Source organism: Schistocerca serialis, chromosome 5 (assembly GCF_023864345.2).
Source record: "Schistocerca serialis cubense isolate TAMUIC-IGC-003099 chromosome 5, iqSchSeri2.2, whole genome shotgun sequence".
In the NCBI taxonomy this organism is placed as follows: domain Eukaryota; kingdom Metazoa; phylum Arthropoda; class Insecta; order Orthoptera; family Acrididae; genus Schistocerca; species Schistocerca serialis.
In genome coordinates this window covers 801110049-801182137 of record NC_064642.1, presented here as the reverse complement: position 1 = coordinate 801182137, position 72089 = coordinate 801110049, and positions in this window count along the sequence as shown.

Genomic DNA, 72089 nt, shown 5'->3' with positions numbered 1-72089 from the left:
AAATCATAGAAAGTTCGAGTGTCAGTCCTCTTGTGCTAAAGTCGGCACTGTGCCTTTTGTATTAAAGTCGGATGCTATCTCTGTGTATCTTCGTCAATAACAAGGTCCAAGGGATACAGTAAACATGAAGTGAAGTATCGGAATCTAAAACTGGACTCACAGGAGAGGTTCATATCATAGAAAGTTAGAGTGTCTGTCCTCTTGTACTTAAGTCTGCATTGTGCCTTTTGAATTTAATTCCGATGCAATTTCTGTGTTTCATCGTCAATAAGAAGGTCCAAGGTATACAGTAAACCTGAAGTGAGGCATTGGAATCTAAAACTGGACTCACAGCGGAGGTTCAAATCATAGAATGTTAGAGTGTCGGTCCTCTTGTACTTCAGTCGACATTGTACCTTTTGAATTTAATTCCGATGCACTTTCTGTGTTTCATCGTCAATAAGAAGGTCCAAGGTATACAGTAAACCTGAATTAAAGCATCGGAATCCAAAACTGGACTCACAGGAGAGTTTTAAATCGTAGAAAGTTGGAGTGTCAGTCATCTTGTACTTAAGTCGGCATTGTGCCTTTTGTATTTAATTCCGACGCAATTTCTGTGCTTCATCGTGAATAAGAAAGTCCAAAGTATACAGTAAACCTGAAGTAAAACATCGGAATCTAAAACTGGGCTCACAGGAGAGGTTCGAATCATAGAAAGTTAGAGTGTCAGTCCTCTTGTACCTAGGTCAACATTGTGCTTTTTGCATTAAATTCGGATGCAATATCTGTGTTTCATCGTCAATAAGAATTCCAAGGTATACAGTAAACCTGAAGTGAAGCATCGGAATCTAAAACTGGACTCGCAAGAGAGGTTCAAATCATATAAAGGTAGAGTGTCAGTACTCTTGTACTTTAGTCGGCATTGTGCCTGTTGTATTTAATTCGAATGCTATTTCTGTGTTTCATCGTCAATAGGAAGGTCCAAGGTATACAGTAAACCTGAAGTGGAGCATCGGAATCTATGACTGGACTCACAGGAGATGTTCAAATCATAGAAAGTTAGAGTGTCAGTCCACTTGTACTTAAGTCGGTTTTGTGGCTTTTGTATTAACTTCGGATGCAATTTCTGTGTTTCATCGTCAATAAGAAGGTCCAAGGTATACAGTAAACCTGAAGTGAAGCATCGGAATCTAAAACTGGACTCACAGAAGAGTTTCAAATCCTTAAAAGTTAGAGTGTCAGTCCTCTTGTACTTAAGTCGGCATTGTGCATTTTGAATTTAATTCCGATGAAATTTCTGTGCTTCATCGTCAATAAGAAGGTCCCAGGGATACAGTAAACCTGAAGTGAAGCATCGGAATCTAAAACAGGACTCTCAGGAGAGGTTCAAATCATAGAAAGTTGGAGTGTCAGTCCCCTTGTACTTAAGTCGGAATTGTGCCTTTTGAATTTCATTCCCATGCAAGTTCAGTGCTTCATCGTCAATAAGAAGTTAAAAGTGATACAGTAAATGTGAAATGAAGCATCGGAATCTAAAACTGGTCTCACATGGGAGGTTCAAATCATAGAAAGTTAGAGTGTCAGTCCTCTTGTACTTAAGTCAGCATTGTGGCTTTTGAATTTAATTCCGATGCAATTTCTGTGTTTCCTCGACAATAAGAAGGTCCAACGGATACACTTAACCTGAAGTGAAGCATTGGAATCTAAAACTGGACTCACAGGAGAAGTTCAAATCATTGAAAGTTAGAATGTCAGTCCTCTTGTACTTAAGTCGTCACTGTGCATTTTGTATTAAATTCGGATGCAATCACTGTGTTTCTTCGTCAATAACAAGGTCCAAGGGATACAGTTAACCTGAAGTGAAGTATCGGAATCTAAAACTGGACTCACAGGAGAGGTTCAAATCATAGAAAGTTAGAGTGTCTGTCCTCTTGTACTTAAGTCGGCATTGTGCCTTTTCAATTTAATTCCGCTGCAATTTCTGTGTTTCATCGTCAATAAGAAGGTCCAAGATATACAGTAAACCTGAAGTGAAGCATCGGAATCTAAAACTGGACTCACAGGAGAGGTTCAAATCATACAATGTTAGAGTGTCGGTCCTCTTGTACTTAAGTCGGCATTGTACCTTTTGAATTTAATTCTGATGCAATTTCTGTGTTTCATCGTCAATTAGAAGGTCCATGGTATACAGTAAACCTGAAGTAAAGCATCGGAATCCAAAACTGGACTCACAGGAGAGTTTCAAATCATAGAAAGTTGGAGTGTCAGTCGTCTTGTACTTAAGTCGGCATTGTGCCTTTTGTATTTAATTCCGACGCAATTTATGTGCTTCATCGTCAATGAGAAGGGCCAAGGTATACAGTAAACCTGAAGTAAGGCATCGGAATCTAAAACAGGACTCACAGGAGAGGTTCAAATCATAGAATGTTAGAGTGTCAGTACTCTTGTACCTAAGACAGCATTGTGCTTTTTGCATTAAAATCGGATGCAATTTCTGTGTTTCATCGTCAATAAGAAATCCAAGGTATACCGTAAACCTGAAGTGAAGCATCGGAATCTAAAACTGTACTCACAAGAGAGGTTCAAATCATAGAAAGTTAGAGTGTCAGTCCTCTTGTACTTAAGTCGGCATTGTGCCTTTTGAATTTAGTTCCGATGCATTTTCTGTGCTTCATCGTTAATAAGAAGGTCCAAGGCATACAGTAAACGTGACGCGAAGCATCGGAATCTAAAACTGGACTCACAGGAGAGGTTCAAATCATAGAAAGTTAGAGTATCCCTCCTCTTGTACTTACGTCGGCATTGTGCCTTTTGAATTTATTTCCGATGCAATTTCTGTGTTTCATCGTCTATAAGAAAGTCCAAGGTATACAGTAAACCTGAAGTGAAGCATCGGAATCTATAACTGGACTCACAGGAGAGGTTCAAATCATAGAAAGTTAGAGTGTCAGTCCACTTGTACTTAAGTCAGCATTGTGCCTTTTGTATTAAATTCGGATGCAATTTCTGTGTTTCATCGTCAATAAGAAGGTCCAAGGTATACAGTAAACCTGAAGTGAAGCATCGGATTCTAAAACATGACTCACAGGAGAGGTTCAAATCATAGAAAGTTAGAGTGTCAGTCGTCTTGTACTTTAGTCGGCATTGTGCCTTTTGTATTAAATTCGAATGCTATTTCGTTGTTTCATCGTTAATAAGAAGGTCCAAGGTATACAGTAAAATTGAAGTGAAGCATCGGAATCTAAAACTGGACTCACAGGAGAAGTTCAAATCATAGAAAGTTAGAGTGTCAGTCCTCTTGTGCTAAAGTCGGCACTGTGCCTTTTGTATTAAATTCGGATGCTATCTCTGTGTATCTTCGTCAATAACAAGGTCCAAGGGATACAGTAAACATGAAGTGAAGTATCGGAATCTAAAACTGGACTCACAGGAGAGGTTCATATCATAGAAAGTTAGAGTGTCTGTCCTCTTGTACTTAAGTCGGCATTGTGCCTTTTGAATTTAAATCCGATGCAATTTCTGTGTTTCATCGTCAATAAGAAGGTCCAAGGTATACAGTAAACCTGAAGTGAAGCATTGGAATCTAAAACTGGACTCACAGCGGAGGTTCAAATCATAGAATGTTAGAGTGTCGGTCCTCTTGTACTTCAGTCGGCATTGTACCTTTTGAATTTAATTCCGATGCACTTTCTGTGTTTCATCGTCAATAAGAAGGTCCAAGGTATACAGTAAACCTGAATTAAAGCATCGGAATCCAAAACTGGACTCACAGGAGAGTTTTAAATCGTAGAAAGTTGGAGTGTCAGTCATCTTGTACTTAAGTCGGCATTGTGCCTTTTGTATTTAATTCCGACGCAATTTCTGTGCTTCATCGTCAATAAGAAAGTCCAAAGTATACAGTAAACCTGAAGTAAAACATCGGAATCTAAAACTGGGCTCACAGGAGAGGTTCGAATCATAGAAAGTTAGAGTGTCAGTCCTCTTGTACCTAGGTCAACATTGTGCTTTTTGCATTAAATTCGGATGCAATATCTGTGTTTCATCGTCAATAAGAATTCCAAGGTATACAGTAAACCTGAAGTGAAGCATCGGAATCTAAAACTGGACTCGCAAGAGAGGTTCAAATCATATAAAGTTAGAGTGTCAGTACTCTTGTACTTTAGTCGGCATTGTGCCTGTTGTATTTAATTCGAATGCTATTTCTGTGTTTCATCGTCAATAGGAAGGTCCAAGGTATACAGTAAACCTGAAGTGGAGCATCGGAATCTATGACTGGACTCACAGGAGATGTTCAAATCATAGAAAGTTAGAGTGTCAGTCCACTTGTACTTAAGTCGGTATTGTGGCTTTTGTATTAACTTCGGATGCAATTTCTGTGTTTCATCGTCAATAAGAAGGTCCAAGGTATACAGTAAACCTAAAGTGAAGCATCGGAATCTAAAACTGGACTCACAGAAGAGTTTCAAATCCTTAAAAGTTAGAGTGTCAGTCCTCTTGTACTTAAGTCGGCATTGTGCATTTTGAATTTAATTCCGATGAAATTTCTGTGCTTCATCGTCAATAAGAAGGTCCCAGGGATACAGTAAACCTGAAGTGAAGCATCGGAATCTAAAACAGGACTCTCAGGAGAGGTTCAAATCATAGAGAGTTGGAGTGTCAGTCCTCTTGTACTTAAGTCGGAATTGTGCCTTTTGAATTTCATTCCCATGCAAGTTCAGTGCTTCATCGTCAATAAGAAGTTAAAAGTGATACAGTAAATGTGAAATGAAGCATCGGAATCTAAAACTGGTCTCACATGGGAGGTTCAAATCATAGAAAGTTAGAGTGTCAGTCCTCTTGTACTTAAGTCAGCATTGTGGCTTTTGAATTTAATTCCGATGCAATTTCTGTGTTTCCTCGACAATAAGAAGGTCCAACGGATACACTTAACCTGAAGTGAAGCATTGGAATCTAAAACTGGACTCACAGGAGAAGTTCAAATCATTGAAAGTTAGAATGTCAGTCCTCTTGTACTTAAGTCGTCACTGTGCATTTTGTATTAAATTCGGATGCAATCACTGTGTTTCTTCGTCAATAACGAGGTCCAAGGGATACAGTTAACCTGAAGTGAAGTATCGGAATCTAAAACTGGACTCACAGGAGAGGTTCAAATCATAGAAAGTTAGAGTGTCTGTCCTCATGTACTTAAGTCGGCATTGTGCCTTTTCAATTTAATTCCGCTGCAATTTCTGTGTTTCATCGTCAATAAGAAGGTCCAAGGTATACAGTAAACCTGAAGTGAAGCATCGGAATCTAAAACTGGACTCACAGGAGAGGTTCAAATCATAGAATGTTAGAGTGTCGGTCCTCTTGTACTTAAGTCGGCATTGTACCTTTTGAATTTAATTCCGATGCAATTTCTGTGTTTCATCGTCAATTAGAAGGTCCATGGTATACAGTAAACCTGAAGTAAAGCATCGGAATCCAAAACTGGACTCACAGGAGAGTTTCAAATCATAGAAAGTTGGAGTGTCAGTCGTCTTGTACTTAAGTCGGCATTGTGCCTTTTGTATTTAATTCCGACGCAATTTATGTGCTACATCGTCAATGAGAAGGGCCAAGGTATACAGTAAACCTGAAGTAAGGCATCGGAATCTAAAACAGGACTCACAGGAGAGGTTCAAATCATAGAAAGTTAGAGTGTCAGTCCTCTTGTACCTAAGACAGCATTGTGCTTTTTGCATTAAAATCGGATGCAATTTCTGTGTTTCATCGTCAATAAGAATTCCAAGGTATACCGTAAACCTGAAGTGAAGCATCGGAATCTAAAACTGTACTCACAAGAGAGGTTCAAATCATAGAAAGTTAGAGTGTCAGTCCTCTTGTACTTAAGTCGGCATTGTGCCTTTTGAATTTAGTTCCGATGCATTTTCTGTGCTTCATCGTTAATAAGAAGGTCCAAGGCATACAGTAAACGTGACGTGAAGCATCGGAATCTAAAACTGGACTCACAGGAGAGGTTCAAATCATAGAAAATTAGAGTATCCCTCCTCTTGTACTTACGTCGGCATTGTGCCTTTTGAATTTATTTCCGATGCAATTTCTGTGTTTCATCGTCTATAAGAAAGTCCAAGGTATACAGTAAACCTGAAGTGAAGCATCGGAATTTATAACTGGACTCACAGGAGAGGTTCAAATCATAGAAAGTTAGAGTGTCAGTCCTCTTGTACTTAAGTCGGCATTGTGCCTCTTGAATTTAATTCCGATACAATTTCTGTGTTTCATTGTCTATAAGAAGGTCCAAGGTATACAGTAAACCTGAAGTGAAATATCGAAATCTAAAACTGGGCTCACAGGAGAGGTTCAAATCATAGAAAGTTAGAGTGTCAGTCCTCTTGTACTTAAGTCGGCATTGTGCCTTTTGAATTTAATTCCGATTCATTTTCTGTGCTTCATCGTCAATAAGAAAGTCCAAGGTATACAGTAATCCTGAAGTGAAGCATAGGAATATAAAACTGGACTCACAGGAGAGGTTCAAATCATAGAAAGTTAGAGTGTCCGTCCTCCTGTACCTAGGCCGGCATTGTGCCTTTTGAATTTAATTCCTATGCAATTTCTGTGTTTATTCGTCAATAAGAAGGTCCAAGGTATACAGTAAACCTGACGTGAAGCATCGGAAACCAAAACTGGACTCACAGGAGAGGTTCAAATCATAGAAAGTTAGAGTGTCAGTCCTCTTGTACCTAAGACAGCATTGTGCTTTTTGCATTAAAATCGGATGCAATTTCTGTGTTTCATCGTCAATAAGAATTCCAAGGTATACCGTAAACCTGAAGTGAAGCATCGGAATCTAAAACTGTACTCACAAGAGAGGTTCAAATCATAGAAAGTTAGAGTGTCAGTCCTCTTGTACTTAAGTCGGCATTGTGCCTTTTGAATTTAGTTCCGATGCATTTTCTGTGCTTCATCGTTAATAAGAAGGTCCAAGGAATACAGTAAACGTGACGTGAAGCATCGGAATCTAAAACTGGACTCACAGGAGAGGTTCAAATCACAGAAAGTTAGAGTATCCCTCCTCTTGTACTTAAGTCGGCATTGTGCCTTTTGAATTTAATTCCGATGCAATTTCTGTAATTCACCGTCAATAAGAATGTCCAAGGGATACAGTAAACCTGATTTGAAGCATCTGAATCTAAAATTGGACTCACAGGAGAGGTTCAAATCATAGAAAGTTAGAGTGTAAGTCCTCTTGTACTTAGGTCGGCATTGTGCCTTTTGTATTAAATTCGGATGCAATTTCTGTGTTTCATCGCCAATAAGAAGGTCCAAGCGATACAGTAAACCTGAAGTGAAGCATCAGAATCTAAAACTGGACTCAGAGGAGAGGTTCAAATTATAGAAAGTTAGAGTGTCAGTCCTGTTGTACTTAATTCGGCATTGTGACTATTGTATTAAATTCGGATGCAATTTCTGTGTTTCATCGTCAATAAGAATGTCCAAGGGATACAGTGAACCTGAAGTGAAGCATCGGAATCTAAAACTGGACTCACAGGAGAGGTTCAAATCATAGAAAGTTAAAGTGTCAGTCCTCTTGTACTTAAGTCGGCATTGTGACTTTTGTATTAAATTCGGATGCAATTTCTGTGTTTCATTGTCAATAAGAACGTCCCAGGGATACAGTAAACCTGAAGTGAAGCATCGGAATCTAAAACTGGACTCACAGGCGAGGTTCAAATCATAGAAAGTTAGAGTGTCAGTCCTCTTGTATACGAAGTCGGCATTGTGGCTTTTGAATTTAATTCCGATGCAATTTCTGTGTTTCCTCGACAATAAGAAGGTCCAAGAGATAAACTAAACCTGAAGTGAGGCATCGGAATCTAAAACTGGACTCACAGGAGAAGTTCAAATCATAGAAAGTAAGAGTGTCTGTCCTCTTGTACTTAAGTCGGCACTGTGCCTTTTGTATTAAATTCGGATGCAATCCCTGTGTTTCTTCGTCAATAACAAGGCCCAAGTTATACAGTAAACCTGAAGTGAAGCATCGGAATCTAAAACAGGACTCACAGGAGAGGTTCACATCATAGAAAGTTAAGTGTCAGTCTTCTAGTACTTAAGTCGGCATTGTGCCTTTTGTATTAAATTCGATTCAATTTCTGTGTTGCATCGTCAATAAGAAGGTCCAAGGGATACAGTAATTCTGAAGTGAAGCATCGGAATCTCAAACTGAACTCACAGGAGAGGTTCAAATCAAAGAAAGTGAGAGTGTCAGTCCCCTTGTACGTAAGTAAGCATTGTGCCTTTTGTGTTAAATTGGGATGCAATTTCTGTGTTTCATCGTCAATAAGAAGGTCCGAGTGATACAGTAATCCTGAAGTGAAGCATCGGAATCTAAAACTGGACTCACAGGAGAGGTTCAAATCATAGAAAGTTGGAGTGTCAGTCCTCTTGTACTTTAGTCGGCATCGTGCCTTTTGTATTAAATTCGAATGCTATCTCTGTGTTTCATCGTCAATAAGAAAGTCCAAGGTAGACAGTAAACCTGAAGTGAAGCATCGGAATCTAAAACTGGACTCACAGAAGAGTTTCAAATCATTAAAAATTACAGTGACAGTCCTCTTGTACTTAAGTCAGCATTGTGCCTTTTGAATTTAATTCCCATGCAAGTTCAGTGCTTCATCGTCAATAAGAAGGTGGAAGGGATACAGTAAATCTGAAATGAAGCATCGGAATCTATAACTGGTCTCACAGGAGAGGTTCAAATCATAGAAAGTTAGAGTGTCAGTCCACTTGTACTTAAGTCGGCATTGTGGCTTTTGAATTTAATTCCGATGCAATTTCTGTGTTTCCTCGACAATAAGAAGGTCCAAGGGATACACTAAACCTGAAGTGAAGCATCGGAATCTAAAACTGGACTCACATGAGAAGTTCAAATCATAGAAAGTTAGAGTGTGGGTCCTCTTGTACTTAAGTCGGCACTGTGCCTTTTGTATTAAATTCGGATGCAATCTCTGTGTTTCTCCGTCAATAACACGGTCCAAGGGATACAGTAAACCTGAAGTGAAGTATCGGAATCTAAAACTGGACTCACAGGACAGGTTCATATCATAGAAAGTTAGAGTGTCCGTCCTCCTGTACTTAGGCCGGCATTGTGCCTTTTGAATTTAATTCCTATGCAATTTCTGTGTTTATTCGTCAATAAGAAGGTCCAAGGTATGCAGTAAACCTGACGTGAGGCATCGGAAACCAAAACTGGGCTCACAGGAGAGGTTCAAATCATAGAAAGTTAGAGTGTCGGTCCTCTTGTACTTAAGTCGGCATCTCGTGTTTTGTATTAAATTCGGATGCAATTTCAGTGTTTCTTCGCCAATAAGAATGTCCAAGCGATACAGTAAACCTGAAGTGAAGCATCAGAATCTAAAACTGGACTCAGAGGAGAGGTTCAAATCATAGAAAGTTAGAGTGTCAGTCCTCTTGTACTTAATTCGGCATTGTGACTATTGTATTAAATTCGGATGCAATTTCTGTGTTTCATCGTCAATAAGAATGTCCAAAGGATACAGTGAACCTGAAGTGAAGCATCGGAAACTAAAACTGGACTCACAGGAGAGGTTCAAATCATAGAAAGTTAAAGTGTCAGTCCTCTTGAACTTAAGTCGGCATTGTGACTTTTGTATTAAATTCGGATGCAATTTCTGTGTTTCATTGTCAATAAGAAGGTCCCAGGGATACAGTAAACCTGAAGTGAAGCATCGGAATCTAAAACTGGACTCACAGCCGAGGTTTAAATCATAGAAAGTTAGAGTGTCAGTCCTCTTGTACTTAAGTCGGCATTGTGGCTTTGAATTTAATTCCAATGCAATTTCTGTGTTTCCTCGACAATAAGAAGGTCCAAGGGATACACTAAACCTGAAGTGAAGCATCGGAATCTAAAACTGGACTCACAGGAGAAGTTCAAATCATAGAAAGTAAGAGTGTCTGTCCTCTTGTACTTAAGTCGGCACTGTGCCTTTTGTATTAAATTCGGATGCAATCTCTGTGTTTCTTCGTCAATAACAAGGCCCAAGTTATACAGTAAACCTGAAGTGAAGCATCGGAATCTAAAACAGGACTCACAGGAGAGGTTCACATCATAGAAAGTTAAGTGTCAGTCTTCAAGTACTTAAGTCGGCATTGTGCCTTTTGTATTGAATTCGATTCAATTTCTGTGTTTCATCGTCAATAAGAAGGTCCAAGGGATACAGTAATTCCGAAGTGATGCATCGGAATCTCAAACTGGACTCACAGGAGAGGTTCGAATCAAAGAAAGTGAGAGTGTCAGTCCCCTTGTACTTAAGTAAGCACTGTGCCTTTTGTGTTTAATTGGGATGCAATTTCTGTGTTTCATCGTAAATAAGGAGGTCCGAAGGATACAGTAATCCTGTAGTGAAGCATCGGAATCTAAAACTGGACTCACAGGTGAGGTTCAAATCATAGAAAGTTAGAGTGTCAGTCCTCTTGTACTTTAGTCGGCATCGTGCCTTTTGTATTAAAGTCGAATGCTAACTCTGTGTTTCATCGTCAATAAGAAGGTCCAAGGTAGACAGTAAACCTGAAGTGAAGCATCGGAATCTGAAACTGGACTCACAGAAGAGTTTCAAATCATTAAAAATTACAGTGACAGTCCTCTTGTACTTAAGTCAGCATTGTGCCTTTTGAATTTAATTCCAATGCAAGTTCAGTGCTTCATCGTCAATAAGAAGGTAGAAGGGATAAAGTAAATCTGAACTCAAGCATCGGAATCTATAACTGGTCTCACAGGAAAGGTTCAAATCATAGAAAGTTAGAGTGTCAGTCCACTTGTACTTAAGTCGGCATTGTGGCTTTTGAATTCAATTCCGATGCAATTTCTGTGTTTCCTCGACAATAAGAAGGTTCAAGGGACACACTAAACATGAAGTGAAGCATCGGAATCTAAAACTGTACTCACAGGAGAAGTTCAAATCATAGAAAGTTAGAATGTCGGTCCTCTTGTACTTAAGTCGGCACTGTGCCTTTTGTATTAAATTCGGATGCAATCTCTGTGTTTCTTCGTCAATAACACGGTCCAAGGGATACAGTAAACCTGAAGTGAAGTATCGGAATCTAAAACTGGACTCACAGGAGAGGTTGAAATCATAGAAAGTTAAAGTGTCTGTCCTCTTGTACTTAAGTCGGCATTGTGCCTTTTGAATTTAATTCCGATGCAATTTCTGTGTTTCATCGTCAATAAGAAGGTCCAAGGTATACTGTAAATCTGAAGTGAAGCATCAGAATCGAAAACTGGATTCACAGGAGAGGTTCAAATCATAGAATGTTAGAGTTTCGGTCCTCTTGTACTTAAGTCGGCATTGTACCTTTTGAATTTAATTCCGATGCATTTTCTGTGTTTCATCGTTAATAAGAAGGATCAAGGAATACAGTAAACGTGACGTGAAGCATCGGAATCTAAAACTGGACTCACCGGAGAGGTTCAAATCATAGAAAGTTAGAGTATCCCTCCTCTTGTAGTTACGTCGGCATTGTGCCTTTTGAATTTATTTCCGATGCAATTTCTGTGTTTCATCGTCTATAAGAAAGTCCAAGGTATACAGTAAACCTGAAGTGAAGCATCGGAATCTATAACTGGACTCACAGGAGAGGTTCAAATCATAGAAAGTTAGAGTGTCAGTCCTCTTGTACTTAAGTCGGCATTGTGCCTTTTGAATTTAATTCCGATGCATTTTCTGTGCTTCATCGTCAATAAGAAAGTCCAAGGTATACAGTAATCCTGAAGTGAAGCATAGGAATATAAAACTGGACTCACAGGAGAGGTTCAAATCATAGAAAGTTAGAGTGTCCGTCCTCCTGTACTTAGGCCGGCATTGTGCCTTTTGAATTTAATTCCTATGCAATTTCTGTGTTTATTCGTCAATAAGAAGGTCCAAGGTATGCAGTAAACCTGACGTGAAGCATCGGAAACCAAAACTGGACTCACAGGAGAGGTTCAAATCATAGAAAGTTAGAGTGTCGGTCCTCTTGTACTTAAGTCGGCATCTCGTGTTTTGTATTAAATTCGGATGCAATTTCAGTGTTTCTTCGCCAATAAGAAGGTCCAAGCGATACAGTAAACCTGAAGTGAAGCATCAGAATCTAAAACTGGACTCAGAGGAGAGGTTCAAATCATAGAAAGTTAGAGTGTCAGTCCTCTTGTACTTATTTCGGCATTGTGACTATTGTATTAAATTCGGATGCAATTTCTGTGTTTCATCGTCAATAAGAATGTCCAAGGGATACAGTGAACCTGAAGTGAAGCATCGGAATCTAAAACTGGACTCACAGGAGAGGTTCAAATCATAGAAAGTTAAAGTGTCAGTCCTCTTGTACTTAAGTCGGCATTGTGACTTTTGTATTAAATTCGGATGCAATTTCTGTGTTTCATTGTCAATAAGAAGGTCCCAGGGATACAGTAAACCTGAAGTGAAGCATCGGAATCTAAAAGTGGACTCACAGCCGAGGTTCAAATCATAGAAAGTTAGAGTGTCAGTCCTCTTGTACTTTAGTCGGCATTGTGGCTTTTGAATTTAATTCCGATGCAATTTCTGTGTTTCCTCGACAATAAGAAGGTCCAAGGGATACACTAAACCTGAAGTGAAGCATCGGAATCTAAAACTGGACTCACAGGAGAGGTTCAAATCATAGAAAGTTAGAGTGTCAGTCCTCTTGTACTTAAGTCGGCATTGTGCCTTTTGAATTTAATTCCGATGCAATTTCTGTGTTTCATCGTCAACAAGATGGTCCAAGGTATACAGTAAACCTGAAGTAAAGCACCGGAATCCAAAACTTGTCTCAGAGGAGAGTTTCAAATCATAGACAGTTAGAGTGTCAGTCCTCTTGTACTTAAGTCTGCACTGTGCATTTTGTATTAAATTCGGATGCAATCTCTGTGTTTCTTCGTCAATAACAAGGTCCAAGGGATACAGTAAACCTGAAGTGAAGTATCGGAATCTAAAACTGGACTCACAGGAGAGGTTCAAATCATAGAATGTTAGAGTGTCTGTCGTCTTGTACTTAAGGCATCATTGTGCCTTTTGTATTTAATTCCGACGCAATTTATGTGCTTCATCGTCAATGAGATGGTCCAAGGTATACAGTAAACCTGAAGTAAATAATCGGAATCTAAAACAGGACTCACAGGAGGGGTTCAAATCATAGAAAGTTAGAGTGTCAGTCCTCTTGTACCTAAGACAGCATTGTGCTTTTTGCATCAAAATCGGATGCAATTTCTGTGTTTTATCGTCAATAAGAATTCCAAGGTATACAGTAAACCTGAAGTGAAGCATCGGAATCTAAAACTGTACTCACAAGAGAGGTTCAAATCATAGAAAGTTGGAGTGTCAGTCCTCTTGTACTTAAGTCGGCATTGTGCCTTTTGAATTTAGTTCCGATGCATTTTCTGTGCTTCATCGTTAATAAGAAGGTCCAAGGAATACAGTAAACCTGACGTGAAGCATCGGAATCTAAAACTGGACACACAGGAGAAGTTCAAATCATAGAAAGCAAGTGTGTCAGTCCTCTTGTACTTAAGTCGGCACTGTGCCTTTTGTATTAAATTCGGATGCAATCTCTGTGTTTCTTCGTCAATAACAAGGTCCAAGTTATACAGTAAACCTGAAGTGAAGCATCGGAATCTAAAACAGGACTCACAGGAGAGGTTTACATCATAGAAAGTTAAGTGTCAGTCTTCTAGTACTTAAGTCGGCATTGTGCCTTTTGTATTAAATTCGATTCAATTTCTGTGTTTCTTCGTCAATAAGAAGGTCCAAGGGATACAGTAATTCTGAAGTGAAGCATCGGAATCTCAAACTGAACTCACAGGAGAAGTTCAAATCAAAGAAAGTGAGAGTGTCAGTCCCCTTGTACTTAAGTCAGCATTGTGCATTTTGTGTTAAATTGGGATGCAATTTCTGTGTTTCATCGTCAATAAGAAGGTCCAAGGGATACAGTAATCCTGAAGTGAAGCATCGGAATCTAAAACTGGACTCACAGGAGATGTTCAAATCATAGAAAGTTAGAGTGTCAGTCCACTTGTACTTAAGTCGGCATTGTGGCTGTTGTATTAAATTCGGATGCAATTTCTGTGTTTCATCGTCAATACGAAGGTCCAAGGTAGACAGTAAACCTGAAGTGAAGCATCGGAATCTAAAACTGGACTCACAGAAGAGTTTCAAATCATTAAAAATGACAGTGACTGTCCTCTTGTACTTATGTCAGCATTGTGCCTTTTGAATTTAATTCCCATGCAAGTTCAGCGCTTCATCGTCAATAAGAAGGTAGAAGGGATATAGTAAATCTGAAATGAAGCATCGGAAACTATAACTGGTCTCACAGGAAAGGTTCAAATCATAGAAACTTAGAGTGTCAGTCCACTTGTACTTAAGTCGGCATTGTGCCTTTTGAATTTAATTCCGATGCAATTTCTGTGTTTCATCGTCAATAAGAAGGTAAAAGGAATACTGTAAACCTGAAGTGAAGCATCAGAATCTAAAACTGGACTCACAGGAGAGATTCAAATCATAGAATGTTAGAGTTTCGGTCCTCTTGTCCTTAAGTCGGTATTGTATATTTTGAATTTAATTCCGATGCAATTTCTGTGTTTCATCGTCAATAAGAAGGTCCAAGGTACACAGTAAACCTGAAGTAAAGCATCGGAATCTAAAACTGGACTCACAGGAGAGTTTCAAATCATAGGACGTTGGAGTGTCAGTCGTCTTGTACTTAAGTCGGCATTGTGCCTTTTGTATTTAATTCCGACGCAATTTCTATGCTTCATCGTCAATTAGAGGGTCCAAGGTATACAGTAAACCTGAAGTAAAGCATCGGAATCTAAAACTGGACTCACAGGAGAGGTTCAAATCATAGAAAGTTAGAGTGTCGGTCCTCTTGTACCTAAGTCAGCATTGTGCCTTTTGCATTAAATTCGGATGCAATTTCTGTGTTTCATCGTCAATAAGAATTCCAAGGTATACCGTAAACCTGAAGTGAAGCATCGGAATCTAAAACTGGAAGAAAAAGAGAGGTTCAAATCATAGAAAGTTAGAGTGTCAGTCCTCTTGTACTTAAGTCGGCATTATGCCTTTAGAATTTAATTCCGATGCATTTACTGAGCTTTATCGTCAATAAGAAGGTTTAAGGTATAGAGTAAACCTGATGTGAACCATCGGAATCTAAAACTGGACTCACAGGAGAGGTTCAAATCATAGAAAGTTAGAGTATAGCTCCTCTTGTACTTAAGTTGGCATTGTGCTTTTTGAATTTATTTCCGATGCAATTTCTGTGTTTCATCGTCTATACGAAGGTCCAAGGGATACAGTAAACCTGAAGTGAAGCATCGGAATCTAAAACTGGACTCACATTAGAGGTTCAAATCATAGAAAGTTAGAGTGTCAGTCCTCATGTACTTAAGTCGGCATTGTGCCTTTTGTATTTAATTCCGATGCATTTTCTGTGCTTCATCGTCAATAAGAAAGTCCAAAGTATACAGGAATCCTGAAGTGAAGCATAGGAATCTGAAACTGGACTCACAGGAGAGGTTCAAATCATAGTAAGTTAGAGTGTCCGTCCTCTTGTACTTAAGTCGGCATTGTGCCTTTTGAATTTATTTCCGATTCAATTTCTGTGTTTCATTGTCAATAAGAAGGTCCAAGGTATACAGTAAACCTGAAGTTAAGCATCGGAATCTAAAACAGGAGTCACAGGAGAGGTTCAAATCATAGTAAGTTAGAGTGTCCGTCCTCTTGTACTTAAGTCGGCATTGTGCCTTTTGAATTTATTTCCGATTCAATTTCTGTGTTTCATTGTCAATAAGAAGGTCCAAGGTATACAGTAAACCTGAAGTGAAGCATCGGAATCTAAAACAGGAGTCACAGGACAGGTTCAAATCATATAAAGTGAGAGTGTCAGTCCTCTTGTACTTAAGTCGGCATTGTGCCTTTTGTATTAAATTAGGATGCAATTTCTGTGTTTCATCGTCAATAAGAAGGTCCAAGTTATACAGTAAACCTGAAGTGAAGCATCGGAATCTAAAACAGGAGTCACAGGAGAGGTTCAAATCATAGAAAGCTAGAGTGTCAGTCCTCTTGTACTTAAGTCGGCATTGTGCCTTTTGTATTAAATTCGAATGCAATTTCTGTGTATCATCGACAAGAACAAGGTCCAAGGGATACAGTAAATCTGAAATGAAACATCGGAATCTAAAACTGGTCTCACAGGAGAGGTTCAAATCATAGAAAGTTAGAGTGTCAGTCGTCTTGTACTTAAGTCGGCATTGTGCCTTTTGTATTTAATTCCGACGCAATTTATGTGCTTCATCGTCAATGAGAAGGTCCAAGGTATACAGTAAACCTGAAGTAAAGCATCGGAATCTAAAACAGGACTCACAGGAGAGGTTCTAATCATAGAAAGTTAGTGTGTCAGTCCTCTTGTACTTAAGTCAGCATTGTGTCTTTTGAATTTAATTCCGATGCAATTTCTGTGTTTCCTCGACAATAAGAAGGTCCAAGGGATACACTAAACCTGAAGTTAAGCATCGGAATCTAAAACTGGACTCACAGGAGAAGTTCAAACCATAGAAAGTTAGAGTGTCAGTCCTCTTGTACTTAAGTCGGCACTGTGCATTTTGTATTAAATTCGGATGCAATCTCTGTGTTTCTTCGTCAATTACAAGGTCCAAGGGATACAGTAAACCTGAGGTGAAGTATCGGAATCTAAAACTGGACTCACAGGAGAGGTTCAAATCATAGAAAGTTAGAGTGTCTGTCGTCTTGTACTTAAGGCATCATTGTGCCTTTTCTATTTAATTCCGACGCAATTTATGTGCTTCATCGTCAATGAGATGGTCCAAGGTATACAGTAAACCTGAAGTAAAGCATCGGAATCTAAAACAGGACTCACAGGAGGGGTTCAAATCATAGAAAGTTAGAGTGTCAGTCCTCTTGTACCTAAGACAGCATTGTGCTTTTTGCATTAAAATCGGATGCAATTTCTGTGTTTTATCGTCAATAAGAATTACAAGGTATACAGTAAACCTGAAGTGAAGCATCGGAATCTAAAACTGTACTCACAAGAGAGGTTCAAATCATAGAAAGTTGGAGTGTCAGTCCTCTTGTACTTAAGTCGGCATTGTGCCTTTTGAATTTAGTTCCGATGCATTTTCTGTGCTTCATCGTTAATAAGAAGGTCCAAGGAATACAGTAAACCTGACGTGAAGCATCGGAATCTAAAACTGTACACACAGGAGAAGTTCAAATCATAGAAAGTAAGTGTGTCAGTCCTCTTGTACTTAAGTCGGCACTGTGCCTTTTGTATTAAATTCGGATGCAATCTCTGTGTTTCTTCGTCAATAACAAGGTCCAAGTTATACAGTAAACCTGAAGTGAAGCATCGGAATCTAAAACAGGACTCACAGGAGATGTTTACATCATAGAAAGTTAAGTGTCAGTCTTCTAGTACTTAAGCCGGCATTGTGCCTTTTGTATTAAATTCGATTCAATTTCTGTGTTTCATCGTCAATAAGAAGGTCCAAGGGATACAGTAATTCTGAAGTGAAGCATCGGAATCTCAAACTGAACTCACAGGAGAAGTTCAAATCAAAGAAAGTGAGAGTGTCAGTCCCCTTGTATTCAAGTCAGCATTGTGCATTTTGTGTTAAATTGGGATGCAATTTCTGTGTTTCATCGGCAATAAGAAGGTCCAAGGGATACAGTAATCCTGAAGTGAAGCATCGGAATCTAAAACTGGACTCACAGGAGATGTTCAAATCATAGAAAGTTTGAGTGTCAGTCCACTTGTACTAAAGTCGGCATTGTGGCTGTTGTATTAAATTCGGATGCAATTTCTGTGTTTCATCGTCAATACGAAGGTCCAAGGTAGACAGTAAACCTGAAGTGAAGCATCGGAATCTAAAACTGGACTCACAGAAGAGTTTCAAATCATTAAAAATGATAGTGACTGTCCTCTTGTACTTAAGTCAGCATTGTGCCTTTTGAATTTAATTCCCATGCAAGTTCAGTGCTTCATCGTCAATAAGAAGGTAGAAGGGATACAGTAAATCTGATATGAAGCATCGGAACCTATAACTGGTCTCACAGGAAAGGTTCACATCATAGAAACTTAGAGTGTCAGTCCACTTGTACTTAAGTCGGCATTGTGGCTTTTGAATTTAATTCCGATGCAATTTCTGTGTTTCTTCGACAATACGAAGGCCCAAGGGATACACTAAACCTGAAGTGAAGCATCGGAATCTAAAACTGGACTCACAGGAGAAGTTCCAATCATAGAAAGTTAGAGTGTCGGTCCTCTTGTACTTAAGTCGGCACTGTGCCTTTTGTATAAAATTCGGATGCAATCTCTGTGTTTCTTCGTCAATAACACGGTCCAAGGGACACAGTAAACCTGAAGTGAAGTATCGGAATCTAAAACTGGACTCACAGGAGAGGTTGAAATCACAGAAAGTTAAAGTGTCTGTCCTCTCGTACTTAAGTCGGCATTGTGCCTTTTGAATTTAATTCCGATGCAATTTCTGTGTTTCATCGTCAATAAGAAGGTAAAAGGTATACTGTAAACCAGAAGTGAAGCATCAGAATCTAAAACTGGACTCACAGGAGAGGTTCAAATCATAGAATGTTAGAGTTTCGGTCCTCTTGTACTTAAGTCGGTATTGTACCTTTTGAATTAAATTCCGATGCAATTTCTGTGTTTCATCGTCAATAAGAAGGTCCAAGGTACACAGTAATCCTGAAGTTAAGCATCGGAATCTAAAACTGGACTCACAGGAGAGTTTCAAATCATAGGACGTTGGAGTGTCAGTCGTCTTGTACTTAAGTCGGCATTGTGCCTTTTGTATTTAATTCCGACGCAATTTCTATGCTTCATCGTCAATAAGAGGGTCCAAGGTATACAGTAAACCTGAAGTAAAGCATCGGAATCTAAAACTGGACTCACAGGAGAGGTTCAAATCATAGAAAGTTAGAGTGTCAGTCCTCTTGTACCTAAGTCAGCATTGTGCCTTTTGCATTAAATTCGGACGCAATTTCTGTGTTTCATCGTCAATAAGAATTCCAAGGTATACCGTAAACCTGAAGTGAAGCATCGGAATCTAAAACTGGACGAAAAAGAGAGGTTCAAATCATAGAAAGTTAGAGTGTCAGTCCTCTTGTACTTAAGTCGGCATTATGCCTTTAGAATTTAATTCCGATGCATTTACTGAGCTTTATCGTCAATAAGAAGGTTTAAGGTATAGAGTAAACCTGATGTGAACCATCGGAATCTAAAACTGGACTCACAGGAGAGGTTCAAATCATAGAAAGTTAGAGTATAGCTCCTCTTGTACTTAAGTCGGCATTGTGCTTTTTGAATTTATTTCCGATGCAATTTCTGTGTTTCATCGTCTATACGAAGGTCGAAGGGATACAGTAAACCTGAAGTGAAGCATCGGAATCTAAAACTGGACTCACAGGAGGGGTTCAAATCATAGAAAGCTAGAGTGTCAGTCCTCATGTACTTAAGTCGGCATTGTGCCTTTTGTATTTAATTCCGATGCATTTTCTGTGCTTCATCGTCAATAAGAAAGTCCAAAGTATACAGGAATCCTGAAGTGAAGTATCGGAATCTAAAACTGGACTCACAGGAGAGGTTCAAATCATAGAAAGTTAGAGTGTCTGTCCTCTTGTACTTAAGTCGACATTGTGCCTTTTGAATTTAATTCCGATGCAATTTCTGTATTTCGTCGTCAATAAGAAGTCCAAGGTATACAGTAAACCTGAAGTGAAGCATCGGAATCTAAAACTGGACTCACAGGAGAGGTTCAAATCATAGAATGTTAGAGTGTCGGTCCTCTAGTACTTAAGTCGGCATTGTACCTTTTGAATTTAATTCCGATGCAATTTCCGTGTTTCATCGTCAATTAGAAGGTCCATGGTATACAGTAAACCTGAAGTAAAGCATCGGAATTAAAAACTGGACTCACAGGGGAGTTTCAAATCATAGTAAGTTGGAGTCTCAGTCGTCTTGTACTTAAGTCGGCATTGTGCCTTTTGTATTTAATTCCGACGCAATTTATGTGCTTCATCGTCAATGAGATGGTCCAAGGTATACAGTAAACCTGAAGTAAAGCATCGGAATCTAAAACAGGACTCACAGGAGGGGTTTACATCATAGAAAATTAAGTGTCAGTCTTCTAGTACTTAAGTCGCCATTGTGCCTTTTGTATTAAATTCGATTCAATTTCTGTGTTTCATCGTCAATAAGAAGGTCCAAGGGATACAGTAATTCTGAAGTGAAGCATCGGAATCTCAAACTGAACTCACAGGAGAAGTTCAAATCAAAGAAAGTGAGAGTGTCAGTCCCCTTGTACTTAAGTCAGCATTGTGCCTTTTGTGTTAAATTGGGATGCAATTTCTGTGTTTCATCGTCAATAGGAAGGTCCAAGGGATACAGAAATCCTGAAGTGAAGCATCGGAATCTAAAACTGGACTCACAGGAGAGGTTCAAATCATAGAAAGTTAGAGTGTCTGTCCTCTTGTACTTAAGTCGGCATTGTGCCTTTTCAATTTATTTCCGATGCAATTTCTGTGTTTCGTCGTCTATACGAAGGTCCAAGGGATACAGTAAACCTGAAGTGAAGCATCGGAATCTAAAACTGGACTCAAGGAGAGGTTCAAATCATAGAAAGTTAGAGTGTCAGTCCTCTTGTACTTAAGTCGGCATTGTGCATTTTGTATTTAATTCCGATGCATTTTCTGTGCTTCATCGTCAATAAGAAAGTCCAAAGTATACAGGAATTCTGAAGTGAAGCATCGGAATCTATAACTGGTCTCACAGGAAAGGTTCAAATCATAGAAAGTTAGAGTGTCAATCCACTTGTACTTAAGTCGGCATTGTGGCTTTTGAATTTAATTCCGATGCAATTTCTGTGTTTCCTCGACAATACGAAGGTCCAAGGGATACATTAAACCTGAAGTGAAGCATCGGAATCTAAAACTGGACTCACAGGAGAAGTTCCAATCATAGAAAGTTAGAGTGTCGGTCCTCTTGTACTTAAGTCGGCAATGTGCCTTTTGTATTAAACTCGGATGCAATCTCTGTGTTTCTTCGTCAATAACACGGTCCAAGGAATACAGTAAACCTGAAGTGAGGAATCGGAATCTAAAACTGGACTCACAGGAGAGGTTGAAATCACAGAAAGTTAAAGTGTCTGTCCTCTTGTACTTAAGTTGGCATTGTGCCTTTTGAGTTTAATTCCGATGCAATTTCTGTGTTTCATCGTCAATAAGAAGGTCCAAGGTATACAGTAAACCTGAAGTGAAGCATCAGAATCTAAAACTGGACTCACTGGAGAGGTTCAAATCATAGAATGTTAGATTTTCGGTCCTCTTGTACTTAAGTCGGCATTGTTCCTTTTGAATTTAATTCCGATGCAATTTCTGTGTTTCATCGTCAATAAGAAGGTCCAAGGTATACAGTAAACCTGAAGTAAAGCATCGGAATCTAAAACTGGACTCACAGGAGAGTTTCAAATCATAGGACGTTGGAGTGTCAGTCGTCTTGTACTTAAGTCATCATTGTGCCTTTTGTATTTAATTCCGACGCAATTTCTATGCTTCATCGTCAATAAGAAGGTCCATGGTATACAGTAAACCTGAAGTAAAGCATCGGAATCTTAAACTGGACTCACAGGAGAGGTTCAAATCATAGAAAGTTAGAGTGTCAGTCCTCTTGTACTTAAGTCGGCATTGTGCCTTTAGAATTTAATTCCGATGCATTTACTGAGCTTTATCGTCAATAAGAAGGTTTAAGGTATAGAGTAATCCTGATGTGCAGCATCGGAATCTAAAACTGGACTCACAGGTTAGGTTCAAATCATAGAAAGTTAGAGTATCCCTCCTCTTGTACTTAAGTCGGCATTGTGCCTTTTGAATTTATTTCCGATGCAATTTCTGTGTTTCGTCGTCTATAAGAAGGTCCCAGGGATACAGTAAACCTGAAGTGAAGCATCGGAATCTAAAACTGGACTCACAGGAGAGGTTCAAATCATAGTAAGTTAGAGTGTCCGTCCTCTTGTACTTAGGTCGGGATTGTGCCTTTTGAATTTATTTCCGATTCAATTTCTGTGTTTCATCGTCAATAAGAAGGTCCAAGGTATACAGTAAACCTGAAGTGAAGCATCGGAATCTAAAGCAGGAGTCACACGAGAGGTTCAAATCATAGAAAGTGAGAGAGTCAGTCCTCTTGTACTTGAGTCGGCATTGTGCCTTTTGTATTAAATTAGGATGCAATTTCTGTGTTTCATCGTCAATAAGAAGGTCCAAGTTATACAGTAAACCTGAAGTGAAGCATCGGAATCTAAAACAGGAGTCACAGGACAGGTTCAAATCATAGAAAGGGAGAGTGTCAGTCCTCTTGTACTTAAGTCGGCATTGTGCCTTTTTTATTAAATTCGAATGCAATTTCTGTGTTTCATCGACAATAACAAGGTCCAAGGGGTACAGTAAATCTGAAATGAAGCATCGGAATCTAAAACTGGTCTCACAGGAGAGGTTCAAATCATAGAAAGTTAGAGTGTCAGTCCTCTTGTACTTAAGTCGTCATTGTGCCTTTTGAATTTAATTCCGATGCAATTTCTGTGTTTCATCGTCAATAAGATGGTCCAAGGTATACAGTAAACCTGAAGTGAAGCATCGGAATCTAAAACTGGACTCACAGAAGAGGTTCAAATCATAGAATGTTAGAGTGTCGGTCCTCTTGTACTTAAGTCGGCATTGTACCTTTTGAATTTAATTCCTATGTTTCATCGTCAATTAGTAGGTCCACGGTATACAGTACACCTGAAGTAAAGAACCGGAATCCAAAACTGGTCTCAGAGGAGAGTTTCAAATCATAGAAAGTTGGAGTGTCAGTCGTCTTGTACTTAAGTCGGCATTGTGCCTTATGTATTTAATTCCGACGCAATTTATGTGCTTCATCGTCAATGAGAAGGTCCAAGGTAGACAGTAAACCTGAAGTAAAGCATCGGAATCTAAAACAGGACTCACAGGAGAGGTTCTAATCATAGAAGGTTAGGGTGTCAGTGCTCTTGTACTTAAGTCAGCATTGTGGCTTTTGAATATAATTCTGATGCATTTTCTGTGTTTCCTCGACAATAAGAAGGTCCAAGGGATACACTAAACCTGAAGTGAAGCATCGGAATCTAAAACTGGACTCACAGGAGAGGTTCAAATCATAGAAAGTTAGAGTGTCTGTCCTCTTGTACTTAAGTCGACATTGTGCCATTTGAATTTAATTCCGATGCAATTTCTGTGTTTCATCGTCAATAAGAAGGACCAAGGTATACAGTAAACCTGAAGTGAAGCATCGGAATCTAAAACTGGACTCACAGGAGAGGTTCAAATCATAGAATGTCAGAGTGTCGGTCCTCTTGTACTTAAGTCGGCATTGTACCTTTTGAATTTAGGTCGGATGAGATTTCTGTGTTTCATCGTCAATTAGAAGGTCCATGGTATACAGTAAACCTGAAGTAAAGCATCGGAAATTAAAAACTGGACTCACAGGAGAGTTTCAAATCATAGTAAGTTGGAGTGTCAGTCGTCTTGTACTTAAGTCGGCATTGTGCCGTTTGTATTTAATTCCGACGTAATTTATGTGCTTCATCATCAATGAGATGGTCCAAGGTATACAGTAAACCTGAAGTAAAGCATCGGAATCAAAAACAGGACTCACAGGAGGGGTTCAAATCATAGAAAGTTAGAGTGTCAGTCCTCTTGTACCTAAGACAGCATTGTGCTTTTTGCATTAAAATCGGATGCAATTTCTGTGTTTTATCGTCAATAAGAATTCCAAGGTATACAGTAAACCTGAAGTGAAGCATCGGAATCTAAAACTGTATTCACAAGAGAGGTTCAAATCATAGAAAGTTGGAGTGTCAGTCCTCTTGTACTTAAGTCGGCATTGTGCCTTTTGAATTTAGTTCCGATGCATTTTCTGTGCTTCATCGTTAATAAGGAGGTCCAAGGAATACAGTAAACCTGACGTGAAGCATCGGAATCTAAAACTGGACACACAGGAGAGGTTCAAATCATAGAAAGTTAGAGTATCCCTCCTCTTGTACTTACGTCGGCATTGTGCCTTTTGAATTTATTTCCGATGCAATTTCTGTGTTTCATCGTCTATAAAAAAGTCCAAGGTATACAGTAAACCTGAAGTGAAGCATCGAAATCTAAAACTGGACTCACAGGAGAGGTTCAAATCATAGAAAGTTGGAGTGTCAGTATTCTTGTACTTAAGTCGGCATTGTGGCTTTTTAATTTAATTCCGATGCAATTTCTGTGTTTCCTCTACAATAAGAAGGTCCAAAAGATACACTAAACCTGAAGTGAAGCATCGGAATCTAAAACTGGACTCACAGGAGAAGTTCAAATCATAGAAAGTAAGAGTGTCAGTCCTCTTGTACTTAAGTCGGCACTGTGCCTTTTGTATTATATTCGGATGCAATCTCTGTGTTTCTTCGACAATAACAAGGTCCAAGTTATACAGTAAACCTGAAGTGAAGCATCGGAATCTAAAACTGGACTCACAGGAGAGGTTCAAATCATAGAAAGTTAGAGTGTCAGACCTCTTGTACTTTAGTCGGCATCGTGCCTCTTGTATTAAATTCGAATGCTGTTTCTGTGTTTCATCGTCAATAAGAAGGTCCAAGGTATACAGTAAACCTGAAGTGGAGCTTCGGATTCTATGACTGGACTCACAGGAGATGTTCAAATCATAGAATGTTAGAGTGTCAGTCCACTTGTACTTAAGTCAGCATTGTGGCTTTTGAATTTAATTCCGATGCATTTTCTGTGTTTCCTCGACAATAAGAAGGTCCAAGCTATACACTGAACCTGAAGTGAAGCATCGGAATCTAAAACTGGACTCACAGGAGAAGTTCAAACCATAGAAAGTTAGAGTGTCAGTCCTCTTGTACTTAAGTCGGCACTGTGCATTTTGTATTAAATTCGGATGCAATCTCTGTGTTTCTTCGTCAATAACAAGGTCCAAGGGATACAGTAAACCTGAAGTGAAGTATCGGAATCTAAAACTGGACTCACAGGAGGGGTTCAAATCATAGAAAGTTAGAGTGTCTGTCCTCTTGTACTTAAGTCGACATTGTGCATTTTGAATTTAATTCCGATGCAATTTCTGTGTTTCATCGTCAATAAGAAGGACCAAGGTATACAGTAAACCTGAAGTGAAGCATCGGAATCTAAAACTGGACTCACAGGAGATGTTCAAATCATAGAATGTTAGAGTGTCGGTCCTCTTGTACTTAAGTCGGCATTGTACCTTTTGAATTTAATTCCGATGCAATTTCTGTGTTTCATCGTCAATTAGAAGGTCCATGGTATACAGTAAACCTGAAGTAAAGCATCGGAATTAAAAACTGGACTCACAGGAGAGTTTCAAATCATAGTAAGTTGGAGTGTCAGTCGTCTTGTACTTAAGTCGGCATTGTGCCGTTTGTATTTAATTCCGACGTAATTTATGTGCTTCATCGTCAATGAGATGTTCCAAGGTATACAGTAAACCTGAAGTAAAGCATCGGAATCAAAAACAGGACTCACAGGAGGGGTTCAAATCATAGAAAGTTAGAGTGTCAGTCCTCTTCTACCTGAGACAGCATTGTGCTTTTTGCAATAAAGTCGGATGCAATTTCTGTGTTTTATCGTCAATAAGAATTCGAAGGTATACAGTAAACCTGAAGTGAAGCATCGGAATCTAAAACTGTACTCACAAGAGAGGTTCAAATCATAGAAAGTTGGAGTGTCAGTCCTCTTGTACTTAAGTCGGCATTGTGCCTTTTGAATTTAGTTCCGATGCATTTTCTGTGCTTCATCGTTAATAAGAAGGTCCAAGGAATACAGTAAACCTGACGTGAAGCATCGGAATCTAAAACTGGACACACAGGAGAGGTTCAAATCATAGAAAGTTAGAGTATCCCTCCTCTTGTACTTACGTCGGCATTGTGCCTTTTGAATTTATTTCCGATGCAATTTCTGTGTTTCATCGTCTATAAAAAAGTCCAAGGTATACAGTAAACCTGAAGTGAAGCATCGGAATCTAAAACTGGACTCACAGGAGAGGTTCAAATCATAGAAAGTTGAAGTGTCAGTATTCTTGTACTTAAGTCGGCATTGTGGCTTTTTAATTTAATTCCGATGCAATTTCTGTGTTTCCTCGACAATAAGAAGGTCCAAAAGATACACTAAACCTGAAGTGAAGCATCGGAATCTGAAACTGGACTCACAGGAGAAGTTCAAATCATAGAAAGTAAGAGTGTCAGTCCTCTTGTACTTAAGTCGGCACTGTGCCTTTTGTATTATATTCGGATGCAATCTCTGTGTTTCTTCGACAATAACAAGGTCCAAGTTATACAGTAAACCTGAAGTGAAGCATCGGAATCTAAAACTGGACTTACAGGAGAGGTTCAAATCATAGAAAGTTAGAGTGTCAGTCCTCTTGTACTTTAGTCGGCATCGTGCCTCTTGTATTACATTCGAATGCTGTTTCTGTGTTTCATCGTCAATAAGAAGGTCCAAGGTATACAGTAAACCTGAAGTGGAGCTTCGGAATCTATGACTGGACTCTTAGGAGATGTTCAAATCATAGAATGTTAGAGTGTCAGTCCACTTGTACTTAAGTCAGCATTGTAGCTTTTGAATTTAATTCCGATGCATTTTCTGTGTTTCCTCGACAATAAGAAGGTCCAAGCTATACACTAAACCTGAAGTGAAGCATCGGAATCTAAAACTGGACTCACAGGAGAAGTTCAAACCATAGAAAGTTAGAGTGTCAGTCCTCTTGTACTTAAGTCGGCACTGTGCATTTTGTATTAAATTCGGATGCAATCTCTGTGTTTCTTCGTCAATAACAAGGTCCAAGGGATACAGTAAACCTGAAGTGAAGTACCGGAATCTAAATCTGGACTCACAGGAGGGGTTCAAATCATAGAAAGTTAGAGTGTCTGTCCTCTTGTACTTAAGTCGACATTGTGCCTTTTGAATTTAATTCCGATGCAATTTCTGTGTTTCATCGTCAATAAGAAGGACCAAGGTATACAGTAAACCTGAAGTGAAGCATCGGAATCTAAAACTGGACTCACAGGAGAGGTTCAAATCATAGAATGTTAGAGTGTCGGTCCTCTTGTACTTAAGTCGGCATTGTACCTTTTGAATTTAATTCCGATGCAATTTCTGTGTTTCATCATCAATTAGAAGGTCCGTGGTATACAGTAAACCTGAAGTAAAGCATCAGAATTAAAAACTGGACTCACAGGAGAGTTTCAAATCATAGTAAGTTGGAGTGTCAGTCGTCTTGTACTTAAGTCGGCATTGTGCCTTTTGTATTTAATTCCGACGTAATTTATGTGCTTCATCGTCAATGAGATGGTCCAAGGTATACAGTAAACCTGACGTAAAGCATCGGAATCAAAAACAGGACTCACAGGAGGGGTTCAAATCATAGAAAGTTAGAGTGTCAGTCCTCTTGTACCTAAGACAGCATTGTGCTTTTTGCATTAAAATCGGATGCAATTTCTTTGTTTTATCGTCAATAAGAATTCCAAGGTATACAGTAAACCTGAAGTGAAGCATCGGAATCTAAAACTGGACTCACAGGAGAGGTTCAAATCATAGAAAGTTGGAGTGTCAGTATTCTTGTACTTAAGTCGGCATTGTGGCTTTTGAATTTAATTCCGATGCAATTTCTGTGTTTCCTCGACATTAAGAAGGTCCAAAAGATACACTAAACCTGAAGTGAATCATCGGAATCTAAAACTGGACTCACAGGAGAAGTTCAAATCATAGAAAGTAAGAGTGTCAGTCCTCTTGTACTTAAGTCGGCACTGTGCCTTTTGTATTAAATTCGGATGCAATCTCTGTGTTTCTTCGTCAATAAGAAGGTCCAAGGGATACACTAAACCTGAAGTGAAGCATTGGAATCTAAAACTGGACTCATAGGAGAAGTTCAAATCATAGAAAGTTAGAGTGTCGGTCCTCTTGTACTTAAGTCGGCATTGTGCCTTTTGAATTTAATTACGATGCTATTTCTGTGTTTCATTGTCTATAAGAAGGTCCAAGGTATACAGTAAACCTGAAGTGAAGCATCGAAATCTAAAACTGGACTCACAGGAGAGGTTCAAATCATAGAAAGTTAGAGTGTCAGTCCTCTTGTACTTAAGTCGGCATTGTGCCTTGTGTATTTAATTCCAATGCATTTTCTGTGCTTCATCGTCAATAAGAAAGTCCAAAGCATACAGTAATCCTGAAGTGAAGCATAGGAATCTAAAACTGGACTCACAGGAGAGGTTCAAATCATAGTAAGTTAGAGTGTCCGTCCTTTTGTACTTAAGTCGGCATTGTGCCTTTTGAATTTATTTCCGATGCAATTTCTGTGTTTCATCGTCAATAGGAAGGTCCAAAGTATACAGTAAACCTGAATTGTAGCATCGGAATCTAAAACAGGAGTCACAGGAGAGTTTCAAATCATAGAAAGTTAGAGTGTCAGTCCTCTTGTACTTAAGTCGGCATTGCGTGTTTTGTATTAAATTCGGATGCAATTTCAGTGTTTCATCGCCAATAAGAAGGTCCATGCGATACAGTAAACCTGAGGTGAAGCATCAGAATCTAAAACTGGACTCAGAGGAGAGGTTCAAATCATAGAGAGTTAGAGTGTCAGTCCTCTTGTACTTGATTCGGCATTGTGACTATTGTATTAAATTCGGATGCAATTTCTGTGTTTCATCGTCAATAAGAATGTCCAAGGGATACAGTGAACCTGAAGTGAAGCATCGGAATCTAAAACTGGACTCACATTAGAGGTTCAAATCATAGAAAGTTAAAGTGTCAGTCCTCTTGTAAATAAGTCGGCATTGTGACTTTTGTATTAAATTCAGATGCAATTTCTGTGTTTCATTGTCAATAAGAAGGTCTAAGGGATACAGTAAACCTGAAGTGAAGCATCGGAATCTAAAACTGGACTCACAGGGGAGGTACAAATCATAGAAAGTTGGAGTGTCAGTCCTCTTGTACTTAAGTCGGCATTGTGGCTTTTGAATTTAATTCTGATGCAATTTCTGTGTTTCCTCGACAATAAGAAGGTCCAAGGGATACACTAAACCTGAAGTGAAGCATCGGAATCTGAAACTGGACTCACAGGAGAAGTTCAAATCATAGAAAGTAAGAGTGTCAGTCCTCTTGTACTTAAGTCAGCACTGTGCCTTTTGTATTAAATTCGGATGCAATCTCTGTGTTTCTTCGTCAATAACAAGGTCCAAGTTATACAGTAAACCTAAAGTGAAGCATCGGAATCCAAAACAGGACTCACAGGAAAGGTTCAAATCTTAGAAAGTTAAGTGTCAGTCCTCTAATACTTAAGTCGGCATTGTGCCTCTTGTATTAAATTCGATTCAATTTCTGTGTTTCATCGTCAATTAGAAGGTCCAAGGGATACAGTAATTCTGAAGTGAAGCATCGGAATCTCAAACTGAAGTCACAGGAGAGGTTCAAATCATAGAAAGTGAGAGTGTCAGTCCCCTTGTACTTAAGTCAGCATTGTGCCTTTTGTGTTCAATTGGGATGCAATTTCTGTGTTTCACCGTCAATAAGAAGATCCAAGGGGTACAGTAATCCTGACGTGAAGCATCGGAATCTAAAACTGGACTCACAGGAGTGGTTCAAATCATAGAAAGTTAGAGTGTCAGTCCTCTTGTACTTTAGTCGGCATCGTGCCTTTTGTATTAAATTCGAATGCTATTTCTGTGTTTCATCGTCAAAAAGAAGGTCCAAGGTGTACAGTAAACCTGAAGTGGAGCTTCGGAATCTATGACTGGACTCACAGGAGATGTTCAGTCACAGAAAGTTAGAGTGTCAGTCCACTTCACTTAAGTCGGCATTGTGGCTTTTGTATTAAATTCGGATGCAATTTCTGTGTCTCATCATCAATAAGAAGGTCTAAGGTATACAGTAAACCTGCAGTGAAGGATCGGAATCTAAAACTGGACTCACAGAGGAGTTTCAAATCATTAAAAGTTAGAGTGACAGATCTCTTGTACTTAAGTCGGCATTGTGCCTTTTGAATTTAATTCCCATGCAAGTTCAGAGCTTCATCGTCAATAAGAAGGTAGAAGGGATATAGTAAATCTGAAATGAAGCATCGGAATCTAAAACTGGTCTCACAGGAAAGGTTCAAATCATAGAAAGTTAGAGTGTCGGTCCTCGTGTACTTAAGTCGGCACTGTGCCTTTTGTATTAAATTCGGATGCAATCTCTGTGTTTCTTCGTCAATAACACGGTCCAAGGGATACAGTAAACCTGAAGTGAAGTATCGGAATCTAAAAATTGACTCACAGGAGAGGTTCAAATCATAGAAAGTTAGAGTGTCTGTCCTCTTGTACTTAAGTCGGCATTGTGCCTTTTGAATTTAATTCCGATGCAATTTCTGTGTTTCATCGTCAATAAGAAGGTCCAAGGTATATAGTAAACCTGAAGTGAAGCATCACAATCTAAAACTGGACGCACAGGAGAGGTTCAAATCATAGAATGTTAGAGTCTCGGTCCTCTTGTACTTATGTCGGCATTGTACCTTTTGAATTTAATTTCGATGCAATTTCTGTGTTTCATCGTCAATAAGAAGGTCCAAGGTATACAGTAAACCTGAAGTAAAGCATCGGAATCTAAAACTGGACTCACAATAAAGGTTCAAATCATAGAACGTTGGAGTGTCAGTCGTCTTGTACTTAAGTCGGCATTGTGCCTTTTGTATTTAATTCCGACGCAATTTCTATGCTTCATCGTCAATAAGAAGGTCCAAAGTATGCAGTAAACCTGAAGTAAAGCATCGGAATCTAAAACTGGACTCACAGGAGAGGTTCAAATCATAGAAAGTTAGAGTGTCAGTCCTCTTGTACCTAAGTCAGCATTGTGCCTTTTGCATTAAATTCGGATGCAATTTCTGTGTTTCATCGTCAATAAGAATTCCAAGGTATACAGTAAACCTGAAGTGAAGCATCGGAATCTAAAACTGGACGCACAAGAGAGGTTCAAATCAAAGAAAGTTGGAGTGTCAGTCCTCTTGTACTTAAGTCAGCATTGTGCCTTTAGAATTTAATTCCGATGCGTTTTCTGTGCTTTATCGTCAATAAGAAGGTTTAAGGAATACAGTGAACCTGATGTGAAGCATCGGAATCTAAAACAGGACTCACAGGAGAGGTTCAAATCATAGAAAGTTAGAGTATCCCTCCTCTTGTACTTAAGTCGGCATTGTGCCTTTTGAATTTATTTCCGATGCAATTTCTGTGTTTCATCGTCTATACGAAGGCCCAAGGGATACAGTAAACCTGAAGTGAAGCATCGGAATCTAAAACTGGACTCACAGGAGAGGTTCAAATCATAGAAAGTTAGAGTGTTAGTCCTCTTGTACTTAAGTCGGCATTGTGCCTTTTGAATTTAAATCCGATGCGATTTCTGTGTTTCATTGTCTATAAGAAGGTCCAAGGTATACAGTAAACCTCACGTGAAGCATCGAAATCTAAAACTGGACTCACAGGAGAGGTTCAAATCATAGAAAGTTAGAGTGTCAGTCCTCTTGTACTTAACTCGGCATTGTGCCTTTTGTATTTAATTCCGATGCATTTTCTGTGCTTCATCGTCAATACGAATGTCCAAAGTATACAGTAATCCTGAAGTGAAGCATAGGAATCTAGAACTGGACTCACAGGAGTGGTTCAAATCATAGTAAGTTAGAGTGTCCGTCCTCTTGTACTTAAGTCGGCATTGTGCCTTTTGAATTTATTTCAGATGCAATTTCTGTGTTTCATCGTCTATACGAAGGCCCAAGGGATACAGTAAACCTGAAGTGAAGCATCGGAATCTAAAACTGGACTCACAGGAGAGGTTCAAATCATAGAAAGTTAGAGTGTCAGTCCTCTTGTACATAAGTCGGCATTGTGCTTTTTGAATTTAATTCCGATGCAGTTTCTGTGTTTCATCGTCAATTAGAAGGTCCAAGGTATACAGTAAAACTGAAGTGAGGCATCGGAATCTAAAACTGGACTCACAGAAGAGTTTCAAATCATTAAAAGTTAGAGTGACAGACCTCTTGTACTTAAGTCGGCATTGTGCCTTTTGAATTTAATTCCCATGCAAGTTCAGTGCTTCATCGTCAATAAGAAGGTAGAAGGGATACAGTAAATCTGAAATGAAGCATCGCAATCTAAAACTGGTCTCACAGGAAAGGTTCAAATCATAGAAAGTTAGAGTGTCAGTCCTCTTGTAATTAAGTCGGCATTGTGGCTTTGGAATTTAATTCCGATGCAATTTCTGTGTTTCATTGTCTATAAGATGGTCCAAGGTATACAGTAAACCTCACGTGAAGCATCGAAATATAAAACTGGACTCACAGGAGAGGTTCAAATCATAGAAAGTTAGAGTGTCAGTCCTCTTGTACTTAAGTCGGCATTGTGCCTTTTGTATTTAATTCCGATGCATTTTCTGTGCTTCATCGTCAATAAGAAAGTCCAAAGTATACAGTAATCCTGAAGTGAAGCATAGGAATCTAAAACTGGACTCACACGAGAGGTTCAAATCAAAGTAAGTTAGAGTGTACGTCCTCTTGTACTTAAGTCGGCATTGTGCCTTTTGAATTTATTTCCGATGCAATTTCTGTGTTTCAGCGTTAATGGGAAGGTCCAAAGTATACAGTAAACCTGAAGTGAAGCATCGGAATCTAAAACAGGAGTCACAGGAGAGGTTCAAATCATAGAAAGTGAGAGTGTCAGTCCTCTTGTACTTAAGTCGGCATTGTGCCTTTTGTATTAAATTCGAATGCAATTTCTGTGTTTCATCGACAATAACCAGGTCCAAGGGATACAGTAAATCTGAAATGAAGCATCGGAATCTAAAACTGGTCTCACAGGAGATGTTCAAATCATAGAAAGTTAGAGGGTCAGTCTTCTTGTACTTAAGACGGCATTGTGCCTTTTGAATTTATTTCCGATGCAATTTCTGTGTTTCAGCGTTAATGGGAAGGTCCAAAGTATACAGTAAACCTGAAGTGAAGCATCGGAATCTAAAACAGGAGTCACAGGAGAGGTTCAAATCATAGAAAGTGAGAGTGTCAGTCCTCTTGTACTTAAGTCGGCATTGTGCCTTTTGTATTAAATTCGAATGCAATTTCTGTGTTTCATCGACAATAACCAGGTCCAAGGGATACAGTAAATCTGAAATGAAGCATCGGAATCTAAAACTGGTCTCACAGGAGATGTTCAAATCATAGAAAGTTAGAGGGTCAGTCCTCTTGTACTTAAGTCGGCATTGTGCCTTTTGTATTAAATTCGAATGCAATTTCTGTGTTTCATCGACAATAACCAGGTCCAAGGGATACACTAAACCTGACGTGAAGCATCGGAATCTGAAACTGGACTCACAGGAGTTGTTCAAATCATAGAAAGTTAGAGTGTCAGTCCTCTTGTACTTAAGTCGGCACTGTGCGTTTTGTATTAAATTCGGATTCAATCTCTGTGTTTCCTCGTCAATAACAAGGTCCAAGTGATACAGTAAACTAGAAGTGAAGTATCGGAATCTAAAACTGGACTCACAGGAGAGGTTCAAATCATTGAAAGTTAGAGTCACTGTCCTCTTGTACTTACGTCGGCATTGTGCATTTTGAATTTCATTCCGATGCAATTTATGTGAATCATCGTGAATAAGAAGGTCCAAGGTATACAGTAAACCTGAAGTGTGGCATCGGAATCTAAAACTGGACTCACAGGAGAGGTTCAAATCATAGGATGTTAGAGTGTCGGTCCTCTAGTACTTAAATCGGCATTGTACTTTTTGAATTTAATTCCGATGCAATTTCTGTGTTTCATCGTCAATAAGAAGGTCCAGGGTATACAGTAAAAATGAAGTAAAGCATTGGAATCCAAAACTGGACTCACACGAGAGGTTCAAATCATAGAAACTTAGAGTATCCCTCCTCTTGTACTTAAGTCGGCATTGTGTCTTTTGAATTTAATTCCGATGCAATTTCTGTGTTTCATCGTCTATATGAAGGTCCAAGGTATACAGTAAACCTGAAGTGAAGCATCGGAATCTAAAACTGGAGTCACACGAGAGGTTCAAATAATAGAAAGTGAGAGAGTCAGTCCTCTTGTACTTAAGTCGGCATTGTGCCTTTTGTATTAAATTAGGATGCAATTTCTGTGTTTCATCGTCAATAAGAAGGTCCAAGTTATACAGTAAACCTGAAGTGGAGCTTCGGAATCTATGACTGGACTCACAGGAGATGTTCAAATCATAGAAAGTTAGAGTGTCAGTCCACTTGTACTTAAGTTGGCATTGTGGTTTTTGTATTAAATTCGGACGCAATTTCTGTGTTTCATCGTCAATAAGAAGGTCCAAGGGATACACTAAACCTGAAGTGAAGCATCGGAATCTAAAACTGGACTCATAGGAGAAGTTCAAATCATAGAAAGTTAGAGTGTCGGTCCTCTTGTACTTAAGTCGGCATTGTGCCTTTTGAATTTAATTACGATGCAATTTCTGCGTTTCATTGTCTATAAGAAGGTCCAAGGTAAACAGTAAACCTGAAGTGAAGCATCGAAATCTAAAACTGGACTCACAGTAGAGGTTCAAATCATAGAAAGTTAGAGTGTCAGTCCTCTTGTACTTAAGTCGGCATTGTGCCTTTTGTATTTAATTCCGATGCATTATCTGTGCTTAATCGTCAATAAGAAAGTCCAAAGTATACAGTAAACCTGAAGTGAAGCATCGGAATCTAAAACTGGACTCACAGGGGAGGTACAAATCATAGAAAGTTGGAGTGTCAGTCCTCTTGTACTTGATTCGGCATTGTGACTATTGTATTAAATTCGGATGCAATTTCTGTGTTTCATCGTCAATAAGAATGTCCAAGGGATACAGTGAACCTGAAGTGAAGCATCGGAATCTAAAACTGGACTCACAGGTGAGGTTCAAATCATAGAAAGTTAAAGTGTCAGTCCTCTTGTACTTAAGTCGGCATTGTGACTTTTGTATCAAATTCAGATGCAATTTCTGTGTTTCATTGTCAATAAGAAGGTCTAAGGGATACAGTAAACCTGAAGTGAAGCATCGGAATCTAAAACTGGACTCACAGGGGAGGTACAAATCATAGAAAGTTGGAGTGTCAGTCCTCTTGTACTTAAGTCTACATTGTGGCTTTTGAATTTAATTCTGATGCAATTTCTGTGTTTCATCGTCTATACGAAGGTCCAAGGGATACAGTAAACCTGAAGTGAAGCATCGGAATCTAAAACTGGACTCACAGGAGAGGTTCAAATCATAGAAAGTTAGAGTATCCCTCCTCTTGTACTTAAGTCGGCATTGTGCCTTTTGTATTTAATTCCGATGCATTTTCTGTGCTTCATCGTCAATAAGTATGTCCAAAGTATACAGTAATCCTGAAGTGAAGCATAGGAATCTAAAACTGGACTCACAGGAGAGGTTCAAATCATAGTAAGTTAGAGTGTCCGTCCTCTTGTACTTAAGTCGGCATTGTGCCTTTTGAATTTATTTTCGATGTAATTTCTGTGTTTCATCGTCAATAGGAAGGTCCAAGGTATACAGTAAACCTGAAGTGAAGCATCGGAATCTAAAACAGGAGTCACAGGAGAGGTTCAAATAATAGAAAGTGAGAGTGTCAGTCCTCTTGTACTTAAGTCGGCATTGTGCCTTTTGTATTAATTAGGATGCTATTTCTGTGTTTCATCGTCAATAAGAAGGTACAAGTTATACAGTAAATCTGAAATGAAGCATCGGAATCTAAAACTGGTCTCACAGGAGAGGTTCAAATCATAGAATGTTAGAGTGTCAGTCCTCTTGTACTTAAGTCGGCATTGTGCCTTTTGTATTAAATTAGGATGCAATTTCTGTGTTTCATCGTCAATAAGAAGGTCCAAGTTATACAGTAAACCTGAAGTGAAGCATCAGGATCTAAAACAGGAGTCACAGGAGAGGTTCAAATCATAGAAAGTGAGAGTGTCAGTCCTCTTGTACTTAAGTCGGCATTGTGCCTTTTGTATTAAATTCGAATGCAATTTCTGTGTTTCATCGACAATAACCAGGTCCAAGGGATACAGTAAATCTGAAATGAAGCATCGGAATCTAAAACTGGTCTCACAGGAGATGTTCAAATCATAGAAAATTAGAGGGTCAGTCTTCTTGTACTTAAGACGGCATTGTGCCTTTTGAATATATTTCCGATGCAATTTCTGTGTTTCCTCGACAATAAGAAGGTCCAAGGGATACACTAAACCTGACGTGAAGCATCGGAATCTAAAACTGGACTCACAGGAGATGATCATATCATAGAAAGTTAGAGTGTCAGTCCTCTTGTACTTAAGTCGGCATTGTGCCTTTTGAATTTAATTCCGATGCAATTTCTGTGTTTCATTGTCAATAAGAAGGTCCAAGGTATTCAGAAAACCTGAAGTGAAGCATTGGGATCTAAAACTGGACTCACAGGAGAGGTTCAAATCATAGAAAGTGAGAGTGTCAGTCCTCTTGTACTTAAGTCGGGATTGTGCCTTTTGTATTAATTTAGGATGCAATTTCTGTGTTTCATCGTCAATAAGAAGGTCCAAGTTATACAGTAAACCTGAAGTGGAGCTTCGGAATCTATGACTGGACTCACAGGAGAGGTTCAAATCATAGAAAGTTAAAGTGTCAGTCCTCTTGTACTTAAGTCGGCATTGTGACTTTTGTATTGAATTCAGATGCAATTTCTGTGTTTCATTGTCAATAAGAAGGTTTAAGGGATACAGTAAACCTGAAGTGAAGCATCGGAATCTAAAACTGGACTCGCAGGGGAGGTACAAATCATAGAAAGTTGGAGTGTCAGTCCTCTTGTACTTAAGTCGGCATTGTGGCTTTTGAATTTAATTCTGATGCAATTTCTGTGTTTCATCGTCTATACGAAGGTCCGAGGGATACAGTAAACCTGAAGTGAAGCATCGGAATGTAAAACTGGACTCACAGGAGAGGTTCAAATCATAGAAAGTTAGAGTGTCCCTCCTCTTGTACTTAAGTTGGCATTGTGCCTTTTAAATTTATTTCCGATGCAATTTCTGTGTTTCATCGTCTATACGAAGGTCCAAGGGATACACTAAACGTGAAGTGAAGCATCGGAATCTAAAACTGGACTCACAGGAGAGGTTCAAATCATAGAAAGTTAGAGTGTCAGTCCTCTTGTACTTAAGTCGGCATTGTGCCTTTTGAATTTAATTCCGATGCGATTTCTGTGTTTCATTGTCTATAAGAAGGTCCAAGGTATACAGTAAACCTCAAGTGAAACATCGAAATCTAAAACTGGACTCACAGGAGAGGTTCAAATCATAGAAAGTTAGAGTATCCCTCCTCTTGTACTTAAGTCGGCATTGTGCCTTTTGTATTTAATTCCGATGCATTTTCTGTGCTTCATCGTCAATAAGAATGTCCAAAGTATACAGTAATCCTGAAGTGAAGCATAGGAATCTAAAACTGGACTCACAGGAGAGGTTCAAATCATAGTAAGTTAGAGTGTCCGTCCTCTTGTACTTAAGTCGGCATTGTGCCTTTTGAATTTATTTTCGATGTAATTTCTGTGTTTCATCGTCAATAGGAAGGTCCAAGGTATACAGTAAACCTGAAGTGAAGCATCGGAATCTAAAACAGGAGTCACAGGAGAGGTTCAAATAATAGAAAGTGAGAGTGTCAGTCCTCTTGTACTTAAGTCGGCATTGTGCCTTTTGTATTAATTAGGATGCTATTTCTGTGTTTCATCGTCAATAAGAAGGTACAAGTTATACAGTAAATCTGAAATGAAGCATCGGAATCTAAAACTGGTCTCACAGGAGAGGTTCAAATCATAGAATGTTAGAGTGTCAGTCCTCTTGTACTTAAGTCGGCATTGTGCCTTTTGTATTAAATTAGGATGCAATTTCTGTGTTTCATCGTCAATAAGAAGGTCCAAGTTATACAGTAAACCTGAAGTGAAGCATCGGGATCTAAAACAGGAGTCACAGGAGAGGTTCAAATCATAGAAAGTGAGAGTGTCAGTCCTCTTGTACTTAAGTCGGCATTGTGCCTTTTGTATTAAATTCGAATGCAATTTCTGTGTTTCATCGACAATAACCAGGTCCAAGGGATACAGTAAATCTGAAATGAAGCATCGGAATCTAAAACTGGTCTCACAGGAGATGTTCAAATCATAGAAAATTAGAGGGTCAGTCTTCTTGTACTTAAGACGGCATTGTGCCTTTTGAATATATTTCCGATGCAATTTCTGTGTTTCCTCGACAATAAGAAGGTCCAAGGGATACACTAAACCTGACGTGAAGCATCGGAATCTAAAACTGGACTCACAGGAGATGTTCATATCATAGAAAGTTAGAGTGTCAGTCCTCTTGTACTTAAGTCGGCATTGTGCCTTTTGAATTTAATTCCGATGCAATTTCTGTGTTTCATTGTCAATAAGAAGGTCCAAGGTATTCAGAAAACCTGAAGTGAAGCATTGGGATCTAAAACTGGACTCACAGGAGAGGTTCAAATCATAGAAAGTGAGAGTGTCAGTCCTCTTGTACTTAAGTCGGGATTGTGCCTTTTGTATTAATTTAGGATGCAATTTCTGTGTTTCATCGTCAATGAGAAGGTCCAAGTTATACAGTAAACCTGAAGTGGAGCTTCGGAATCTATGACTGGACTCACAGGAGAGGTTCAAATCATAGAAAGTTAAAGTGTCAGTCCTCTTGTACTTAAGTCGGCATTGTGACTTTTGTATTGAATTCAGATGCAATTTCTGTGTTTCATTGTCAATAAGAAGGTTTAAGGGATACAGTAAACCTGAAGTGAAGCATCGGAATCTAAAACTGGACTCGCAGGGGAGGTACAAATCATAGAAAGTTGGAGTGTCAGTCCTCTTGTACTTAAGTCGGCATTGTGGCTTTTGAATTTAATTCTGATGCAATTTCTGTGTTTCATCGTCTATACGAAGGTCCGAGGGATACAGTAAACCTGAAGTGAAGCATCGGAATGTAAAACTGGACTCACAGGAGAGGTTCAAATCATAGAAAGTTAGAGTGTCCCTCCTCTTGTACTTAAGTTGGCATTGTGCCTTTTAAATTTATTTCCGATGCAATTTCTGTGTTTCATCGTCTATACGAAGGTCCAAGGGATACACTAAACGTGAAGTGAAGCATCGGAATCTAAAACTGGACTCACAGGAGAGGTTCAAATCATAGAAAGTTAGAGTGTCAGTCCTCTTGTACTTAAGTCGGCATTGTGCCTTTTGAATTTAATTCCGATGCGATTTCTGTGTTTCATTGTCTATAAGAAGGTCCAAGGTATACAGTAAACCTCAAGTGAAACATCGAAATCTAAAACTGGACTCACAGGAGAGGTTCAAATTATACAAAGTTAGAGTGTCAGTCCTCTTGTACTTAAGTCGGCATTGTGCCTTTTGTATTTAATTCCGATGCATTTTCTGTGCTTCATCGTCAATAAGAATGTCCAAAGTATACAGTAATCCTGAAGTGAAGCATAGGAATCTAAAACTGGACTCTCAGGAGAGGTTCAAATCATAGTAAGTTAGAGTGTCCGTCCTCTTGTACTTAAGTCGGCATTGTGCCTTTTGAATTTATTTCCGATGCAATTTCTGTGTTTCATCGTCAATAGGAAGGTCCAAGGTATACAGTAAACCTGAAGTGAAGCATCAGAATCTAAAACAGGAGTCACAGGAGAGGTTCAAATCATAGAAAGTGAGAGTGTCAGTCCTCTTGTACTTAAGTCGGCATTGTGCCTTTTGTATTAAATTAGGATGCAATTTCTGTGTTTCACCGTCAATAAGAAGGTACAAGTTATACAGTAAATCTGAAATGAAGCATCGGAATCTAAAACTGGTCTCACAGGAGAGGTTCAAATCATAGAAAGTTAGAGTGTCAGTCCTCTTGTACTTAAGTCGGCATTGTGCCTTTTGTATTAAATTAGGATGAAATTTCTGTGTTTCATCGTCAATAAGAAGGTCCAAGTTATACAGTAAACCTGAAGTAAAGCATCGGAATCTAAAACAGGAGTCACAGGAGAGGTTCAAATCATAGAAAGTGAGAGTGTCAGTCCTCTTGTGCTTAAGTCGGCATTGTGCCTTTTGTATTAAATTCGAATGCAATTTCTGTGTTTCATCGACAATAACCAGGTCCAAGGGATACAGTAAATCTGAAATGTAGCATCGGAATCTAAAACTGGTCTCACAGGAGATGTTCAAATCATAGAGAGTCAGAGGGTCAGTCTTCTTGTACTTAAGTCGGCACTGTGCGTTTTGTATTAAATTCGGATTCAATCTCTGTGTTTCCTCGTCAATAACAAGGTCCAAGGTATACAGTAAACTAGAAGTGAAGTATCGGAATCTAAAACTGGACTCACAGGAGAGGTTCAAATCATAGAAAGTTAGAGTCACTGTCCTCTTGTACTTAAGTCGGCATTGTGCCTTTTGAATTTAATTCCGATGCAATGTATGTGAATCATCGTCAATAAGAAGGTCCAAGGTATACAGTAAACCTGAAGTGTGGCATCGGAATCTAAAACTGGACACACAGGAGAGGTTCAAATCATAGGATGTTAGAGTGTCGGTCCTCTAGTACTTAAATCGGCATTGTACTTTTTGAATTTAATTCCGATGCAATTTCTGTGTTTCATCGTCAATAAGAAGGTCCAAGGTATACAGTAAAAATGAAGTAAAGCATCGGAATCCAAAACTGGACTCACAGGAGAGGTTTAAATCATAGAAAGTTAGAGTATCCCTCCTCTTGTACTTAAGTCGGCAATGTGTCTTTTGAATTTAATTCCGATGCAATTTCTGTGTTTCATCGTCTATATGAAGGTCCAAGGTATACAGTAAACCTGAAGTGAAGCATCGGAATCTAAAACTGGACTCACAGGAGAGGTTCAAATCATAGAAAGTTAAAGTGTCAGTCCTCTTGTACTTAAGTCGGCATTGTGACTTTTGTATTAAATTCAGATGCAATTTCTGTGTTTCATTGTCAATAAGAAGGTCTAAGGGATACAGTAAACCTGAAGTGAAGCATCGGAATCTAAAACTGGACTCACAGGAGAGGTTCAAATCATAGAAAGTTTAAGTGTCAGTCCTCTTGTACTTAAGTCGGCATTGTGACTTTTGTATTAAATTCAGATGCAATTTCTGTGTTTCATTGTCAATAAGAAGGTCTAAGGGATACAGTAAACCTGAAGTGAACCATCGGAATCTAAAACTGGACTCACAGGGGAGGTACAAATCATAGAAAGGCTGAGTGTCAGTCCTATTGTACTTAAGTCGGCATTGTGGCTTTTGAATTTAATTCTGATGCAATTTCTGTGTTTCATCGTCTATACGAAGGTCCAAGGGATACAGTAAACCTGAAGTGAAGCATCGGAATCTAAAACTGGACTCACGGGAGAAGTTCAAATCATAGAAAGTTAGAGTATCCCTCCTCTTGTACTTAAGTCGGCATTGTGCCTTTTAAATTTATTTCCGATGCAATTTCTGTGTTTCATCGTCTATACGAAGGTCCAAGGTATACAGTAAACCTCAAGTGAAGAATCGAAATCTAAAACTGGACTCACAGGAGAGGTTCAAATCATAGAAAGTTAGAGTGTCAGTCCTCTTGTACTTAAGTCGGCATTGTGCCTTTTGTATTTAATTCCGATGCATTTTCTGTGCTTCATCGTCAATAAGAATGTCCAAAGTATACAGTAATCCTGAAGTGAAGCATAGGAATCTAAAACTGGACTCACAGGAGAGGTTCAAATCATAGTAAGTTAGAGTGTCCGTCCTCTTGTACTTAAGTCGGCATTGTGCCTTTTGAATTTATTTCCGATGCAATTTCTGTGTTTCATCGTCAATAGGAAGGTCCAAGTTATACAGTAAACCTGAAGTGAAGCATCGGAATCTAAAACAGGAGTCACAGGAGAGGTTCAAATCACAGAAAGTGAGAGTGTCAGTCCTCTTGTACTTAAGTCGGCATTGTGCCTTTTGTATTAAATTCGAATGCAATTTCTGTGTTTCATCGACAATAACCAGGTCCAAGGGATACAGTAAATCTGGAATGAAGCATCGGAATCTAAAACTGGTCTCACAGGAGATGTTCAAATCATAGAAAGTTAGAGGGTCAGTCTTCTTGTACTTAAGACGGCATTGGGCCTTTTGAATTTATTTCCGATGCAATTTCTGTGTTTCCTCGACAATAAGAAGGTCCAAGGGATACACTAAACCTGACGTGAAGCATCGGAATCTAAAACTGGACTCACAGGAGATGTTCAAATCATAGAAAGTTAGAGTGTCAGTCCCCTTGTACGTAAGTCGGCACTGTGCGTTTTGTATTAAATTCGGATTCAATCTCTGTGTTTCCTCGTCAATAACAAGGTCCAAGGGATACAGTAAACTAGAAGTGAAGTATCGGAATCCAAACTGGACTCACAGGAGAGGTTCAAATCATAGAAAGTTAGAGTCACTGTCCTCTTGTACTTAAGTCGGCATTGTGCCTTTTGAATTTAATTCCGATGCAATTTATGTGAATCATCGTCAATAAGAAGGTCCAAGGTATACAGTAAACCTGAAGTGTGGCATCGGAATCTAAAACTGGACTCACAGGAGAGGTTCAAATCATAGAAAGTTAGAGTGTCAGTCCTCTTGTACTTAAGTCGGCATTGTGCCTTTTGAATTTAATTCCGATGCAATTTCTGTGTTTCATTGTCAATAAGAAGGTCCAAGGTGTACAGTAAAAATGAAGTAAAGCATCGGAATCCAAAACTGGACTCCCAGGAGAGGTTCAAATCATAGAAAGTTAGAGTATCCCTCCTCTTGTACTTAAGTCGGCATTGTGTCTTTTGAATTTAATTCCGATGCAATTTCTGTGTTTCATCGTCTATATGAAGGTCCAAGGTATACAGTAAACCTGAAGTGAAGCATCGGAATCTAAAACTGGACTCACAGGAGAGGTTCAAATCATAGACAGTTAGAGTGTCAGTCCTCTTGTACTTAAGTCGGCATTGTGCCTTTTGTATTTAATTCCGATGCATTTTCTGTGCTTCATCGTCAATAAGAAAGTCCAAAGTATACAGTAATTTTGAAGTGAAGCATAGGAATCTAAAACTGGACTCACAGGAGAGGTTCAAATCATAGTAAGTTAGAGTGTCCGTCCTTTTGTACTTAAGTCGGCATTGTGCCTTTTGAATTTATTTCCGATGCAATTTCTGTGTTTCATCGTCAATAGGAAGGTCCAAACTATACAGTAAACCTGAAGTGAAGCATCGGAATCTAAAACAGGAGTCACAGGAGAGGTTCAAATCATAGAAAGTTAGAGTGTCAGTCCTCTTGTACTTAAGTCGGCATTGCGTGTTTTGTATTAAATTCGGATGCAATTTCAGTGTTTCATCGTCAATAAGAATGTCCAAGGGATACAGTGAACCTGAAGTGAAGCATCGGAATCTAAAACTGGACTCACAGGAGAGGCTCAAATCATAGAAAGTTAGAGTGTCAGTCCACTTGTACTTAAGTCGGCATTGTGGCTTTTGTATTAAATTCGGAAGCAATTTCTGTGTTTCATCGTCAATAAGAAGGTCCAAGGTATACAGTAAACCTGAAGTGAAGGATCGGAATCTAAAACTGGACTCACAGAAGAGTTTCAAATCATTAAAAGTTAGAGTGACAGACCTCTTGTACTTAAGTCGGCATTGTGCCTTTTGAATGTAATTCCCATGCAAGTTCAGAGCTTCATCGTCAATAAGAAGGTAGAAGGGATACAGTAAATCTGAAATGAAGCATCGGAATCTAAAACTGGTCTCACAGGAAAGGTTCAAATCATAGAAAGTTAGAGTGTCAGTCCTCTTGTACTTAAGTCGGCATTGTGGCTTTTGAATTTAATTCCGATGCAATATCTGTGTTTCCTCGACAAGAAGAAGGTCCAAGGGATACACTAAACCTGAAGTGAAGCATCGGAATCTAAACTGGACTCACAGGAGAAGTTCAAATCATAGAAAGTTAGAGTGTCGGTCCTCTTGTACTTAAGTCGGCACTGTGCCTTTTGTATTAAATTCGGATGCAATCTCTGTGTTTCTTCGTCAATATCACGGTCCAAGGGATACAGTAAACCTGAAGTGAAGTATCGGAATCTAAAAATTGACTCACAGGAGAGGTTCAAATCATAGAATGTTAGAGTCTCGGTCCTCTTCTACTTATGTCGGCATTGTATCTTTTGAATTTAATTTCGATGCAATTTCTGTGTTTCATCGTCAATAAGAAGGTCCAAGGTATACAGTAAACCTGAAGTAAAGCATCGGAATCTAAAACTGGACTCACAATAGAGTTTCAAATCATAGAACGTTGGAGTGTCAGTCGTCTTGTACTTAAGTCGGCATTGTGCCTTTTGTATTTAATTCCGACGCAATTTCTATGCTTCATCGTCAATAAGAAGGTCCAAAGTATGCAGTAAACCTGAAGTAAAGCATCGGAATCTAAAACTGGACTCACAGGAGAGGTTCAAATCATAGAAAGTTAGAGTGTCAATCCTCTTGTACCTAAGTCAGCATTGTGCCTTTTGCATTAAATTCGGATGCAATTTCTGTGTTTCATCGTCAATAAGAATTCCAAGGTATACAGTAAACCTGAAGTGAAGCATCGGAATCTAAAACTGGACGCACAAGAGAGGTTCAAATCAAAGAAAGTTGGAGTGTCAGTCCTCTTGTACTTAAGTCAGCATTGTGCCTTTAGAATTTAATTCCGATGCATTTTCTGTGCTTTATCGTCAGTAAGAAGGTTTAAGGAATACAGTAAACCTGATGTGAAGCATCGGAATCTAAAACTGGACTCACAGGAGAGGTTCAAATGATAGAAAGTTAGAGTATCCCTCCTCTTGTACTTAAGTCGGCATTGTGCATTTTGAATTTATTTCCGACGCAATTTCTGTGTTTCATCGTCTATACGAAGGTCCAAGGGATACAGTAAACCTGAAGTGTAGCATCGGAATCTAAAACTGGACTCGCAGGAGCGGTTCAAATCATAGAAAGTTAGAGTGTCAGTCCTCTTGTACTTAAGTCGGCATTGTGCCTTTTGAATTTAATTCCGATGCGATTTCAGTGTTTCATTGTCAATAAGAAGGTCCAAGGTATACAGTAAACCTCAAGTGAAGCATCGAAATCTAAAACTGGACTCACAGGAGAGGTTCAAATCATAGAAAGTTAGAGTGTCAGTCCTCTTGTACTTAAGTCGGCATTGTGCCTTTTGTATTTAATTCCGATGCATTTTCTGTGCTTCATCGTCAATAAGGATGTCCAAAGTATACAGTAATCCTGAACTGAAGCATAGGAATCTAAAACTGGACTCACAGGAGAGGTTCAAATCATAGTAAGTTAGAGTGTCCGTCCTCTTGTACTGAAGTCGGCATTGTGCCTTTTGAATTTATTTCCGATTCAATTTCTGTGTTTCATCGTCAATAGGAAGGTCCAAGGTATACAGTAAACCTGAAGTGAAGCATCGGAATCTAAAACAGGAGTCACAGGAGAGGTTCAAATCATAGAAAGTGAGAGTGTCAGTCCTCTTGTACTTAAGTCGGCATTGTGCCTTTTGTATTAAATTAGGATGCAATTTCTGTGTTTCATCGTCAATAAGGAGGTACAAGTAATACAGTAAATCTGAAATGAAGCATCGGAACCTAAAACTGGTCTCACAGGAGTGGTTCAAATCATAGAAAGTTAGAGTGTCAGTCCTCTTGTACTTAAGCTGGCATTGTGCCTTTTGAATTTATTTCCGATGCAATTTCTGTGTTTCCTCGACAATAAGAAGGTCCAAGGTATACAGTAAACCTGAATTGAAGCATCGGAATCTAAAACTGGACTCACAGGAGAGGTTCAAATCATTGAAAATTAGAGTGTCAGTCGTCTTGTACATAAGTCGGCATTGTGCTTTTTGAATTTAATTCCGATGCAGTTTCTGTGTTTCATCGTCAATTAGAAGGTCCAAGGTATACAGTAAAACTGAAGTGAGGCATCGGAATCTAAAACTGGACTCACAGAAGAGTTGCAATTCATTAAAAGTTAGAGTGACAGACCTCTTGTACTTAAGTCGGCATTGTGCCTTTTGAATTTAATTCCCATGCAAGTTCAGTGCTTCATCGTCAATAAGTAGGTAGAAGGGATACAGTAAATCTGAAATGAAGCATCGCAATCTAAAACTGGTCTCACAGGAAAGGTTCAAATCATAGAAAGTTAGAGTGTCAGTCCTCTTGTACTTAAGTCGGCATTGTGGCTTTTTAATTTAATTCCGATGCAATTTCTGTGTTTCATTGTCTATAAGATGGTCCAAGGTATACAGTAAACCTGAAGTGAAGCATCGAAATCTAAAACTGGACTCACAGGAGAGGTTCAAATCATAGAAAGGTAGAGTGTCAGTCCTCTTGTACTTAAGTCGGCATTGTGCCTTTTGTATTTAATTCCGATGCATTTTCTGTGCTTCATCGTCAATAAGAAAGTCCAAAGTATACAGTAATCCTGAAGTGAAGCATAGGAATCTAAAACTGGACTCACACGAGAGGTTCAGATCAAAGTAAGTTAGAGTGTACGTCCTCTTGTACTTAAGTCGGCATTGTGCCTTTTGAATTTATTTCCGATGCAATTTCTGTGTTTCAGCGTTAATAGGAAGGTCCAAAGTATACAGTAAACCTGAAGTGAAGCATCGGAATCTAAAACAGGAGTCACAGGAGAGGTTCAAATCATAGAAAGTGAGAGTGTCAGTCCTCTTGTACTTAAGTCGGCATTGTGCCTTTTGTATTAAATTAGGATGCAATTTCTGTGTTTCATCGTCAATAAGAACGTCCAAGTTATACAGTAAACCTGAAGTGAAGCATCGGAATCTAAAACAGGAGTCACAGGAGAGGTTCAAATCATAGAAAGTGAGAGTGTCAGTCCTCTTGCACTTAAGTCGGCATTGTGCCTTTTGTATTAAATTCGAATGCAATTTCTGTGTTTCATCGACAATAACCAGGTCCAAGGGATACAGTAAATCTGAAATGAAGCATCGGAATCTAAAACTGGTCTCACAGGAGATGTTCAAATCATAGAAAGTTAGAGGGTCGGTCTTCTTGTACTTAAGACGGCATTGTGCCTTTTGAATTTATTTCCGATGCAATTTCTGTGTTTCCTCGACAATAAGAAGGTCCAAGGGATACACTAAACCTGACGTGTAGCATCGGAATCTAAAACTGGACTCACAGGAGATGTTCAAATCATAGAAAGTTAGAGTGTCAGTCCTCTTGTACTTAAGTCGGCACTGTGCGTTTTGTATTAAATTCGGATTCAATCTCTGTGTTTCCTCGTCAATAACAAGGTCCAAGGGAAACAGTAAACTAGAAGTGAAGTATCGGAATCTAAAACTGGACTCACAGGAGAGGTTCAAATCATAGGATGTTAGAGTGTCGGTCCTCTAGTACTTAAATCGGCATTGTGTCTTTTGAATTTAATTCCGATGCAATTTCTGTGTTTCATCGTCTATATGAAGGTCCAAGGTATACAGTAAACCTGAAGTGAAGCATCGGAATCTAAAACTGGACTCACAGGAGAGGTTCAAATCATAGAAAGTTAGAGTGTCAGTCCTCTTGTACTTAAGTCGGCATTGTGCCTTTTGAATTTGATTCCGATGCAATTTCTGTGTTTCATTGTCAATAAGAAGGTCCAAGGTAACAGTAAACCTGAAGTGAAGCATCGGAATCTAAAACTGGACTCACAGGAGAGGTTCAAATCATAGAAAGTTAGAGTGTCAGTCTTCTTGTACTTAAGTCGACATTGTGCCTTTTGTATTAAATTCGAATGCAATTTCTGTGTTTCATCGTCAATGAGAAGGTCCAAGTTATACAGTAAACCTGAAGTGAAGCATCGGAATCTAAAACACTAGTCACAGGAGTGGTTCAAATCATAGAAAGTGAGAGTGTCAGTCCTCTTGTACTTAAGTCGGCATTGTGCCTTTTGTATGAAATTCGAATGCAATTTCTGTGTTTCATCGTCAATGTGAAGGTCCAAGTTATACAGTAAACCTGAAGTGAAGCATCGGAATCTAAAACACTAGTCACAGGAGTGGTTCAAATCATAGAAAGTGAGAGTGTCAGTCCTCTTGTACTTAAGTCGGCATTGTGCCTTTTGTATTAAATTCGAATGCAATTCCTGTGTTTCATCGACAATAACAAGGTCCAAGGGATACAGTAAATCTGAAATGAAGCATCGGAATCTAAAACTGGAGTCACAGGAGAGGTTCAAATCATAGAAAGATAGAGTGCCAGTCCTGTTAAACTTAAGTCGCCATTGTACCTTTTGTTTTAAATTCGGATGCAATTTCTGTGTTTCATCGTCAATAAGCAGGTGCAACGTATACAGTAAAACTGAAGTGAATAATCGGAATCTAAAACTGGACTCACAGGAGAGGTTCAAATCATTGAAAGTGAGAGTGTCAGTCCTCTTGTACTTAAGTCGGCATTGTGCCTTTTGTAATAAATTAGGATGCAATTTCTGTGTTTCATCGTCAATAAGAAGGTCCGAGTTATACAGTAAACCTGAAGTGAAGGATCGGAATCTAAAACAGGACTCACAGGAGAGGTTCAAATCATAGGAAGTGAGAGTGTCAGTCCTCTTGTATTTAAGTCGGCATTGTGCCTTTTGTGTTAAATTTGGATGCAATTTCTGTGTTTCATCGTCTATAAGAAGGTCAAGGTATACAGCAACCCTGAAGTGAAGCATCGGAATCTAAAACTGGACTCACAGGAGAGGTTCAAATCATAGGAACTTAGAGTGTCAGTCCTCTTGTACTTAAGTCGGCGTTGTGCCTTGTGTATTAAATATGGATGCAAATTCTGTGTTTCATTGTCAATAAGAAGGTCCAAGGGATACTGCTAATCTGAAATGAAGCATCAGAATCTAAAACTGGACTCACAGGAGAGGTTCAAATCATAGAAAGTAAGAGTGTCAGTCCTCTTGCACTTAAGTCGGCATTGTGCCTTTTTTATTTAATTCCGATGCATATTCTGTGCTTCATCGTCAATAAGAACGTCCAAAGTATACAGTAATCCTGAAGTGAAGCATAGGAATCTAAAACTGGACTCACAGGAGAGGTTCAAATCATAGAAAGTGAGAGTGTCAGTCCCCCTGTACTTAAGTCGGCATTGTGCCTCTTTTATTAAATTAGGATGCAATTTCTGTGTTTCATCGTCAATAAGAAGGTCCAAGTTATACAGTAAACCTGAATTGAAGCATTGGAATCTAAAACAGGCGTCACAGGAGCGGTTCACATCATAGAAAGTGAGAGTGTCAGTCCTCTTGTACTTAAGTCGGCATTGTGCCTTTTGAATTTATTTCCGATGCAATTTCTGTGTTTCATCATCAATAGGAAGGTCCAAGGTATACAGTAAACCTAAAGTGTCGCATCGGAATCTAAAACTGGACTCACAGGAGAGGTTCAAATCATAGAAAGTTAGAGTGTCAGTCCTCTTGTACTTAAGACGGCATTGCGTGTTTTGTATTAAATTCGGATGCAATATCTGTGTTTCATCGCCAATTAGAAGGTAGAAGGGATACAGTAAACCTAAAGTGAAGCATCGGAATCTAAAACTGGAGTCAGAGGAAAGGTTCAAATCATAGAAATTTAGAGTGCCAGTCTTCTTGTACTTAATTCGGCATTGTGACTATTGGATTAAATTTGGATGCAATTTCTGTGTTTCATCGTCTATATGAAGGTCCAAGGTATACAGAAAACCAGAAGTGAAGCATCGGAATCTAAAACTGGAGTCAGAGGAGAGGTTCAAATCATAGAAATTTAGAGTGCCAGTCCTCTTGTACTTAATTCGGCATTGTGACTATTGGATTAAATTTGGATGCAATTTCTGTGTTTCAACGTCTATATGAAGGTCCAAGGTATACAGAAAACCAGAAGTGAAGCATCGGAATCTAAAACTGGAGTCAGAGGCGAGGTTCAAATCATAGAAGTTTAGAGTGCCAGTCCTCTTGTACTTAATTCGGCATTGTGACTATTGGATTAAATTTGGATGCAATTTCTGTGTTTCATCGTTAATAAGAAGGTCAAGGGATACAGTAAACCTGAAGTGAAGGATCGGAATCTAAAACTGGAGTCACAGGAGAGGTTCAAATCATAGAAAGTTAGAGTGTCAGTCCTCTTGTACTTAAGTCGGCATTGTGCCTTTTGTGTAAAATTTGGATGCAATTTCTGTGTTTCATCGTCAATAAGAAGGTCCAAGGTATACAGCAACCCTGAAGTGAAGCATTGGAATCTAAAACTGAACTCACAGTAGAGGTTCAAATCATAGAAAGTTAGAGTGTCTGTCCTCTTGTACTTAAGTCGGCATTGTGCCTCTTTTATTAAGTTAGGATGCAATTTCTGTGTTTCATCGTCAATAAGAAGGTCCAAGTTATACAGTAAACCTGAACTGAAGCATTGGAATCTAAAACAGGAGTCACAGGAGAGGTTCAAATCATAGAAAGTGAGAGTGTCAGTCCTCTTGTACTTAAGTCGGCACTGTGCCTTTTTAATTTATTTCCGATGCAATTTCTGTGTTTCATCATCAATTGAAGGTCCAAGGTATACAGTAAACCTGAAGTGTCGCATCGGAATCTAAAACTGGACTCACAGGAGAGGTTCATATCATAGAATGTTAGAGTGTCTTTCCTCTTGTACTTAAATCGGCATTGTACCTTTTGAATTTAATTCCGATGCAATTTCTGTGTTTCATCGACAATAAGAATGTCCAAGGTATACCGTAAAAATGAAGTTAAGCATCGGAATCCAAAACTGGACTCTCAGGAGAGTTTCAAATCATAGAAAGTAGGAGTGTCAGTCGTCTTGTACTTAAGTCGGCATTGTGCCTTTTGTATTCAATTCCGACGCAATTTCTGTGCTTCATCGTCAATAAGAAGGTCCAAGGTATACAGTAAACCTGAAGTAAAGCATCGGAATCTAAAAATGGACTCACAGGAGAGGTTCAAATCATAGAAATTTAAAGTGTCAGTCCTCTTGTACCTAAGTCGGCATTGTGCTTTTTGCATTAAATTCGGATGCAATATCTGTGTTTCATCGTCAATAAGAATTCCAAGGTATACAGTAAACCTGAAGTGAAGCATCGGAATCTAAAACTAGACACTCAAGAGAGGTTCAAATCATAGAAATTTAGAGTGTCAGTCCTCTTGTACTTAAGTCGGCATTGTGCCTTTTGAATTTAATTCCGATGCAATTTCTGTGCTTCATCGTCAATAAGAATGTCCAAGGTATACAGTAAACCTGATGTGAAGCATCGGAATCTAAAACTGGACTCACAGGAGAGGTTCAAATCATAGAAAGTTAGAGTGTCAGTCCTCTTGTACTTAAGACGGCATTGCGTGTTTTGTATTAAATTCGGATGCAATATCTGTGTTTCATCGCCAATTAGAAGGTAGAAGGGATACAGTAAACCTGAAGTGAAGCATCGGAATCTAAAACTGGAGTCAGAGGAGAGGTTCAAATCATAGAAATTTAGAGTGCCAGTCCTCTTGTACATAATTCGGCATTGTGACTATTGGATTAAATTTGGATGCAATTTCTGTGTTTCATCGTCTATATGAAGGTCCAAGGTATACAGAAAACCAGAAGTGAAGCATCGGAATCTAAAACTGGAGTCAGAGGAGAGGTTCAAATCATAGATATTTAGAGTGCCAGTTCTCTTGTTCTTAATTCGGCATTGTGACTATTGGATTAAATTTGGATGCAATTTCTGTGTTTCATCGTTAATAAGAAGGTCCAAGGGATACAGTAAACCTGAGGTGAAGCATCGGAATCTAAAACTGGAGTCACAGGAGAGGTTCAAATCATAGAAAGTTAGAGTGTCAGTCCTCTTGTACTTAAGTCGGCATTGTGCCTTTTGTGTAAAATTTGGATGCAATTTCTGTGTTTCATCGTCAATAAGAAGGTCCAAGGTATACAGCAACCCTGAAGTGAAGCATCGGAATCTAAAACTGAACTCACAGTAGAGGTTCAAATCATAGAAAGTGAGAGTGTCAGTCCTCTTGTAATTTAGTCGGCATTGTGCCTTTTGTATTTAATTCGAATGCTATTTCTGTGTTTCATCGTCAATAAGTAGGTCCAAGGTATACAGTAAACCTGAAGTGAAGCATCGGAATTTAAAACTGGACCCACAGAATACTTTCAAATCATAGAATGTTAGAGTGTCAGTCCTCTTGTACTTAAGTCGGCATTGTGCATTTTGAATTTAATTCCGATGAAATTTCTGTGCTTCATCGTCAATGAGAAGGTCCCAGAGCTACAGTAAACCTGAAGTGAAGCATCGGAATCTAAAACTGGACTCACAGGAGAGGTACAAATCATAGAAAGGTAGAGTGTCAGTCCTCTTGTACTTAAGTCGTCATTGTGCCTTTTGAATTTAATTCCCACGCAATTACAGTGCTTCATCGTCAATAAGAAGGTATAAGGTATACAGTAAACCTGAAGTAAAGCATCGGAATCTAAAAATGGACTCACAGGAGAGGTTCAAATCATAGAATGTTAGAGTGTCAGTCCTCTTGTACCTAAGTCAGCATTGTGCTTTTTGCATTAAATTCGGATGCAATTTCTGTGTTTCATCGTCAATAAGAGTTCCAAGGTATACAGTAAACCTGAAGTGAAGCATCGGAATCTGAAACTCGACTCACAAGAGAGGTTCAAATGATAGACAGTTAGAGTGTCAGTCCTCTTGTACTTAAGTCGGCATTGTGCCTTTAGAATTTAATTCCGATGCAATTTCTGTGCTTCATCGTCAATAAGAAGGTCCAAGGTATACAGTAAACCTGATGTGAAGCATCGGAATCTAAAACTAGACTCACAGGAGTGGTTCAAATCATAGAAAGTAAGAGTATCCCTCCTCTTGTACTTAAGTCGGCATTGTGCCTTTTGAATTTAATTCCGATGCAATTTCTGTGTTTCATCGTCTATATGAAGGTCCAAGGTATACAGTAAACCTGAAGTGAAGCATCGGAATCTAAAACTGGACTCACAGGAGAGGTTCAAATCATAGAATGTTAAAGTGTCGGTCCTCTTGTACTTAAGTCGGCATTGTACCTTTGAATTTAATTCCGATGCAATTTCTGTGTTTCATCGTCAATAAGAAGGTCCAAGGTATACAGTAAAAATGAAGTAAAGCATCGGAATCCAAAACTGGACTCTCAGGAGAGTCTCAAATCATGGAAAGTAGGAGTGTCAGTCGTCTTGTACTTAAGTCGGCATTGTGCATTTTGTATTTAATTCCGACGTAATTTCTGTGCTTCATCGTCAATAAGAAGGTCCACGGTATACAGTAAACCTGAAGTAAAGCATCGGAATCTAAAAATGGACTCACAGGAGAGGTTCAAATCATAGAAAGTTAGAGTGTCAGTCCTCTTGTACTTAAGTCGGCATTGTGCCTTTTGAATTTAATTCCGATGCAACTTCTGTGCTTCATCGTCAATAAGAAGGTCCAAGGTATACAGTAAACCTGATGTGAAGCATCGGAATCTAAAACTGGACTCACAGGAGAGGTTCAAATCAAAGAAAGTTAGAGTATCCCTCCACTTGTACTTAAGTCGGCATTGTGTTTTTTGAGTATAATTCCGATGCAATTTCTGTGTTTCATCGTCTATATGATGGTCCAAGGTATACAGTTAACCTGAAGTGAAGCATTGGAATCTAAAACTGGACTCACAGGAGAGGTTCAAATCATAGAAAGTTAGAGTGCCAGTCCTCTTTTACTTATGTCGGCATTGTGCCTTTTGAATTTAATTCCGATGCAATTTCTGTGTTTCATTGTCAATAAGAAGGTCCAAGGTATACAGTAAACCTGAAGTGAAGCATCGGAATCTAAAACTGGACTCACAGGAGAGGTTCAAATCATAGAAATTTAGAGTGTCAGTCCTCTTGTACTTAAGGCGGCATTGCGTGTTTTGTATTAAATTCGGATGCAATATCTGTGTTTCATCGCCAATTAGAAGGTAGAAGGGATGCAGTAAACCTGAAGTGAAGCATCGGAATCTAAAACTGGACTCAGAGGAGAGGTTCAAATCATAGTAAGTTAGAGTGTCAGTCCTCTTGTACTTAATTCGGAATTGTGACTATTGTATTAAATTCGGATGCAATTTATGTGTTTCATAGTTAATAAGAAGGTCCAAGGGATACAGTTAACATGAAGTGAAGCATCGCAATCTAAAACTGGACTCTCAGGAGAGGTTCAAATCATTGAATGTTAGAGTGTCAGTCCTCTTGTACTTAAGTCGGCATTGTGCCTTGTGTATTAAATATGGATGCAAATTCTGTGTTTCATCGTGAATAAGAAGGTCGAAGGGATACAGCAAACCTGAAGTGAAGCATCAGAATCTAAAACTGGACTCACAGGAGAGGTTCAAATCATAGAAAGTTAGTGTGTCAGTCCTCTAGCACTTAAGTCGGCATTGTGCCTTTTGTATTAAATTCGAATGCAATTTCTGTGTTTCATCTTCAATAAGAAGGTCCAAGGAATACAGTAATTCTGAAGTGTAGCATCGGAATCTAACATTGGACTCACAGGAGAGGTTCAAATCATAGAAAGTTAGAGTGTCAGTCCTCTTGTACTTAAGTCGGCATTGGGCCATTTGAATTTAATTCCGATGCAATTTCTGTGCTTCATCGTCAATAAGAAGGTCCAAGGTATACAGTAAACCTGAAGTGAAGCATCGGAATGTAAACTGGACTCACAGGAGAGGTTCAAATCATAGAATGTTAAAGTGTCTGTCCTCTTGTACTTAAGTCGGCATTGTACCTTTTGAATTTAATTCCGATGCAATTTCTGTGTTTCATAGTCAATAAGAAGGTCCAAGGTATACAGTAAAAATGAAGTAAAGCATCGGAATCTAAAAATGGACTCACAGGAGAGGTTCAAATCATAGAAAGTTAGAGTGTCAGTCCTCTTGTACTTAAGGCGGCATTGCGTGTTTTGTATTAAATTCGGATGCAATATCTGTGTTTCATCGCCAATTAGAAGGTAGAAGGGATGCAGTAAACCTGAAGTGAAGCATCGAATCTAAAACTGGACTCACAGGAGAGGTTCAAATCATAGAAAGTGAGAGTGTCAGTTTACTTGTACTGCAGTCGGCATTGTGCCTTTTGTATTAAATTAGGATGCAATTTCTGTGTTTCATCGTCAATAAGAAGGTCCAAGTTATACAGTAAACCTGAAGTGAAGCATCGGAATCTAAAACAGGACTCACTGGAGAGGTTCAAATCATAGAAAGTAAGAGTGTCAGTCCTCTTGTACTTAAGTCGGCAATGTGCCTTTTGTGTTAAATTTGGATGCAATTTCTGTGTTTCATCGTCAATATGAAGGTCGAAGGTATACAGTAACCCTGAAGTGAAGCATCGGAATCTAAAACTGGACTCACAGGAGAGGTTCAAATCATTGAAAGTTAGAGTGTCAGTCCTCTAGCACATAAGTCGGCATTGTGCCTTTTGTATTAAATTCGAATGCAATTTCTGTGTTTCATCGTCAATAATAAGGTCCAAGGAATACAGTAATTCTGAAGTGTAGCATCGGAATCTAAAATTGGACTCACAGGAGACGTTCAAATCATAGAAAGTTAGAGTGTCAGTCCTCTTTTACTTATGTCGGCATTGTGCCTTTTGAATTTAATTCCGATGCAATTTCTGTGTTTCATTGTCAATAAGAAGGTCCAAGGTATACAGTAAACCTGAAGTGAAGCATCGGAATCTAAAACTGGACTCACAGGAGAGGTTCAAATCATAGAAATTTAGAGTGTCAGTCCTCTTGTACTTAAGGCGGCATTGCGTGTTTTGTATTAAATTCGGATGCAATATCTGTGTTTCATCGCCAATTAGAAGGTAGAAGGGATGCAGTAAACCTGAAGTGAAGCATCGGAATCTAAAACTGGACTCAGAGGAGAGGTTCAAATCATAGTAAGTTAGAGTGTCAGTCCTCTTGTACTTAATTCGGAATTGTGACTATTGTATTAAATTCGGATGCAATTTATGTGTTTCATAGTTAATAAGAAGGTCCAAGGGATACAGTTAACATGAAGTGAAGCATCGCAATCTAAAACTGGACTCTCAGGAGAGGTTCAAATCATTGAATGTTAGAGTGTCAGTCCTCTTGTACTTAAGTCGGCATTGTGCCTTGTGTATTAAATATGGATGCAAATTCTGTGTTTCATCGTGAATAAGAAGGTCGAAGGGATACAGCAAACCTGAAGTGAAGCATCAGAATCTAAAACTGGACTCACAGGAGAGGTTCAAATCATAGAAAGTTAGTGTGTCAGTCCTCTAGCACTTAAGTCGGCATTGTGCCTTTTGTATTAAATTCGAATGCAATTTCTGTGTTTCATCGTCAATAAGAAGGTCCAAGGAATACAGTAATTCTGAAGTGTAGCATCGGAACCTAAAACTGGACTCACATGAGAGGTTCAAATCATAGAATGTTAGAGTGTCAGTCCACTTGTACTTAATTCGGCATTGTGACTATTGTATTAAATTCGGATGCAATTTCTGTTTCATAGTTAATAAGAAGGTCCAAGGGATACAGTAAACCTGAAGTGAAGAATCGGAATCTAAAACTGGAGTCACAGGACAGGTTCAAATCATAGAAAGTTAGAGTGTCAGTCCACTTGTACATAAGTCGGCATTGTGCCTTTTGTATTAAATTAGGATGCAATTTCTGTGTTTCATCGTCAATAAGAAGGTCCAAGTTATACAGTAAACCTGAAGTGAAGCATCGGAATCTAAAACAGGACTCACAGGAGAGGTTCAAATCATAGAGAGTACGAGTGTCAGTCCTCTTGTACTTAAGTCGGCATTGTGCCTTTTGTGTTAAATTTGGATGAAATTTCTGTCTTTCATCGTCAATAAGAAGGTCCAAAGTATACAGTAACCCTGAAGTGAAGCATCGGAATCTAAAACTGGACTCACAGGAGAGGTTCAAATCATAGAAAGTTAGAGTGTCAGTCCTCTTGTACTTAAGTCGGCATTGTGCCTTGTGTATTAAATATGGATGCAAACTCTGTGTTTCATCGTCAATAAGAAGGTCCAAGGTATACAGCAAACCTGAAGTGAAGCATCAGAATCTAAAACTGGAATCACAGGAGAGGTTCTAATCGTAGAAAGTTAGAGTGTCAGTCTTCTAGCACTTAAGTCGGCATTGTGCCTTTTGTATTAAATTCGAATGCAATTTCTGTGTTTCATCGTCAATACGAAGGTCCACGGAATACAGTAATTCTGAAGTGTATCATCGGAATCTCAAACTGAACTCATAGGGGAGGTTCAAATCATAGAAAGTGAGAGTGTCAGTCCTCTTGTACTAATGTCAGCATTGTGCTTTTTGTATTAAATTGGTATGCAATTTCTGTGTTTCATCGTCATTAAGAAGATCCAAGGGATACAGTAATCCTGAAGTGAAGCATCGGAATCTAAAACTGGACTCACAGGAGGGGTTTAAATCATAGTAGTTAGAGTGTCAGTCCTCTTGTACTTTAGTCATAATTGTGCCTTTTGTATTAAATTCGAATGCTATTTCTCTGTTTCATCGTCAATAAGTAGGTCCAAGGTATACAGTAAACCTGAAGTGAAGCATCGGAATCTAAAACAGGACTCGCAGGAGAGGTTCAAATCATAGAAAGTTAGAGTGTCAGTCCTCTTATACTTAAGTCGGCATTGTGCCTTTTGAATTTAATTCCCATGCAATTTCAGTGCTTCATCGTCAATAAGATGGTAGAAGGGATACAGTAAATCTGAAATGAAGCATCGGAACCTGAAACTGGTCTCACAGGAGAGGTTCAAATCATAGAAAGTTAGAGTGTCAGTCGTCTTGTACATAAGTCGGCATTGTCCATTTTGAATTTAATTCCGATGCATTTTCTGTGTTTCATCGTCAATAAGAAGGTCCAAGAGATACAGTAAACCTGAAGTGAAGCATCGGAATCTAAAACTGGAGTCACAGGAGAGGTTCAATTCATAGAAAGTTAGAGTGTCAGTCCTCTTGTACTTAAGTCGGCACTGTGCCATTTGTATTAAATTCGGATGCAATCTCTGTTTTTCTTCGTCAATAACATGGTCCAACTGACAAAGTAAACCTGAAGTGAAGTATCGGAATCTAAAACTGGACTCACAGGAGAGGTTCAAATCATAGAAAGTTAGAGTGTCAGTCCTCTTGTACTTAAGTCGGCACTGTGCCTTTTGAATTTAATTCCGATGCAATTTCTGTGTTTCATTGTCAATTAGAAGGTCCAAGGTATACAGTAAACCTGAAGTGAAGCATCGGAATCTTAAACTGGACCCACAGGAGAGGTTCAATTCATAGAAAGTTAGAGTGTCAGTCGTCTTGTACATAAGTCGGCATTGTCCATTTTGAATTTAATTCCGATGCATTTTCTGTGTTTCATCGTCAATAAGAAGGTCCAAGAGATACAGTAAACCTGAAGTGAAGCATCGGAATCTAAAACTGGAGTCACAGGAGAGGTTCAAATCATAGAAAGTGAGAGTGTCAGTCCTCTTCTACTTAAGTCGGCATTGTGCCTTTTGTGTTAAATTCGGATGCAATTTCTGTGTTTCATCGTCAATAAGAAGGTCCAAGAGATACAGTAAACCTGAAGTGAAGCATCGGAATCTAAAACTGGAGTCACAGGAGAGGTTCAAATCATAGAAAGTGAGAGTGTCAGTCCTCTTGTACTTAAGTCGGCATTGAGCCTTTTGTGTTAAATTCGGATGCAATTTCTGTGTTTCATCGTCAATAAGAAGGTCCAAGGTATACAGTAACCCTGAAGTGAAGCATCGGAATCAAACACTGCACTCACAGGAGAGGTTCAAATCATAGAAAGTTAGAGTGTCAGTCCTCTTGTACTTAAGTCGGCATTGTGCCTTGTGTATTAAATATGGATGCAATTTCTGTGTTTCATCATCAATAAGACGGTCCAAGGGGTACAGCAAACCGGAAGTGAAGCATCAGAATCTAAACTGGACTCACAGGAGAGGTTCAAATCATAGAAAGTTAGAGTGTCAGTCCTCTAGTACTTAAGTCGGCATTGTGGCTTTTGTATTAAATTCGAACGCAATTTCTGTGTTTCATCGTCAATAAGAAGGTCCAAGGGATACAGTAATTCTGGAGTGAAGCATCGGAATCTCAAAGTGAACTCACAGGAGAGGTTCAAATCATAGAAAGTAAGAGTGTCTGTCCTCTTGTGCTTAAGACACCATTGTGCTTTTTGTACTATATTGGGATGCAATTTCTGTGTTTCATCGTCAATAAGAAGGTCCAAGGGATTCAGTAATCCTGAAGTGAGGCATCGGAATCTAAAACTGGACTCTCAGGAGAGGCTCAATTCATAGAAAGTTAGAGATTCAGTCCTCTTGTACTTTAGTCGGCATTGTGCCTTTTGTATGAAATTCGAATGCAATTTCTGTGTTTCATCGTCAATAAGAAGGTCCAAGGTATACAGTAAACCTGAAGTGGAGCATCGGAATCTATGACTCGACTCACAATAGAGGTTCAATTCATAGAAATTTAGAGTGTCAATCCTCTTGTACTTAAGTCGGCATTGTGGCTTTTGTATTAAATTCGGATGCAATTTCTGTGTTTCATCGTCAATAAGAATGTCCAAGGTATACAGTAAACCTGAAGTGAAGCATCGGAATCTAAAACTGGACTCACAGGAGAGGTTCAAATCATAGAAAGTAGGAATGTCAGTCCTCTTGTACTTAAGTCTGCATTGTGTCTTTTGAATTTAATTCCCATGCAATTTCAGTTCTTCATCGCCAATAAGATGGTACAAGGGATACAGAAAATCTGAAATGAAGCATCGGAATCTAAGGCTGGACTCACAGAAGAGGTTCAAATCGTAGAAAATTAGAGTGTCAGTCGTCTTGTACTTAAGTCGGCATTGTGCATTTTGAATTTAATTCCGATGCATTTTCTGTGTTTCATCGTCAATAAGAAGATCCAAGGTATACAGGAAACCTGAAGTGAAGCATTGGAATCTAAAACTGGACCCCCAGGAGAGGTTCAAATCATAGAAAGTGAGAGTGTCAGTCCTCTTGTACTTAAGTCGGCATTGTGCCTTTTGTGTTAAATTCGGATGCAATTTCTGTGTTTCATCGTCAATAAGAAGGTCCAAGGTATACAGTAACCCTGAAGTGAAACATCGGAATCTAAAACTGGACTCACAGGAGAGGTTCAAATCATAGAAAGTTAGAGTGTCATTCCTGTAGTACTTAAGTCGGCATTGTGGCTTTTGTATTAAATTCGAATGCAATTTCTGTGTTTCATCGTCAATAAGAAGGTCCAAGGGATACAGTAATTCTGAAGTGAAGCATCGAAATCTCAAACTGAACTCACAGGAGAGGTTCAAATCATAGAAAGTAAGAGTGTCAGTCCTCTTGTGCTTAAGTCACCATTGTGCCTTTTGTATTAAATTGGGATGCAATTTCTGCGTTTCATCGTCATTAAGAAGGTCCAAGGGATACAGTAATCCTGAAGTGAAGCATCGGAATCTATAACTGGACTCATAGGAGAGGCTCAAATCATAGAAAGTTAGAGTGTCAGTCCTCTTGTACTTTAGTCGGCATTGTGCCTTTTGTATGAAATTCGAATGCAATTTGTGTGTTTCATCATCAATAAGAAGGTCCAAGGTATACAGTAAACCTGAAGTGGAGCATCGGAATCTATGATTGGACTCACAGGAGAGGTTCAAATCACAGAAAGTTAGAGTGTCAATTCTCTTGTACTTAAGTCGGCATTGTGGCTTTTGTATTAAATTCGGATGCAATTTCTGTGTTTCATCGTCAATAAGAAGGTCCAAGGTAAACAGTAAACCTGAAGTGAAGCATCGGTATCTAAAACTGCACTCACAGGAGAGGTTCAAATCATAGAAAGTAAGAATGTCAGTCCTCTTGTACTTAAGTCGGCATTGTGCCTTTTGAATTTAATTCCCGTGTAATTTCAGTTCTACATCGTCAATAAGAAGGTACAAGGGATACAGTAAATCTGAAACGAAGCATCGGAATCTAAAACAGGTCTCACACTAGAGGTTCAAATCATATAAAGTTAGTGTGTCAGTCCTCTTGTACTTAAGTCGGCATTGTACCTTTTGAATTTAATTCCGATGTAATTTCTGTGTTTCATCGTCAATAAGAAGGTCCAAGGTATACAGTAAACCTGAAGTATAACATCGGAATCCAAAACTGGACTCACAGGAGAGGTTCAAATCATAGAAAGTTAGAGTGTCAGTCGTCTTGTACTTAAGTCGGCATTGTGCCTTTTGTATTTAATTCCCATGCAATTTCAGTTCTTCATCGTCAATAAGAAGGTACAAATGATACAGTAAATCTGAAATGAAGCATCGGAATCGATGACTGGACTCACAGGAGAGGTTCAAATCATAGAAAGTTAGAGTGTCAGTCGTCTTGTACTTAAGTCGGCATTGTGCATTTTGAATGTAATTCCGATGCATTCTCTGTGTTTCATCGTCAATAAGAAGGTCCAAGGTATACAGAAAACCTGAAGTGAAGCATTGGAATCTAAAACTGGACTCACAGCAGAGGTTCAAATCATAGAAAGTGAGAGTGTCAGTCCTCTTGTACTTAAGTCGGCATTGTGCCTATTGTATTAAATTAGGATGCAAATTCTGTGTTTCATCGTCAATAAGAACGTCCAAGTTATACAGTCAACCTGAAGTGAAGCATCGGAATCAAAAACAGGACTCACAGGAGAGGTTCAAATCATAGAAAGTGAGAGTGGCAGTCCTCTTGTACTTATGTCGGCATTGTGCCTTTTGTGTTAAATTCGGATGCAATTTCTGTGTTTCATCGTCAATAAGAAGGACCAAGGTATACAGTAACCCTGAAGTGAAGCATCGGAATCTAAAACTGGACTCACAGGAGAGGTTCAAATCATAGAAAGTTAGAGTGTCAGACCTCTAGTACTTAAGTCGGCATTGTGGCTTTTGTATTACATTCGAATGCAATTTCTGTGTTTCATCGTCAATAAGAAGGTCCAAGGGATACAGTAATTCTGAAGTGAAGCATCGAAATCTCAAACTGTCCTCACAGGAGAGGTTCAAATCATAGAAAGTAAGAGTGTCAGTCATCTTGTGCTTAAGTCACCATTGTGCCTTTTGTATTAATTTGGGATGCAAATTCTGTGTTTCATTGTCATTAAGAAGGTCCAAGGGATACAGTAATCCTGAAGTGAAGCATCGGAATCTAAAACTGGACTCATAGGAGAGGCTCAAATCATAGAAAATTAGAATGTCACTCCTCTTGTACTTTAGTCGGCTTTGTGCATTTTGTATGAAATTCGAATGCAATTTCTGTGTTTCCTCGTCAATAAGAAGGTCCAAGGTATACAGTAAACCTGAAGTGGAGCATCGGAATCTATGACTGGACTCACAGGAGAGGTTCAAATCACAGAAAGTTAGACTGTCAATCCTCTTGTACTTAAGTCGGCATTGTGGCTTTTGTCGTAAATTCGGATCCAATTTCTGTGTTTCATCGTCAATAAGAAGGTCCAAGGTATACAGTTAACCTGAAGTGAAGCATCGGAATCTAAAACTGGACTCACAGGATAGGTTCAAATCGTAGAAAGTAAGAATGTCAGTCCTCTTGTACTTAAGTTGGCATTGTGCCTTTTGAATTTAATTCCCATGCAATTTCAGTTCTACATCGTCAATAAGAAGGTACAAGGGAGACAGTAAATCTGAAATGAAGCATCGGAATCTAAAACAGGTCTCACACTAGAGGGTCAAATCATATAAAGTTAGTGTGTCACCCCTCTTGTACTTAAGTCGGCATTGTACCTTTTGAATTTAATTCCGATGCAATTTCTGTGTTTCATCGTCAATAAGAAGGTCCAAGGTATATAGTAAACCTGAAGTATAGCATCGGAATCCAAAACTGGACTCACAGGAGAGGTTCATATCATAGAATGTTAGAGTGTCAGTCGTCTTGTACTTAAGTCGGCATTGTGCATTTTGTATTTAATTCCGTCGCAATTTCTGTGCTTCATCGTCAATAAGAAGGTCCAAGGTATACAGTAAACCTGAAGTGAAGCATCGGAATCTAAAACTGGACTCACAGGAGAGGTTCAAATCATAGAAAGTAAGAATGTTAGTCCTCTTGTACTTAAGTCTGCATTGTGCCTTTTGAATTTAATTCCCATTCAGTTATTCATCGTCAATAAGAAGGTACAAAGGATACAGTAAATCTGAAATGAAGAATCGGAATCTAAAACTGGACTCATAGGAGAGGCTCAAATCATAGAAAGTTAGAGTGTCAGTCCTCTTGTACTTAAGTCGGCATTGTGCCTTTTGTATGAAATTCGAATGCAATTTCTGTGTTTCATCGTCAATAAGAAGGTCCAAGGTATACAGTAAACCTGAAGTGGAGCATCGGAATCTATGACTGGACCCACACGAGAGGTTCAAATCACAGAGAGTTAGAGTGTCAATCCTCTTGTACTTAAGTCGGCAGTGAGGCTTTTGTATTGAATTCCGATGCAATTTCTGTGTTTCATCGTCAATAAGAAGGTCCAAGGTATACAGTAAACCTGAAGTGAAGCATCGGAATCTAAAACTGGACTCACAGGAGAGGTTCAAATCATAGAAAGTAAGAATGTCAGTCCTCTTGTACTTAAGTCGGCATTGTGCCTTTTGAATTTAATTCCCATGCAATTTCAGTTCTACATCGTCAATAAGAAGGTCCAAGGTATACAGTGAACCTGAAGTGAAGAATCGGAATCTAAAACTGGACTCACAGGAGAGGTTCAAACCATAGAAAGTTAGATTGTCAGTCCTCTTGTACCTAAGTCAGCATTGTGCTTTTTGAATTTAATTCCGATGCATTTTCTGTGCTTCATCGTCAATAAGAAGGTCCAAGGGATACAGTAAACCTGATGTGAAGCATCGAAATCTAAAACTGGACTCACAGGAAAGGTTCAAATCGTAGGAAGTGAGAGTGTCAGTCCTCTTGTACTTAGGTCGTTATTGTGGCTTTTGTGTTAAATTCGGATGCAATTTCTGTGTTTCATCGACAATAAGAAGGTCCAAGGTATACAGTAAACCTGAAGTGAAGCATCGGAATCTAAAACTGGACTCACAGGAGAGGTTCAAATCTTAGAAAGTTTGAGTGTCAGTCCTCTTGTACTTAACTCGGCATTGTGCCTTTTGTATTAAATTCGGATGCAATTTCTGTGTTTAATCGTCAATAAGAAAGTCCAAGGTATACAGTAAACCTGAAGTGGAGCATCGGAATCTAAGACAGGATTCACAGGAGAGGTTCAAATCATAGAAAGTTAGAGTGTCAGTCCTCTTGTACTTAAGTCGGCATTGTGCATTTTGAATTTAATTCCGATGAAATTTCTGTGCTTCATCGTCAATAAGAAAGTCCTAGAGATACAGTAAATCTAACATGAAGCATCGGAATCTAAAACAGGTCTCACAGGAGAAGTTCAAATCATGGAAACTTAGAGTGTCAGTCCTCGTGTCCTTAAGTCGGCATTTTGCCTTTTGAATTTAATTCCGATGCAATTTCTGTGCTTCATCGTCAATAAGATGGTCCAAGGTATACAGTAAACCTGAAGTAAAGCATCGGAATCTAAAAATGGACCCACAGGAGAGTTTCAAATCATAGAAAGTTGGAGTGTCTGTCGTCTTGTACTTAAGTCGGCATTGTGTCTTTTGTATTAAATTCGTATGCAATTTCTATGTTTCATCGTCAATAAGAAGGTCCAAGGGATAGAGCAATCCTGATGTGAAGCATCGGAATCTCAAACTGAACTCACACGAGAGCTTCCAATCATAGAAAGTGAGAGTGTCAGTCCTCTTGTACTTAACTCAGCATTGTGCCTTTTGTATTAAATTGGGATGCAATATCTGTGTTTCATCGTCAATAAGACGGTCCAAGGGCGACAGTAATCCTAAACTGAAACATCGGAATCTAAAATTTGACTCACAGGAGAGGTTCAAACCATAGAATGTTAGAGTGTCAGTCTTCTTGTACTTTAGTCAGCATTGTGCCTTTTGTATTAAATTCGAATGCAATTTCTGTGTTTCGTTGTCAATAAGAAGGTCCAAGGTATACAGTAAACCTGAAGTGGAGCATCGGAATCTATGACTGGACTCACAGGACGGGTTCAAATCATAGAAAGTTAGAGTGTCAGTCCTCTTGTACTTAAGTCGGCATTGTGGCTTTTGTATTAAATTCGGATGCAGTTTCTGTGTTTCATCGTCAAGTAGAAGGTCCAAGGTATACAGTAAACTGGAAGTGAAGCATCGGAATCTAAAACTGGACACACAGAAGAGTTTCAAATCATAGAAAGTTTGAGTGTCAGTCCTCTTGTACTTATGTCGGCATTGTGCATTTTGAATTTAATTCCGATGAAATTTCTGTGCTTCGTCGTCAATAAGAAGGTCCCAACGATACAGTAAACCTGAAGTGAAGCATCGGAATCGAAAACTGGACTCACAGGAGGAGTTCAAATCATAGAAAGTTAGGGTGTCAGTCCTCTTGTACTTAAGTCGGCATTGTGCCTTTTAAATTTAATTCCCATGCAAATTTCAGTGCTTCATCGTCAATAAGAAGGTAAAAGGGATACAGTAAATCTGAAATGACGCATCGGAATCTAAAACTGGTCTCACAGGAAAGGTTCAAATTATAGAAAGTTAGAGTGTCAGTCCTCTTGTACTTAATTCAGCATTGTGACTTTTGTATCAAATTCGGATGCAATTTCTGTGTTTCATCGTCAATAAGAAGGTCGAAGGCATACAGTAAACCTGAAGTGAAGCATCGGAATCTAAAACTGGAGTCACAATAGAGGTTCAAATCATACAAAGTTAGAGTGTCAGTCCTCTTGTACTTAAATTGGCATTGCGTGTTTTGTATTAAATTCGGATGCATTTTCTGTGTTTCATCGCCAATAGGAGGGTCCAAGGGATACAGTAAACCTGAAGTGAAGCATCGGAATCTAAAACTGGACTCACAGGAGAGGTTCAAGTCATAGAAAGTTAGAGTGTCAGTCCTCTTGTACTTCAGTCGGCATTCTGCCTTTTGAATTTAATTCCGATGCATTTTCTGTGCTTCATCGTCAATAAGAAAGTCCAAGGTATAAAGTAAACCTGAGGTGAAGCATAGGAATCTACAACTGGACTCACAGGAGAGGTTCAAATCATAGAAAGTTAGAGTGTCCGCCCTCTTGTACATCAGTCGGCATTGTGCCATTTGAATTTAATTCCGATGCAATTTCTGTGTCTCATCGTCAATAAGAAGGTCCAAGGTATACAGTAAACCTGAAGTGAAGCATCGGAATCCATAACTGTACTCACAGGAGAGGTTCAAGTCAAAGAAAGTTAGTGTGTCAGTCCTCTTGTACATAAGTCGGTATTGTGCCATTTGAATTTAATTCCGATGCAATTTCTGTGTCTCATCGTCAATAAGAAGGTACAAGATATACAGTTAACCTGAAGTGAAGCATCGGAATCCATAACTGGACTCACAGGAGAGGTTCATGTCATAGAAAGTTAGAGTGTCAGTCCTCTCGTACTTAAGTCGGCATTGTGCCCTTTGTATTAAATTCGGATGCAATTTCTGTGTTTCATCGTCAATAAGAGGGTCTATGGTATACAGAAAACTTAAAGAGAAGCTTTGGAATCTAAAACTGGACTCACAGGAGAGATTCAAATCATAGAAAGTTAGAGTGTCAGTCCTCTTGTACTTATGTTGGCATTGCGTGTTTTGTATTAAATTCGGATGCAATATCTGTGTTTCATCGCCAATAAGAGGGTCCAAGGGATACAGTTAACCTGAAGTGAAGCATCGGAATCTAAAACTGGACTCACAGGTGAGGTTCAAATCATAGAAAGTTAGAGTGTCAGTCCTCTCTTACTTAATTCGGCACTGTGACTTTTGTATCAAATTCGGATGCAATTTCTGTGTTTCATCGACACTAAGAAGGTCCAAGGCATACAGTAAACCTGAAGTGAAGCATCGGAATCTAAAACTGGAGTCAAAGGAGAGGTTCAAATCATAGAAAATTAGAGTGTCGGTCCTCTTGTACTTAAGTCGGCATTGTGCCTTTTGTTTTGAATTCGGATGCCATTTCTGTGTTTCATCGTCAATAAGAAGGTGCAAGGTATACTATAAAACAGAAGTGAAGAATCGGAATCTAAAACTGGACTCACAGGAGAGGTTCAAATCGTAGAAAGTGAGTGTGTCAGTCCTCTTGTACTTAAGTCGGCATTGTGCCTTTTGTGTTAAATTCGGATGCAATTTCTGTGTTTCATCGTCAATAAGAAGGTCCAAGGTATACAGTAAACCTGAAGTGAAGCATCGGAATCTATAACTGGACTCACAGGAGATGTTTAAATCTTAGAGAGTTAGAGTGTCAGTCCTCTTGTACTGAGGTCGGCATTGTGCCTTTTGTATTAAATTCGGATGCAATTTCTGTGGTTCATCGTCAATAAGAAGGTCCAAGGGATACAGCAAACCTGAAGTGAAGCATCAGAATCTAAGACTTGACTCACAGGAGAGGTTCAAATCATAGAAAGTTAGAGTGTCTGTCCTCTAGTACTTAAGTCGGCAATGTGCCTCTTGTATTAAATTCGAATGCAGTTTCTGTGTTTGATCGTCAATAAGAAGGTCCAAGGGATACAGTAAACCTAAAGTGAAGCATCGGAATCTAAAACTAGACTTACAGAAGAGTTTCAAATCACAGAAAATTTGAGTGTCAGTCCTCTTGTACTTAAGTCGGCTTTGTGCATTTTGAATTTAATTCGGAAGAAATTTCTGTGCTTCATCGTCAATAAGAAGGTCCCAGGGATACAGTAAACCTGAAGTGAAGCATCAGAATCTAAAACTGGACTCACAGGAGTGGTTCAAATCATAGAAAGTTAGAGTGTCAGTCCTCTTGTACGTAAGTCGGCATTGTGCCTTTTGAATTTAATTCCGATGCAATTTATGTGTTTCCTCAACAATAAGAAGGTCCAAGGGATACCCTAAACCTGAAGTGAAGCACCGGAACCTAAAATTGGACTCACAGGAGAGGTTGTAATCATAGAAAGTTAGAGTGACAGTCCTCTTGTGCTTAAGTCGGCATTGTGCCTTTTGTATATAATTCCGATGCAATTTCTGTGCTTCATCGTCAATAAGAAGGTCCAAGGTGTACACTAAACCTGATGTGAAGCATCGGAATCTAAAACTGGACTCACAGGAGAGGTTCAAATCATTGAAAATTAGAGTGTCTGTCCTCTTGTACTTTAGTCGGCATTGTGCCTTTGGTATTATTTCGAATGCAATTTCTGTGTTTCATCGTCAATAAGAATGTCCAAGGGATACAGTAAAATTGAAGTGAAGCATCGGAATCTAAAACTGGGCTCACAGGAGAGGTTCAAATCATAGAAAGTTAGAGTGTCAGTCCTCTTGTACTTAAGTCGGCATTGTGGCTTTTGTGTTAAATTCGGATGCAATTTCTGTGTTTCATCGTCAATAAGAAGGTCCAAGGTATACTGTAAACCTGAAGTGAAGTATCGGAATCTAAAACTGGACTCACAGAAGAGGTTCAAATCATAGAATATTAGAGTGTCAATCGTCTTGTACTTAAGTCGGCATTGCGCCTTTTGTATTTAATTCCGACGCTATTTCTGTGCTTCATCGTCAATAAAAAGGTCCAAGGTATACAGGAAACCTGAAGTAAAGCATCGAAATCTAAAACTGGACTCACAGGGGTGGTTCAAATCATAGAAAGTTAGAGTGTCAGTCCTCTTGTACCTAAGTCGGCATTGTGCCTTTTGCATTAAATTTGGTTGCAATTTCTGTGTTTCATCGTCAATAAGAATGTCCAAGGTATACAGTAAACCCGAAGTGAAGCATCGGAATCAGAAACTGGACTCACAAGGGAGGTTCAAATCATAGAAAGTTAGAGTGTCAGTCCTCTTGTACATAAGTCGGCATTGTGCCTTTTGAATTTAATTCCGATGCAATTTCTGTGTCTCATCGTCAATAAGAAGGTACAAGGTATACAGTAAACCTGAAGTGAAGCATCGGAATCCATAACTGGACTCACAGGAGAGGTTCAAGTCATAGAAAGTTAGAGTGTCAGTCCTCTCGTACTTAAGTCGGCATTGTGCCTTTTGTATTAAATTCGGATGCAATTTCTGTGTTTCATCGTCAATAAGAAGGTCTAAGGTATACAGAAATCCTGAAGAGAAGCTTTGGAATCTAAAACTGGACTCACAGGAGTGATTAAAATCATAGAAAGTTAGAGTGTCAGTCCTCTTGTTCTTAAGTTGGCATTGCGTGTTTTGTATTAAATTCAGAGGCAATATCTGTATTTCATCGCTAATAAGAGGGTCCAAGGGATACAGTTAACCTGAAGTGAAGCATCGGAATCTAAAACTGGACTTACAGGTGAGGTCAAATCATAGAAAGTTAGAGTGTCAGTCCTCTCTTACTTAATTCGGCATTGTGACTTTTGTATCAAATTCAGATGGAATTTCTGTGTTTCATCGTCACTAAGAAGGTCCAAGACATACAGTAAACCTGAAGTGAAGCATCGGAATCTAAAACTGGAATCACAGGAGAGGTTCAAATCATAGAAAGTTAGAGTGTCAGTCCTCTTGTACTGAGGTCGGCATTGTGCCTTTTGTATTAAATTCGGGTGCAATTTCTGTGTTTCATCGTCAATAAGAAGGTCCAAGGGAAACAGCAAACCTGAAGTGAAGCATCAGAATCTAAAACTGGACTCACAGGAGAGGTTCAAATCATAGAAAGTGAGTGTGTCAGTCCTCTTGTACTTAAGTCGGCATTGTTCCTTTTGTATTAAATTCGGATGCAATTTCTGTGTTTCATCTTCAACAAGGAGGTCCAAGGTATACAGTACACCTGAAGTGAAGCATCGGAATCTAAAACAGGACTCACAGGAGAGGTTCAAATAATAGAAAGTGAGAGTGTCAGTCCTCTTGTACTTAAGTCGGCATTGTGCCTTTTGTTTTAAATTCGGATGCAATTTCTGTGTTTCATCGTCAATACGATGGTCCAAGGTATACAGTAAACCTGAAGTGAAGCATCGGAACCTAAAACTGGACTCACAGGAGAGGTTCAAATCTTAGAAAGTTAGAGTGTCAGTCCTCTTGTACTGAGGTCGGCATTGTGCCTTTTGTATTAAATTCCGATGCAATTTCTGTGTTTCATCGTCAATAAGAAGGTCCAAGGAAATCAGCAAACCTGAAGTGAAGCATCAGAATCTAAAACTGGACTCACAGGAGAGGTTCAAATCATAGAAAGTTAGAGTGTCTGTCCTCTAGTACTTAAGTCGGCAATGTGCCCCTTGTATTAAATTCGAATGCAATTTCTGTGTTAGATCGTCAATAAGATGGCCCAAGGTATACAGTAAACCTGAAGTGAAGCATCGGAATCCATAACTGCACTCACAGGAGAGTCTCAAATCATAGAAAGCTAGAGTGTCTGTCCTCTTGTACTTAAAACGGCATTGTGCATTTTGAATTTAATTCCGACGAAATTTCAGTGCTTCATCGTCAATAAGAAGGTCCCAGGGATACAGTAAACCTGAAGTGAAGCATCGGAATATAAAACTGGATTCACAGGAGAGGTTCAAATCATAGAAAGTTAGAGTGTCAGTCCTTTTGTACCTAAGTCGGCATTGTACCTTTTGAATTTAATTCCGATGAAATTTCAGTGCTTCAACGTCAATAAGAAGGTAACAGGGATACAGTAAATCTGAAATGAAGCTCGGAATCTAAAACTGGTCTCAAGGAGAAGTTCAAATCATAGAAAGTTAGAATGTCCGTAATCTTGTACTTACGTCGGTATTGTGCCTTTTGAATTTATTTCCGATGCAATTTCTGTGTTGCCTCGACAATAAGAATGTCCAAGGGATACACTAAACCTGAAGTGAAGCATCGGAATCTAAAACTGGACTCACAGGAGAGGTTCAAATCATAGAAAGATAGAGTGTCAGTCCTCTTGTACTTAAGTCGGTACTGTGCCTTTTGTATTAAATTCCGATGCAATTTCAGTGTTCCTTCGTCAATAACGAGGTCCAAGGGATACAGTAAACCTGAAGTGAAGTATCGGAATCTAAAACTGGACTCACAGGAGAGGTTCAAATCATAGAAAATTCGAGTGTCTGTCCTCTTGTGCTTAAGGCGGCATTGTGCCTTTTGAATTTAATTCCGTTGCAATTTCTGTGTTTCATCGACAATAAGAAGGTCCAAGGTATACAGTAAACCTGAAGTGAAGCATCAACATCTGAAACTGGACTCTCAGGAGAGGTTCAAATCATAGAATGTTAGAGTGTCTGTCCTCTTGTACTTGAGTCGGCATTGTGCCTTTTGAATTTAATTCCGATGCAATTTCTGTGTTTCATCGTCAATAAGAAGGTCCAAGGTGTACAGTAAACCTGAAATGAAGCATCGGAATTTAAAACTGGACTCACAGGAGAGGTTCAAGTCATAGGAAGTTAGAGTGGCAGTCCTCTTGTAATTAAGTCGGTATTGTGAATTTTGAATTTAATTCCGATGCATTTTCTGTGCTTCATCGTCAATAAGAAAGTCCAAGGTATAAAGTAAACCTGAGGTGAAGCATAGGAATCTAAAACTGGACTCACAGGAGACGTTCTAATCATAGAAAGTTTGAGTGTCAGTCCTCTTGTACTTAAGTCGGCTTTGTGCATTTTGAATTTAATTCCGAAGAAATTTCTGTGCTTCATCGTCAATAAGAAGGTCCCAGGGATACAGTAAACCTGAAGTGAAGCATCAGAATCTAAAACTGGACTCACAGTAGAGGTTCAAATCATAGAAAGTTAGAGTGTCAGTCCTCTTGTACGTAAGTCGGCATTGTGCCTTTTGAATTTAATTCCGATGCAATTTCATTGCTTCATCGTTAATAAGAAGGTAAAAGGAATACAGTAAATCTTAAATGAAGCATCGGAATCTGAAACTGGTGTCACAGGA